This window comes from Stenella coeruleoalba (genome assembly GCF_951394435.1).
Source record: "Stenella coeruleoalba genome assembly, chromosome: 19".
Lineage (NCBI taxonomy): Eukaryota > Metazoa > Chordata > Mammalia > Artiodactyla > Delphinidae > Stenella > Stenella coeruleoalba.
The window spans coordinates 9,383,673-9,444,376 of record NC_137165.1 but is presented as its reverse complement, the minus strand read 5'-3'; the positions used below and the strand labels follow the sequence as shown (position 1 = coordinate 9,444,376).

The window sequence follows — 60,704 nt, the reverse complement described above, 5'->3', positions numbered from 1 at the left end:
TCCAGAGTTCCATTCAGTGGAGTCGCCTCCTTGTCCCTCCTCCTCTGAACCCCGAGACATGCGGCCTTGCCTCGGCTCCGCCTGTCTCTAAGACCTTCGCCACTCCCTGCCTCCAAGGAACCCCGGGGTTCCGCCCGCCCAGTTTCACCCCCGCCACTCTTTCCCGGCGTCTCCGCCCCCTGCCCCGCCCCCGGGCCGGCTCTCGGAGGAGAGGGGAGCCGCTGTCGCCGCCGCCGCCTCAGCTTCCCACAGCCGCTACCGCTGCCTCCGCTGCCGCCGCTCCGCTTGGCCCAGCCGCCAGGCCCAGTGCTCACTTCGCCAGACCAGGGCGCTCTGCGGAGACACCCTCAATCCTTCCTGGGGTCCGGGACGCCTAGCCGGGCGTGGGGGGAAGCTCCGCTTGCGGGGTACAGGGAGGGAGGAGCCTGGAACCGGAGCCAGCGCCAGCCGACCCCGGATCGACAAGACAGGACAGGTTGAGGGGCGTCGGGGAAGGAAGAGGGGGTGCTATAGGCAGTCCCGGGGAGGACAAGGAAGCCCTGTCGCAGAAAGCTCTGATGCGCTCTGACTTACAGCGGGTCTGTTCACATTTGGGGACCCGTGACAACGTGGGTGCACTCCTCTCTCGGGGGGCTGGTTGGATTGGAGGGCGTGGGATCTAAACAGCACCAGCTGTCCCCGAGGAAATTAGGGGCTGCCAGAAAAAAAAAGCCAAAAACCTATGCTCCTTATTCCGAGGTGACAGAGGGCCCTCCAGACAACCACCTGGTGTAACCACTAGGAAGGGCGGATTTGGAGGTGACTTCAAAAGGAGTGGATGGTAACAAAGTGAGGAAAGGGGCTCAGCAGCTGGAACGCTGTGCCACTAGAATTGGGGGTGACTTGGTAAAAAGCGGTATCGTCCAGAGACAGGGTCTGGGAACCTCTTCTTGCTGATTGGCGACAGTCTGGATATTTCAAGGCATAGTTTTTTGGGGATTTCAGTGAAAAAAAGTGGGGGATTCTTCAATTAGAGGGTGGCAAAAGAAAAGACACCAAGGTTGGGTTCTTCCTAGACACTGGCAACACCCCAGCAGGGGTGGGGTGAGCTAATATCCCCAAAGCTAAGGACCCACACCCTTAAAATTACAAGAGTGGCTTTGGCAGGAGTGCAGGTCCCGGAAATAGGGTGGAAAGGTGCCTGGGGATATTGGAACCACATCCTGGAAAATTTGAGGGTCTTGGCTTTGGGATAGTGTTAGTGGGGGACAGGGACACTGGAGATCAGAGAAGGGGGAGTTTTCTGCGGGGGGCAAAGGTCGAGGGTGGGGTCAACTGACAGGTACATAGGCTGCTGGGTCTGGCGAAGCTAGCACGAGGCCCAAGGGTGGGAGCTGGTGCCTGGGGGGGGGTCGTCTAGGGCTTATCCTCAGGTCCCGTGGGTGAGGCGGCGAGTCGGACCGGAGAGTCAAGAGCATGTCCTGGTGAGCTAGCGGGCTTCTCCGGGGGGGGGGGGCAGCGCGCTCCGGGAGCCTGCCGGTTTTGGGGTGTCTCCTCCCGGGGCGCCATGGCGGCACTGGCCAGCAGCCTGATCCGGCAGAAGCGGGAGGTCCACGAGCCCGGGGGCAGCCGGCCCGTGTCGGCGCAGCGGCGCGTGTGTCCCCGCGGCACCAAGTCCCTTTGCCAGAAGCAGCTCCTCATCCTGCTGTCCAAGGTGCGACTGTGCGGGGGGCGGCCCGCGCGGCCGGACCGCTGCCCGGGTGAGTGGCTGGGGCGGGGTCTCCGGGCCGGGGGTCTCTCTGCCTGGGAGGTTGAGGCCAGGGACTCGGAAGAGCGGGGCCCGACTGACGGGGGCTCCCCGAAAGTGAAAGGGGGTGGGCCTGGACCACAAACTCTCGGCCAGACGATTCCTCAGTTCCCCTTCTCTCTCGCCCATAACCCCGAGTCCCCTTGCTTTCGAGGGCAAGGGGAAGGCTTGAGGGGCTAAGCCTGGTGCCCCGAAGCCTGGCAGCTCCCGCTCGGCCCCCCTCCCAACACAGGAGTCCCCACCCCCACCATCCTCTGCCTACGTGCCGTCTCTCGCGATTCTTTCAATGCCGAGTGGAGGGGCCTGGGGGTTCCGGACGCCTGGGTCACCCCGAGGGTTTCTGCGGCTCCGGCAGCCCCGCCCCCGCCTCGGTTCTCCCGCTCCTCCGAGCCTTGGATCCGTTCCTCCTCGCCGAGCTTGCCTGGCTCGGTACCAATCTGCCCAGCTCTCCCCCGGGTGTCCTTGCAGCTACCTCGCCAGTCCGCCCCTCTGTGCGCCCTCCTCCCGTGACCTGCACTTCAGGAAGAGAGCTGGGCACTCCCCCATGACCGCCTACGCGACTCAGAAATCGGGTCCCACGGGCTCAGGGGACCCTCTGCCGCGAGGAACTCAGACACACTACACGGCTGGATACCCGCACGGAGACTGGGGGTCGTACCATCTACGAGGGGGTACCGGGAACTCGGCCGCAAGCGCCGGGGGAGGAGAGTTGTGAGGGTTAGCGTGTGGTCCCCGTCCAGGTGCGACAGGCGGGAAGTCCCTCTGGCCTCGCTCCTGTCCTCTCTCAGCTCCCCTAGGGGGAGACCCCCCCACCCCCCGCTGGCGTCCTCCTCCCCCCGCCGCCGGCCCTCCGCAGTGGTACGGTCCGCAGCCCACCCTTTGAGTGGGACCCAGCCCCCACGTGAGTCAGCCTGCCTCACCAGCTCCCTGGCCCCCTCCCCCATTTCCTTGGTTTGGTACCGAATATCCCCCATCCCAGGCGGGTTACCTGGATGATGGGGAGAGGCTGAGCCTCAGGGAGGGCGGGGACCCCGCGAGCCAGCAGACTGACAGACAGACAGACAGACAGACAGATGGGTCAGTGTCAGACAGGCCGGCGCTGGGCCAAGGCGAGGCCCGCGCGAAGCGAGCGGCAGCCGCAGCAGCAGGTGCTGAGTCAGCGTCAGGCCCAGTCCCACCCCCACTCCTGAGGGGGCGCCCCTACCCTGGGGTCACCTTAATGCCCCTCACATTCGCAAACACACTGCCCCTTCAGCAGCTCTGCCTGTCTCCCTTTGTCCTCTGCGTTTCCATGTATCTCTCCCCTTCCTCTTCCTTCTTCTCCCCTCCCCCCATTCTGGTTGAGCTGTAGAGTAGGAATTAAATACATTTCAATCAATTAAACTGAAAGCTGGTTAGAGGAAGCAGAAGGGACCCACACCCCAGCTTCCTCTGGAGTCAAAGAGAGGTGGGGGAGAGCTTGCTTAGAGGGTCAGGGAGTTGGGGCCCTGGGACCCTCTTCCTTCCCTCCATCCTCCTTTCCTTCTGTCCTCTGATCCCGCCAAGTGTAGCAATGTTTCTGGGAACAGAGATGTCATGTTCCAAGATGAATGTCTCTCTCTCCAGAGCCTCAGCTCAAAGGCATCGTCACCAAACTGTTCTGCCGCCAGGGTTTCTACCTCCAGGCGAATCCCGATGGGAGCATCCAGGGCACCCCAGAGGACACCAGCTCTTTCAGTGAGAGGGGAAGCCAGCTGCTGGGTGGGAAGGGGGAGCACAGGCATAGGAGATGACAGTCCTATTGTGGCTTCAGGTTCTGTTGTTTTCAGTCTGGCTTTTTTTTTTTTTAGATGTTGGGGGTAGGAGTTTATTAATTAATTAATTTATTTTTGCTGTGTTGGGTCTTGGTTTCTGTGCGAGGGCTTTCTCTAGTTGTGTCGAGCGGGGGCCACTCTTCATCGCTGTGCGCGGGACTCTCACTATCGCGGCCTCTCTTGTTGCGGAGCACAGGCTTCAGACGCGCAGGCTCAGTAGTTGTGGCTTACGGGCCTAGTTGCTCCGCGGCATGTGGGATCCTCCCAGACCAGGGCTCGAACCCGTGTCCCCTGCATTAGCAGGCAGATTCTCAACCACTGCGCCACCAGGGAAGCCCCAGTCTGGCTTTTTGACCCCTCAAAGGAAGAAGTAGAACTGGGACCAGAATTGAGGGGGGGCTCGGATGGGGATTGGAGACTTGGGGTACTGATACCCCTTCTCTCCACCCCCAGCCCACTTCAACCTGATCCCTGTGGGGCTCCGTGTAGTCACCATCCAGAGTGCCAAGCTGGGTCACTACGTGGCCATGAACGCTGAGGGGCTGCTCTACAGCTCGGTGAGACAAGGGGGCAGAGTGGCCTGGAGTCAGGGGACTCCCCTAGCTACAGCCTTCCCAACTACAGATATTTTGCAGCTCAGGGCTTCCTCTCCCTCCAGCTCTTGCCTGTCCTCACTGCCCTCTCCCAAGCACCTCCTCTAGCGTCCCTCCAATCCCTTCTCCTTGAATAGCCTCCTAAATACCCCCAGGCTCTTTGAATGTCCAACTCTGTCAACCTTTTAGGACCCCTGTGTCTTCTCCAACCTCCTCTAGACCTCATTATTACTCACTTCCCCAGAGTCATTCAGGATGCTGGGGAAGGATTCAGGAACTCCTCCAAGCAGAAATTCCCTCCAGGTGCCCTGGATGGTGAGAGGGTGGGAGTAGAGCAGAGAGAAGTTATCTTCTTATCCCAGGCCCCCAGAAGTCTAGGTCCCGGCCCTCGGGGGGCCACCAGACTCTTCCTCATCCTCCCTTTCTCCCAGTTCCTGTGTGGACTCAGAAGTTGGCTCTGCCAGTCTCAAACATATGGATTATATCCTGCCTTGCTCTTCCCAGGGCTCCCTTCTGTTCAGTGATGTGTCTTTTTGTCTTTCTGTCTGTGTGTGCCTTTCTGGGTCTTTGTCTCCTCAGCCACATTTCACAGCTGAGTGTCGCTTTAAGGAGTGCGTCTTTGAGAATTACTATGTCCTGTACGCCTCTGCTCTCTATCGCCAGCGTCGTTCTGGCCGGGCCTGGTACCTGGGCCTGGACAAGGAGGGCCGAGTCATGAAGGGAAATCGAGTCAAGAAGACCAAGGCAGCCGCCCACTTTGTGCCCAAGCTCCTGGAGGGTGAGTATGGACCCCCAGGGAAGAGGTGGACCACATGGGACGGTATTGACCTAGACATGGACATTTAGTGACACACAGCTAAGGGCTATAAGTGTTTTAAGAGGACACATGCTATGACAGGTCAAGCCAGGAAGGCTTTGGCCTTTGGAGGTTTGGGAAGCTCTCCTTCTGTGGGTTCCCAGAGGAGGAGTGTAGGGGAAGGGAGCCCTTTCAGAGCTCTCTTGGTGCCTAACTCTCCTTCCTGCTCCTCTCTCTCCCCTTCACAGTGGCTGTGTACCGGGAGCCTTCTCTCCACAGTGTCCCTGAGACCTCCCCTTCCAGTCCCCCTGCCCCCTGCCGTGTAGTCCCTGGACTGGAGGCTCCCTGCTCTAGCCACCACCACAGCCTGTCTCCCAGCCCTGCTTCTGGCCCTGCTCTCACCCCTGCTGCCACACTCATGCCCTGAGCAGCCATGTCCCACGAGGTGCTCTACCCTGAGGGAGCCTAGGGGCCGGCCATGACTTCCGGGGCTGCTGAGACCCTTAGATCCTTGGGCCCGGGAAAGGGGTCAGAGAGGGGGATGTCTGAAAATGGTCCTGGCTGATCACTTCTTTCCTTCCACACTCACACCCTCCAAAGCCTTTTCCCGAGATGGTGCGGGGGGGTTCCAAAACTGACAAAACCAGGGCATAAATCTTCCCCACCCCGGGCTCAGCCAGTTCCTGGAGCCCTTTGCCCTTTTCATGGCCACCAAGCCATAGACTTATAGGTCCACTGCAGCTCAGGATTAGTTTCCTTCTTTCGCTACTCCACCTTTTGCCTTGTTCCAGACAGGCTCTGGAACACCAGGCACCCCAGCCAGGGCCATTTCTGCACCCAGGGTCTGTGCTGGTACACAGGCATGCTGCCAGGCTCTGTTCTGGATCCATCAGGCTTCTGTCCTTCACCCAGATGGACCCCTGGTTTCCAATTAGAGAGAGGCTGGATTTGGGCCCTGTCCAGCTGTTGGTCTTGGCCTGAATTGGGCCAGTCTCAGATCACCACAGGTTTAATTTTCTTACCCCAGAGACACCCAGTTCTAGAGCGTGGTGTTCTAGACACATACAGAGCCATACTTCCTTCTGAATCTCAGCTCTAGGACATAGACCACGACTCTCAGCCCTTCCCTCTAGGATGGAACTAGAGCCTATATAGGCATGTTATTGCTCTAGAGTAAGAGTTCTAGACCCACGCTTCCACCTTCTCTAGTGATACCTGTTAAGCAGGAGCTCTGGAAAGGACCCAGCTATGATTCACAAAGAACTAAGTCCAGAACTTCTTGTTTTCCCTAGACAATTTTCCAAAAATCTTATTCTTCCTATAGAATGCTAACCTTATTTTTTACATGCAGTTTCTAGCTCCTGCAACTCAGCTGGGGTCCTGCCAGGGAACAGAGGCTGAGGAAGGGCAGAGGAGTTTTGGAAGGAATCCCTGGCTCATAGAAGGGCAGCTAGGATGGGAAAGTGGCCAGAACCATGGCATGACTGGACCTGTGCCTGGGTTGGGGGGACATGAACACTTAGCTACCTCAGCAGGAATTCCTTCCAGGTCCCCTTTAAAGCTGAGGTCTTTAGGGTAATGGGTCTAGAATAAAAAAGACAAATGGGACATAGCTTTGAACCCTCTCAAATGAGGAGACACCAATTCAGCAATAAGTCCCACCCTTCTCCCCTACAGGTCAGGCCAAGGAGGGTGAGGGCCTCTTGGTCTCTAGACCTCATACACCCCTCCAGCTTCTAACTGAATAGAACTTGCTTTACCTCAGCTGGGTGTTAGGTACCCAAAAAGGCTCTGCTCCCAGGGGACCAGTCTCCACTCCATGCTTTCTCAATTAAAGACGATTTATACAATTGAAGTGTTGTCTGCCATCTGTGGGTAGCAGGCTTTGGCAGTCGCTCAGGGAGGGATCAAGTCCCAGGGGCGGGGCGGGTAGGCTGGCGGCTGCCCCCCAATAACAGGTGCACATTCCTGGGCGCCTCGTCACTTCCCCTGCGCTGGCTGTCCTGCTGGCTCACCCAAGCGGACTCACTGAGCGACGCGGGCGGGCTATGACCCCAGGGGCGCTGCTGCTGCTGCTGCTGCTGGGGGCGTTGGGGGCGCCATTCGCCCCGGGTAAGTCTGGGCCTCAAAGGGGCAGTGACAGGGCCAGAGGTCGTGGCCGGGCATCAGGGCTTCACTCAGTTCTCTCCTCCTCCAGGCGCCCGCGGCTCGGAGGCGGAGGGCCGACTCCGCGAGAAACTTTTCTCGGGCTATGATAGCTCGGTGAGGCCGGCGCGGGAGGTGGGAGACCGCGTCGGGGTCAGCATTGGTTTCAGCCTAGCGCAATTAATCAGCCTGGTGAGGGCGCACGCGGGGAGTTGAGGTCTGGCCCACTAGCCGGCTGTGGGGCGTGGCTTTAGGCAGGGCGGGACCCAGGGACCACTGTGGGCGGGGTCCGGGGCGAGGCCAGGCTGGGTGACTGACGGGCCGTTAGTAGAGAGTGGGTCGAAATCGGACCAATGGACAAGCTGTGGGTGTGGCTGCTGGACGGGCCAGGATGGGGCCGGGCAGGATGATGAACGGGCCTGTGGGCAGATCTCAAAGTGGAGCTGGGGCCGATGGACAGGCCGGAGAGCGGACCTTGGGGCGGGGTCATAGGCTGGGGCGGACCTTGGTGCCGGACAGGGTCAATAAACAACAGCAGGCAGAGATTCACTCCGGCCGGGGCCGGGACTGGTAGATGAACTGGCTGGCTGTACGGCCAGCAGGAAGTTTACGAGATAGAGGCGGAGCTTAAGCCAACGCAGTTTATAGGAGGTGGGGCTTGAACCCTAGAGGGTGCGACTCAGAAAAAGAGGGGAGTTTCCAGGGAGAGTTTACCCACCGAGCCCCTCATTTCTCTACACTGACATCATATCTACCCTTTAACCTTTTCCCTTCTAGAACGAGAAGGATGAGGAGATGAGCACAAAGGTCTACTTAGACCTGGTACGGAGACCCCCGCAGGGTGGGAAAGGGCGGGCGTCCCGCTGCCTTTACAATTTCCTCGAATGTCCCGCCCAGTAAAGATTTTTTTTTTTTTTTTTGCATCACGGCCTCAGAAAACACATTTATAACTGAAACAGAAGCTTCAGGAAACAATACCTATCTTTACTATGGGAGCTGCATTCCATGCATTTTTCATTCTAAATTTTTTTTTTTTAACACTGGTTTGGGGCCACTCATTTGATTCCGGACCTATGAAAAGGGTCGTTAACTGCAGTTTGAAAACCACTGTTTTAGAGGCTAGCGTGCAACTCCCTCGTTTTTACAGAAAGAAGAAATTGGGGCCCGATGAGAGAGAAGGGGAAATTAGTTGATAGGGTCCCAAAGAGTGCAGGTGGAGTCTTAAACAGAGCCCCGGCCTCCAGAACCACAGACCATGCCTGCGCGGCTCTCCTCCCTTGCATTCCCTGCCCGGACTTCCTTCGCACATCCCAAGACTCCATCCAGCCTCCAGCCCCAGACGGCCCCTCAGCCTCTGCTTCCCTAGGAGTGGACTGACTACAGGCTGAGCTGGGACCCTGAGGAGCACGAGGGCATCGATTCACTTCGCATCACTGCCGAATCCGTGTGGCTACCAGACGTGGTGCTCCTAAACAAGTAAGGATGTTCCCAAAGTCTGGGAGGTGGGGCAGGGCCTCTGGAGGGGCGCGGCCTCCGGAGGGAGGGGCCTGATCCCAGATAAGAAAATTCTTTCCCTGCAGCAACGACGGAAATTTTGATGTTGCTCTGGACATCAGCGTCGTGGTGTCCTCCGACGGCTCCGTGCGCTGGCAGCCCCCGGGCATCTATCGCAGCAGCTGCAGCATCCAGGTGTCCGGGCCCCACCCGGGAAGCTCAAGGCGCTCCTAGAGACCCTCACTCAGATATCCCTCCTCCATTATCCCCATGACCCTCACGTCTCTCTTACCCTTCTGGTTTTCCGTTGAGTTTCATCTTCTCTGTCCACTTTCATTGACTTTCAGTCTTCCTCAGTGACCGCGCCCCTCCATTGTCCATGACCTCCCCGCATAACCTTCTTATTCCTCTGTGACTCCACTTCTCTGCGATCTCCCCCTGGTGATCCCTATCTCCCTGGTGCACCATATCCTCTGACCCCTGTCTGCCCTGTGACCTCCCCAGCTCCCCCAGCCCTGACCAGCTCTCTGGCAGCTCTAGTGACTCTCCACTCCATCCAGGTCACCTACTTCCCCTTTGACTGGCAGAACTGCACCATGGTGTTCAGTTCCTATAGCTATGACAGCTCAGAAGTCAGTCTGCAGACCGGCTTGGGTCCCGATGGGCAGGAGCGGCAGGAAGTGCACATTCATGAAGGCACCTTTATTGGTGAGTGGGCATGGCTCCCATGTCCATGGGCTTTATGATTTCCAGTTTCTAACAGGCTGATAAATATACTCCCTCAGTGAGTCCCTGTGAGTTCAGCAAGATAGGTGTAACTGTCTATATTTTGTGGTTATGGAAATTGAGACTTGCTCAAATTTATTAGAGATGGGCTGTCCAGCCCAGGGACCATATCTAGCCCCTTATTACATCAGTCCCTCCTGCTCTAGGATGTGGCAGAGAAAGCCATATCTGGGGATTCCCTGGCGGTCCAGTGGTTAGGACTCCACACTTTCACTGCTGAGGGCCCGGGTTCAATCCCTCGTTGGGGAACTAAGATCCCACGAGCAGCGCGGTGGCGCAGTGAGGCAAAAAAAAAAAAGAAAGAAAAAGGAAAGAAAGCCGTATATCTGGCACCAACAAAGACAGGTTCCACATCTGTGTCACCTTCTCTTCTCCCCCGCCTCCGCCACCCAAGAGAATGGTCAATGGGAGATTATTCACAAGCCTTCTCGGCTAATCCAGCCTCCAGTGGATCCTAGGGGAGGTGGGGAAAGACGGCGTGAAGCAGTCACCTTCTACCTCATCATTCGCCGGAAGCCTCTCTTTTACCTGGTCAACGTCATTGCCCCATGCATCCTCATCACTCTTCTGGCCATCTTCGTCTTCTACCTGCCACCAGATGCAGGTAAGAGGGGAAGGGGCCCAGCACTCCTTCTTACCAATAGCTCCGGTTCTTGCTCTTCACCCATAATACAGGGAAGGTTTTCCTGCCAACTCAAGCCTTCATGAACTGTGCTTCAGCAATCTCACCCAGGTTTTCCTTTCAGGAAGAGCCTTTGCCTCTGCATCCAGATTTCCCCTCCAACCTCAAGCTCTACCTCCCCTCTGCTGCTCACTTCTCTGCACCCAGTAACTTCTGAGCTCTTCCCTTCAGAATCCTAGGATCTCATCCTTGGAACTGCCACTCCTCTGACCAACAAACTCCCAGGCTTAGCTAACGCTTCCTTTCCCTTTCCGCATTCCTAGCATCCTCCCTCCCCCACTTGTCAAATGCCGCCTACTAGTCCCTTAACCTCCTATGTCCCTTGGAAATAATAGCCAACATTTCTCTAGGAGACAGCACAATATGCTAACAGAGTAACCTTGGGCAAATTCCTTAATCTCTTAGTGTCCTGATCTGGAAATAGGACAGTCGTTGTCCCTCCCACATAGGACTATTTTGAGGATTAACTGAGTTAATAGAACTATGCCTGGTACTCTGTAAGCTTTGTGTAAGTGTAGGTATAGTCTTTTCTAATTTTGAGCACTTGCTATAAGATAATACAAATAATGTGTTACATATATTAACTGAGTTCTAATCTTCACAACTCTGTGAGGTAAGTACTGAATTGTCTTCCCGTTTCACAGAGGCTAAGTGACTTTAAGTCATTCACCTGACATTACACAGGGAGAGGCAGTGTTGCTATTCCAACCCTGCTTAGTACTAGTCTGATCCAGAGACTGATATCCTAAACTCTCATATTCAAAGATACTTTACTGGGAGTTCTCTGGTAGGCTAGTGGTTAGGATTCTGGGCTTTCACTGCTGTGGCCTGAAAAACAAAACGAAACAAACAAAAAGCACACGCTTTCCTTCTCTCTGTAATCAAGCCCTCTCTCAGTCTAGGGAAGGAGAGTGATGCATCTCTAGAACACACTTCCACATGTAACTTCTCCTTCTTCCTGGAGCAAGGCAAATCTTGGAACCCAATATTACAGGACTAAAGTAGAACAGACCATAATAGTTATTTATTTCAATGCCTTCCATGAAGTTTGCAGCGCCTGTTGTATGCCACAGTAATAACCAGCCACCTGGTATATTCTTACATACTTGGTTTCATTTTTAGATCCTTCGATTTGCTATATAGTTCCTGCTACAGGGGTTGGTCCATTCATTCATTTAACAATACTTGTTGAACATCTGTAATGTGCAAGGCACTGGGAATACATCAGTGAATAAAACAGACAAAAATCCCTGCTCTCATGGAGTTTATATTCTAGTGGGGGAGACAGTCAGTAAACATAATAAACCCATTGGATAGTATATTATTTTTTTTTTATTAATTTATTTATTTAGGCTGCGTTTGGCCTTTGTTGCTGCGCGGGGCTTTCTCTAGTTGTGGTGAACAGGGGCTACTTTCGTTGCAGTGCACGGGCTTCTCATTGCGGTGGCTCCTCTTGTTGTGGAACACGGAATCTAGGCGCGTGGGCTTCAGTAGTTGTGGCACGCGGGCTCTAGAGCACAAGCTCAGTAGTTGTGGCGCACGGGCTTAGTTGCTCCGCGGTATGTGGGATCTTCCCGGACCAGGGCTCGAACCCGCATCCCCTGCATTGGCAGGCGGATTCCTAACCACTGTGCCACCAGGGAAGTCCTAGATAGTATATTAGGAGAGGTCAATTCCTAAGAAGGAAAAATAGGAAAAGGGTTTGGGGAGGATGAGAATGGGGGTAGGGGGTTGCAATTTATTTATTTATTTAAACAATTTTATTGAAATATAGTTGATTTACAATGTTGTGTTTCATTTCTGCTGTACAGCAAAGTGACTCATTTACACATATATATATTTTTTCATATTCTTTTCCGCTATGGTTTATCACAGGGGTTGCAATTTAAAAATAGGATGGTCAGTGAATGCCTCACTAAAAAGGGAATGTTTGATCAATATTTGAACAAAGACTTGAAGGAAGTGAGAGAATGACCCTGGTAGATATCTGGGGGAAGAAATTACCAGGAGGAGTTAACAGTGAATGCAAAGGCTCTGAGGTGGGCATGTGCCTTGCATATTCAAGAAATAGCCAACGTAACTGAATGAAGTAAGCAAGAGAGAAAACAGTATGAGATGTAGTCAGAGAGCTAATGGGAAGGCCTTGTAGACTTCAGTAAGGACTTTTATGCTAAAGGCGATGGGAAGCCACTGGAGTGATATGATCTGATTTACATTTTAAGGGGATCAATCCGGCTGCTCTGTTGAGAACAGTCAGCAGGGGGGCAAAGGATGAAGCAAAGAGGAGGCCTTTATAATAACTCAGATCTGAGGTAATGGTGGCTGGTACCAGGATGGTAGTGGTAAATGTGATAAGTCATCAGTTTCAGGATATATTTTGAAGATAGAGCCAATAGGGTTTGGTATGGATTGGATATGGGATGAGAGAGAGGAGAACTGAGAATGACTCAAAGGGATTTGGCCTGAGCCACAGGAAAGGTCGAGTTGTCATTTATGAACTGAGGCAGACTATGTGGGGAGTCGGTGGTGAGGGAATTAAGTTTTGGACATGTTAAGTTCGAGATGTCTAGTGGACACCCAAATGGAGAGGTTAAGTAGGTAGGTGGATACAAGTGTGGAATTTAGGGGAATCAGTCCAGGTTGGAGGTATAAATGTAGGAGTTATTTGCATGCAGTTGGCCCTTCCAAAAGCCTGTCCTTGAGTGGGCTGGAAACACGGTCACTGATTATGCCAGGGAGATTGCTTTCTGGCAAAGCCTAATCCTTCCGCCTTCCCCTCTGTCCCCCAAGGAGAGAAGATGGGGCTCTCGATCTTTGCCCTGCTGACCCTTACTGTGTTCCTGCTGCTGCTGGCAGACAAAGTGCCTGAGACCTCCCTGTCTGTCCCCATCATTATCAAATACCTCATGTTTACCATGGTCCTCGTCACCTTCTCAGTCATCCTTAGCGTCGTAGTCCTCAACCTGCACCATCGCTCACCCCACACCCACCAAATGCCCCTTTGGGTCCGTCAGGTAAGAAGATCTCCTTTCCAACCTGTGTTAACTCTCAATCCTAGTATTTGGCTTTTTGTCCAGGTATCGCTCCTCCCTCCCACCGACTTCAACCTTCCCTTTCACAGACCTGAGGGAGAACTACAACTCCTGGTAGAGTGTCAAAGTGCCAAGGTCTTTGGGTGTTGAAATGTTGCCCAATTAATTTTATCCTCCCATCATTAACATTGCGTAGATCCCAGACTCTCTTCATCAATACTGCCCATCGTGGGTCCCAAGGAAGCATTCTAAGGGTTAGGTACTATCAGGGTGGAAGCCCTCAGAACTTTTCTTTCCGGTCAGGATGCCTCCTAACCCACTTAAGAACTCTTGGGCTGTGTAGTTGCATTTCATCTGTGGGACGCATGCACGCATGCGCAGGAATGGGCACGTGCCGTGGGGGTGGTTGGCGGCTTCCCTTCTGGTCTGAGAGCATAAGAGCCCCCTCCAATACGCCTCTTCTTCTACTCTGCAGATCTTTATCCACAAACTCCCTCCGTATCTGGGTCTGAAGAGACCCAAACCTGAGAGAGACCAGATACCGGAGCCACCTCCTATACCTCTCAGGGATTCTCCAGGAAGTGGCTGGGGTCGGGGAACAGATGAATATTTCATCCGCAAGCCACCAAATGATTTTCTCTTCCCCAAACCCAACAGGTAGTATCTACTCCCCATCGCCCACGTGGAAGGGAGAGGGAGAACTACACTTCCCAGGAGACTGTGCGGAGGCAGGCGTCCTAAGCTCCCGGAGGATGTCGTGGTTGAGCATCATGGGACTTGTAGTATCCCTTCTGTTGCCCACTTTGCGGGGAGGTGGGAACTAAAGGGAATAGGAGGAATTGCGGAAGGCTAGAGAGGTCGCCGCTGTCGGAGAGAACCTGAAGTGCTCTCTCACGTTTTGAAACCTGGATGGGCGTTGGAGGAGGGAGTTGGGGCGGGGCCTAGAGCACCCGCGCAGGCCGTCTTTGCGCCCCGGTCGTGGCCAAACATACTCGCCTCTTCCAGGTTCCAGCCTGAACTGTCTGCCCCGGACCTGCGGCGATTTACCGATGGTCCAAACCGGGCTGTGGGCCTGCCTCCCGAGCTACGGGAGGTCGTTTCCTCAATCAGCTACATCGCTCAACAGCTGCAGGAACAGGAGGCCCACGACGCGGTGAGTCCAAAGAGAGTGGGCCAAGGCAAGGCCTGGGAGGCCTTGGCTCCACCCACAAACTTAGGCTCCGCCCCCAGCACTCGATTTTATTTCTGATTGGAAGTTTGCCTCACTTGGTCCCGCCCCCTGGTTTCCGACTTGTTCTTTACTCACCTCCGTCGCCCGCAGTTTCGCTCTCTGCTATTCTGCGGGCCCGACCTTGACTCAAAGCCGTGGTAGGAGGACCTGGGTGCGGTACAGGGCCTTGGGGCCGCCTTCCCTGGGGGTCTGGAGCTCAGGAACAGTTTCCTCTTCCTACCCCCAGCTGAAGGAGGACTGGCAGTTTGTGGCCATGGTGGTGGACCGCCTCTTCCTGTGGACCTTCATCATCTTCACGAGCGTCGGGACCCTCGTCATCTTTCTGGACGCCACGTACCACTTGCCCCCTCCCGACCCCTTTCCTTGAGGACGAGAGGGCCGAGACCGAGGTTCTCGGCCAGTTGAATTGAGAGTTTGGTAGTACTCTCAAGTCCCATCCCTTTCTGCATCTTAACTCCTTCACTAGGAGTCCAATCCTCTCATCATTTCGTTTCTAGGGAGGAAGCCCAAGTGGGACTGGGCAGATGGGGGCCTTGGGCCCACCTGAAATGCACTATCCGATTATTTACTCTTTGGCTTCTTGAAGAAGCTCCATTGGATATTCACATCTAGGTTGGCAATGAATGGAACAAAGAACAAGAACTAGATTGTAAGCCTTCTGAGGGCAGGAACTGTCTGTTCACTGTAATATCCCCAGCACCTAGCACAGATCCTAACCTATACAGCCAGTACCTCTGGTTGAATGAATAGGGAAATTTTTTTTCTGTAAGGAAGTACACTAAGTAATAGTGTTTATGTTTGCATGTTGGGACTAGTGGTCGTTTTTTCTTTGTTTTTACCTTTCTGTAGTTTATTGTATTTTGTAATATGTATTATCTTTAGGATAAAAAAAAGGTTATTTCTAAAAGGATGCATTTGTAATGAGGATAAAAAAAGCACACTGCAAAAACCTTAAGTTCCAGCTTTGGTGCTCAAACTTTGGACAAGCTACTAAACTGCCCTGTGCCTCAGTTTCCCCATCTGTAAAATGAAGCTAATAATAATATCTGCTCCCTAGTCTGAGGATCATATGAGAAGATGAGAACAAAAGCATTATACAGTATACATCAGAGGTTACAAACTGGTGTGTTTCATTTGGCCCATGTTGTTGGCCAGCAGAATTTAAAATTTGAATTGGTTTGCTACTTTTAAAATGTGGATATTTCACAGAGGAATTTGGATTTCTGGCTTCTCTTGAAACTTTAAGAACTACAGTAGCACCAGGTCTGATTCCCCTGTTGGCAGCAACCTGCTAGAGCTGATTAGTGGCTGCCCACTCTGGTCAAGGTATTTGTATCAGAATTCCTCCAAGGCCCCACCCACCTAACCACTCATTTTACTTGCCCATGCCTGCATAACCCTAGACAAAATACAGGGGAGGGGAGGAGGGACAGGGAGTTGAAGCCCGTGGGAGGCCAGGAGTGGAACAAGAAAGGGTGTTGGTGTCTCTTATGGCCATCACACACTTTGTGCCTGTTTCCTTTCAGTTTGGAGAAAGGGCTTCATCTGGGAGATGAAGATCTTGTGCCCAGCAGGCTCTGTGAACTGGACTGCGTTAATGTTTCTGCCTGGAGGTCAGAGCAAAGTCAGCTTTAGCCTAGTGGCTGCAGCAATTACAGTGAAGTACCTAGGGTCAACAGGCTCTCACGCCTACTCAATTGCTGGAAGTTGGTGTCCTAAGAGGGAGAATAGGGCTACAACTTGTAGGGATCCCTGTGGGACAAGGTTAGCATGTCCCTGTCCAGCCAGACCCACCAGCCACGCCAATAATTGCACCTGGCATCCCACTGCGGAGCACAGTTCGTTTGTCTTGTTGGTTTATTGGCCTAGAGAGTTGGACACACACACAAATGCGGAGATAAATATTGGTCAGTTTCTCTAAATCTGGGTCCTCACTACGTATAGAGCTAGAGTCTGTAGAATTCTAAATCTTGCGTGCTGTGGCACAGAACCAGTGGCCTTCCCACTCCACCGTCACCCTTCTTCCCAGGGAACATGGGGAAAGAGGGCACAAACTGACAAGACTTAATAATTTTCAAAAGACAAAATTGCAAAATCCCAAATTTCCAACATGTGAAACTCACAATATTCAAGTTCCCCAACTCCGATACATGTATTTTAATCGCCATTTCGCCACAATCTCCTTTGTTGCCCAGAACCACCAAATTCTGGAAACTATTTTCCTAAATCATATTTTCAAAAAAATAAATGTCTACATTCTCAGTTCTCCCAAAATGTCCATGGTTTTAGAATTTTGACCTGTTCTGAAATTCAAATTCCCTGGTCCATCCTCAACCCCTTCCATCTCTGTGCCTTTTTGCCTCAGAGGAGTGCAGGTTAAGGATATAGGGGGACTGTTATCGCATCTGCCCCCTGCCTCCAAGGCCTTCCTCAGTCTCTCTTGTGGTTCCGCTGTGTATATATATATATATATATATATATATATATATATATATATATATATATTTTTTTTTTTATATATATAATTTGTGTGTAGATATATATGTATTCTTTATTATGTACTTTTATTCGCAGTTTTTCTAAAGTGCCAGAAACAAGATTTGTGGGGATTTTTTTTGTGATTTTTTTTTTTTTTTTTTTTGCATTTTTCCCCGTTTTAAACTTTTCTCCCCCTTAAAAATTGGAACTCGGTATGGTACATTCAGTAGGAAACTCTTCACTCGGACTGTGGCCAAGACCAAGAAAAGTGCAAAGAGACAGAGGAGGAGTGAAGGAGCGACACTCCTCCGTGGTTAACATTCAGGGAGCCTGTCGAAAACCTCCCCTTTCCGTATGCTGGGAGGGCGAGAAGAGGCAGGAGGTTGGTCCTGTCCCTCCCCCCAAACCCCCTCCCTCCAAAAGCCATGATCTTGCCCTTTCAGCATCAGTTGAGAGGGCAGCCATCTTGGCCCCAAAAAACAGTAGCTGAGAAAAAGGCTGCCATTTTGATGACAACTTTTCCCCTTTTTAAACTGCACTCCTCTAATTCCCATTTTTCAAATTTGCTCCCCCAAACTGGCTCTCCCCTCGTGAGCTGTTTTTTTTTTTTCTGGGGGGGGAAGGTGGGTGGATGGAAAATGTTCATCCAATCACAGAGTGGGGAGGCCCAGTTATCAAAGAGAATTAGGAGCAAACATTTCTTCAACTCCCCCACTGGAAGGAAACATAGGGACCCCTGACCAGGGTTAACTAGTGCAAATTAGGGATTAGGGACTTATAAGGTCCCTGTACCCCATCCCTAGGCTGGGATCTTTGGGCGTGGGGAACTGAGTCAAAGATGGGGTGTAAGGTGCTATTTTGCAGGGAAAGTTGGTGGGGATACCCCAAAGCCCACCAAGGGAGTAGGATGGTTCACCAAAAACCATCTGGAGTGATTGGTGAGGGAAGTGATACTGGGGGAAAAAAGGAGGTTAAGGTAAGGATGGGAGGTCATGTGCAAATCTTGGGCTTACCCACCCATCCAACCCCCATCCATTTTTCTGGCTATTTGGTCTAGTCTGGGAGAAACCATCGGGAAAAAAAACAGGGAGAAAGTAGATTCCCTTCCCCATCCCATATAGAGCTCCTCCCTCCTGGCCCCCAAATCTGGTTTAGCCCAGAAGAGGCCATATGTAGAGGCAGGAAGAGGTGCAATCTACCTACTTCTTTTGCCTTGGAAGAGTCTGGGGCTCACGAGATTTGAGGGTCAAAGTAGGGCTGAGATTGGTGCTGCCCTGGGCTGGGAAAGTACTCAGCCATGGAACAGATAGGTAGCCCTCCCCCCAGCACCTCCTTGACCTGGATGGGAGAGGCCATCTCCAGAGTCTAGGAGTATAAGGAGGAATATGGAAGATCCAAAGGCATGGAAGCCAAGGAAGGGATGGCATCTTAATGTGAAGGAAATGGGCACAGAAACCCACCGCTGGGGAGAATGGAATCCAAAGCCATACTCCCAGGTGAGTAAGTGTCAGGTATCACAATGGTCTGGTCCAGGCCCTGGGCCACAAAGGATGGAATGTGCTGGGAAGCATCTGGGCAAGGGCTTAGAGAAAGCTTCAGAACGAGGGGGGAACATTAGGTGAGAGAGATGGTTTCCCCCTAGGTTTACGAATCAGGGGGGCGGGTTAGACATTCAGAGCTGGTGGGGGCTATGAGTAGAGATTCATTTAAGTATATTGCTCAGTTGCCCCAAGGGCTGGAGAAGGGATGGGAGCTGGCCCTGCCCCTCACGGAGGCCATTCCCTGGAGGAGAACTGAGAGGGGAACCACCAAAGATCCCTTCCCAGGTGGTGGGAAAACTACAATCTCACACAAAGCAGCCTGACCCCTGAGCTCCAGAGGCCCCCAAGTCCCTGCACAAGAGTGTGGAGGGGCTCCCAAGGGGCAGGGAGGCCAGGGAGCTGGTAGTGGCGGGGGTTCAGGGAGGGTGGCATCTGGTGAAAGGGGGGATCTGGGCCCAGAGCTCACCCCACATCTCCCTTCTGGGTTCTTTCAACCCCTGCCCTTTCCCCTTCTCCCTTAGGGGGGACTGGTGGAGGGAGAGTTGGGGGCGGTGGAGTTGGAGGGGTAGGGGGTGCTGCTTGAGGGTTGACTGCGTAGCCAAAGACCCCTGGTAGGAAGGGAAGGGCCCCCCCACCCTTCTCATCAGGTAGGACCATGTTAAGAGCAACTGGGAGAGCGGCCAAGTTGCTGAAGTTGTAAGGGTAGGCGGCAAGAAGCTGGGGCCCATAGACGAGTGGGTAGGGCTCAGGGTAGAAGGTGACTTTGGCAGCCCCCATCCCCTCCATCCGGTCCCCCCGCCCAGCCCCCACTGGCCCCTCACTCCCAGCTTTTCCCCTGCCACTGCCAGATTCCCGGCCGCTCCCGATCAGAGCCAGTGGAAATTCCTGCACAGGTGGGTATGCATAGGTACCCCCTCCTGCCACCACTGAGGGCTCCTCCCCCCCTGAGATGACAGGGTCCTGGAGCGAGGCGGTTTTGGAAGCTTCCTCAGCAGCAGCGCTCCCGCCACCCGCCTCCCCGCTGGATGAGGAGACTTGCATCTCTTGGGGAGCCTCCTCCTTGACGTCCCCGGCTCGGGTGCCAACGCAGCCCTTGGAGTAGGCAATGACAGGCGTGGGGGTACCCCCGGGCCGCTCGGCAGCATGCCTCTGCCCGTGGCGGCTCAGGGCGGCTGCCGTCTTGCACACCTTGGCGCAGTGAGGGCAGGCGAAGCGGGTGGAAGGCTTCCGTCCAGCCCGAGAGTTGTGGGAGCCCCCGCCGTGGGCCTCCTGGTGCTTGCGCAGCTTCCTCAGGGTGGCAAATGTCTGGGCACAGTCCCCGCAGCGGTGCCTCCGCTCGCCACGGGCACGCCCTGCGGGGCCCTCGGCCGCCGGGGTCTCCTCCCAGCTCCTCCGTTCCAGCTTCTGTCTCCAGCGAGGCGGCCGGCGGCCTCTGGGCATCCCGCCGCCCCCGCTGCTGCCCGGGCCTGCGGCTCCAGCCTTGCGTTTGGGCTTGTACGAGTAGTAGGGCCTCCAGAGCTGGTCCTCCCCGCCAGCCTTCGACTCCTCCTCGTCCTCCTCATCCTCCTCGTCCTCCTCCTCGTCCTCCTCTTCATCCTCCTCCTCGCTCTCCTCCATCTCCTCTCCGCTCAGCTCCCCGGGACGCAGGTCAGTTTCTGAGATGCGGCGCTTGACAATAGCCTCCTCACCGATTCGTACAGTGATCTGACACAGTGGAGGTGGAGCCTGCAGCTGAGAGGGACCCCGGCCAGGCCCTGCAGGGGGACCCCCGCCCCCGCCAAGCCCACCAGCTGGCTTGGCCGTGTAGGTCAGAGTCCTCGTGGCCCGTGGGTTCCGGCCCTTGGCCTCCTCCGTGGCTGTGGCTGGGCTGCCGGCTGGGGCTGGGCTGGCTGGGGCAGCTGCAGGCACAGGGGGAGGAGGTGGGTACTCACGTTTTTTGGGGGGCCGTGGCGGAGCAGTGTAAGTGATGACTGAGGCAGCTTGGGCCCCCCCTGTGCTGGCCGGCCCACTCCCTGCTCCACCACTGGTGCTACCCCCGTGTACAATGACAGAGGGAGCTGGGTGGGCAAAAGTGATGACAGACGGTGGGGGGCCAGGCTCTGGGGCAGGTGGGGGTCCGGGTGGTGGGCTGGCCGGCATTGCCGCAGGGGCCGGAGTGTTGAGGCTCGGAGAAAGGGGGGCCTCGGGGGCTCCCTGGCTGTAGGTCTTGTAGGGCCGCTTGGCCGCCCGCATGGGGAGCAGGCGGTACAGCTTGAGGGTATTGAGCTTGGGCTTATAGCCTCCATTGGGCGTCTTCTCACTGGCTAGGAGGCCCGGGCTAATGCCATGGAAGGCTCGCTGGTGGGTCTTCAGGTTATAGTAGGTGACAAAGGTCTCCCAGCAGAAGATGCACTGGTACCTGGGCCAGGATGGCATGGAACAGGGCAGGGCCAGAGCCAGTTGAGTCAGGGGCCGTGAAGCTACGGCCTCAGCTTCCCACGTCCTCTCCTGCCTCCACTCAGACCTTGAACTGCCCCAGCCATTTGCTCACCCTCCTTAAAGGCTGCTTGTCTCACCCTGCCAGCCTCAGAAAGGACACCAGTCCCAGTACAGTGCCCCCCACTGGCTGTGAGATGCCAGGCCTCAGCTGTTCGTCTGTGAACTGGGAATAATCACACACCTTGCCTACCTCCCAAAGCCTTCTTCTGAAGCTCACATGACAGAAGGGGGAAATGTCTTATGAACAGGGGTGCATTACAGCTGTTGCTGGACATGCCTGAGCTCCCTAGTCCTGTCCCATGAAGCAACTTTCTCTTCCTCGGTCTCTTCCACATCACCAAGCCAGGACGTGACACCTGGAGGTGCTAATAAACATCAGCGGAAGGAAACGGGGCTGAAGGGAGGCAGAAGGGTGAGTGATGGAAAGCAGGTGAGCAGGGGCTAGTGGGTGAGCAGGCGTCTCAGGATGAGTTTCTAGGCCCCATGCTCTGCCCATTCTCTCCCTTGTCCCTGTGATCCCTGAGTGGACAAGGTCCCATGTGACCCCTCCCCCCACCATCCCCGGCCGTGCAGGCCACTCACCTGCGTTCCCCGGTGTGCCACACCTCGTGCTTGGTACGGTACTCAGCCAGGGCGAACACCTTCTCACAGTAGCGGCAGGGGTACTTCCTCCGCCACGAGTGTACATTGCTGTGCCGCTTCAGGCTGGACAGGGTCACGTAGGAACGCTCACAGGCCGCGCACACGTACAGCACGTGGCCGCCCACCACCTTCACCACGTGCTCGGGACCACCTCGGAAGCCCACTGGTGGGGGCAGGGCTGAGGCGTCCACTCCTGAAGGGCCACTGGGGCCAGAGCCCCCGGCTCCCAGCCCTGCAGACCCCCGAGTGCTGGCCCCCCTACGACACTGTGCCTCATGGGTCTGCAGCCGCTTGGGATGGATGAAGCTTTTCCCACATCGGGGGCAGGGGAGGGGCCGCCGGGGCAGGGGAGGCTGTGAGTCAGGGGCCTGGGCCTCAGCCCTGTCACCCTCCCACTCCCCGGCTGGCCTAGGCCCAGGCCCGAAGTTGTCTTCTTCAGGCTGCGAGGTGGCCATGGGGGCTGGGGCAGGAGGTGCCCAGGCATCACCTCCCTCCCCCAGGCCCTGCAGGCGGGAGATGCCCAGACGCCGCCCCAGAGCGCCGATCTCTGCCACGGCTGCCCCGTCCCCTCCACCACCAGGTAGTGCCAGCCGGGCACTGTAGATGAAATTGAGGACATCAGAGAAGGCAGCTGCTGGGACACCTGGCAGCTCCAGGACCCGGGGTGGGGATGAAGCGGGAGGTGAGGGTGGAGGGGGAGAGGAGGAGGAAGAGGAGGAGGAGGAAGAAGCTGTGGTGGAGGCAGGGTTGGGGGCAGAGCCCCCAGTAATTGGTGGGAGGGGCAGTGGGGCTGAAGCGAGCAGGGCCTCTCTGAAGAAGGGACTAGAAGCAGCCAGGACGCTGCGGTGAGCAGGGAACTTGGTGTCTCCGGCTATGAGGGTGACGTCACAGAAGAGGCCACGGAGCCGCTGCTCATTGAGCTGGCGCAGGACGGCGGGGGCATGGGACGGGTCTGTCACCTCTGCTGGGGGGGGCATGGCGCCAGCCTAGATGGAGGAGAAGAGGCCAGGGGAGGATCTCAGAGGCTGGGCAGAGGGCGGGGGCCTCTAAAATCAGAGGTGAGCTGGGAGGGGGTTGGGGGCCGTTGGCCAGAGACGAGTGGAAGGCTGACTGACTTCTGGTCACGGAAGTGAGGGGTTAACCTTAGCCACCCCACGTCCGGCCAGCATCCAACGCCCGTGTGTCAAACGTCAGGGGCTGGTAGAGGCCAGGAATACCTCAGGTCTTGATGAAGGTCAGGGGTCAAGACTTCCAAGCCACAGACTAGCGAGGTAAGCAATGATCACCCCTCTCCCACTGGGAGGGGGAGGGAGGCCCCACAGCCTCTGCTGACCATTTCTCAGGACTCCCCGGCCTGGACAACACGGCTGCTCTGCTGGCCTGCTGCCTCAGGCCCAGCCTCCCGCGGGGCAGACCTCTCGCACCACCTCACCTGAGAGCACAGCCAACATGGAGCAGAGCGGGGGTGGCTCAGCGAGTCCCTTCTGCCGGGCCTCTTCCCTCTGTGGGGAAACAGAAACCCCGTCCTCAATAAGGGAACCGGACGGGAGGGGACCCAGGAGGTGGGGGGTGGCGCAGTGTGCAGGGCCAACGAGGCCCAGGCTGCTCTGCAGACCCTGACCCTCCTGGGAGCCCGAGAGGTTATTTGCTGAGCTGCCTCCAGTTGGACCCAGGAGTTCACACAAATTATTGCAAAGCCTTGTGCTGCTGGCCCCCAGAAGTACAGGAACAAGATAATTTGCATATTCCCAATTTGCCTCAAAACAATCCAGGAGCACAGTTCAATCCCGTAGGTCCAGGGAAGCCTGCTGGATCACTCTCAAGTCCCTTTGGCCCAACCTTCGGGGCTCAAAGGAAATCAAAGATTTGCATGTTGTCTTTCACTATAATAATCTCATTTACATATCAAGATAGATTTGTCTGAGCTTTTTCATTGGACCAAGCTGCTAGATATTCAAATTAGGAGAGGACCTCTTGACATTAAATCTTAGAGGGGGTTTCTGGCCTAGGTGCCAGGTGACCACTGAAGACCACGAACTCTTGCACACGTGCCAGCTTGCTCCAATCTCTGAAGGGCGCTAAAAGGCCACCAGACCGGAAGTGAGGAAGCTTGGGTTCCACTCCTTATTCTGACAGCTGGTGGCTTTAGGACTTTGGCTTAAAAAGGGGAGGGTGGGGAATGCAACCCCTATCTCACTCTTGCTGGGAGGCTCATCCAAAAGGAATAGCAGGCAGCCCAAATGTGAGCTGTGGTGGTCACTGCCCAGAAAGCACCTCGCAGCCTCGGCTTTGGGGGCTAATTTTTCAGTTGAAGATCTCAATTCCAGAGCCATAAAGTAACTTAGCCAAAGACACACAGAGCTGGTCATGACAGGTGGGGCCTGTTCACAGACCCAGGCCTCTTGACCTGAGAGCAGAGCTCTTGGCCCCTCTCATGAACCCTCCATGAAGCCTGGGAGCCCTCCCCTTGCGCACGTCCTGAGTCACACATGACCTCCGAGGTGTCCTGCGTCAGGACTTCCTCATACAATTCCCACCCCCCCAGAAGACGCTCTCTTCCCATTTATTACTCATACTATCTGGACTAAGTTGCCTGCCCTCCACAGCCCATTTCATGTTCCCGAAAGATTGCTCTGAGCCCTCTCCTGGAGGACGAGGAGGGTGGTAAACAGGGGTGATATTCAAAAGTTCTAACAGCCCCGACTGTCAGGCACACACCTAGGTCAAATGCCTCTCCATCAGTTGAGTTGCTGGATTGCAGGTGGGTCAGGAATCCAGGGGAAGGGGCCCCGTTCGCGGTTTGGTGTTCAGTTCTGTTTGTAAAATGGGGAAAGAGAGCAAGGCCTCCCACTCCCTTCTGTGACAGCCACCAGCCAACAGGGACCCCCAAGAGTTGATGCTTTTACTTGCATTACCCCATTTGTTCCTCATCACTACCCTAAAAGGTAGCAGTTAGCTTCTTGACTTTAAAGTGACAGGCTGAGGCTCGGAGATGCTAGGTAGCTGCCCAAGGATATATGACCAGTTGGTAGCAGGGCTGGGATCTGATCCCAGGAAGTTCAGCTCAAAAGCCTGCGTTCTTGATTATATCACATCAGGATGAAGGACATGTTTACAGCTGTGATACTGTGATATAACAAGAAATAAAGTTGACCCTTGAACAACATAGGTTTGAACTGCACAGGTCCACTTACACGTGGATTTTTTTCAATGGTAAATATGACAGCACTACACGATCCGAGGTTGGTTGAATCCGAGGACGCGGAACCTTGGATACGGAGGCCCGATTGTAAGGCTATACTTGGATTTTCCACTGCGTGGACGGTCTGCGCCCCTAACCCGCACACTGTTCGAGGGTCAACTGTAATATATTTGGTCTTTGTCCCCATTGCTGACACAGAGCTCCTAAAACTCTTGTAATTTCCCAAGTAACAGGGGTGCTAGGAGAATCTTACTCTAACATTTGGTCTTTGAGCCCAGTTCTTGACATTAAGCTCCTAAACTCCTTGGAATTTCCTGGGTGATAGGAGAGTCTCTTGTTCTAATGAGGCGACTCTTGGTGGGATCCCGGATGCGGGCTGGTCACCAGAAAGACAGAGCCATGATTAGAAGTTTGGAACTTTCAGCCCCAGTCCCCCACTGCCTCTGGGGAGAGAAGAGGGCCTGGAGACTCAGGTAATAATCGATCATGCCTATGTGATGAGGCCTCCATAAAAGTCCCTGAAATATGGGGTTCAGAGAGCTTCTGGTTGCTAAACACATCCCCATGGCGAGAGGGTAGTGCACCCCAACTTTGTGAAGACAGAAGTTCCTGTCCTTGGACCCTTCCAGACCTCGCCCTCCGTACCTCTTCATTTGGCTATTATCATATCCTTTATTATATAATAAACCAATAAATGTAAGTATTTCCCTCAGTTCTGTAAGCCATCCTAGCAAATTATCAAGTCTGAGGACGGGGTCATGAGAAAGCCGGATGTCTTGATGGTCAGTCAGAAGTACAGGAGGTCTGGGGAATTCCCTGGTGGTCCAGTCGTTAGGACTCTGTGCTGCCACTGCAGGGGTCACGGGTTCAATCCCTGGTCGGGGAACTAAGATCCCACAGGCCACACGGCACGGCCAAAAAACTAAATAAAATAAAATAAAACTAAAAGTTTTAAAACAAAAAAAAACTACAGGAGGTCTGGGCTTGCAAACTGGTATCTGAAGTGGGGGCAGTCTTGTGGGAATGAGCCCTTAACCTCTGGGATCTGATGCTCTCTCCAGGCAGACAGTATCGGAATTGAACTGAATTGTAGGACACCCAGCTAGTGTCAGAGAACTGGTCAGTGTGGGGAGAAAAACCCACACATTTCGTGTCAGAAGTGTCATGAGTTGAGTGTACAGGAAAACAGTTATGTTTTTCTTTCAACAGCACCCACTAGGGCCGCCACCAGCCCATCTAGGATCTTCGTGGAAATTAGAGGAAGGGGAAAAAAATAGAGGAAAAGGCCACGCACAGCAAAGCTTGATTCTGGCCCCCACTCACCCCCTTGGCCAGGCCTGCCCACCTGCACAGCCATATGGGCTTGGGGCCTACTGAGGCATGGCTGTGTGCTGACTGCCAAGATATTTGGACAAGGCCTATCAAGGCTTTTTAGAACCACAGAGGTCCAAGGCTGGCCTGGCCCTTGGAGATCATCTAGAACCATCATCATCATGGTACTTGGAGCTGCCATTGATGAGAAAAATATTATGTGCCAAATCCAGTGCTAAGCATTTTATCTGCATTATCTCAACACTCAAAAGGACCGCAGTGAGGCAGGGGCTAGTGTCAAACCCATTTTACAGATGAGGAAACTTGAGGCTTTAAATACTCTAGACACCACACTTGCAGGTAGAGAGAACGTAGTGACAGGGTGATTTGCCCCTGGTCTCACTGCTAACCAAGCTGGGTTTGGACCCTGCTCTCCTGAGTTCAACTGCCCCACCAGAGGCCACTGCCCTGCAAGGGTTTATGGGAGGTGGAGAAGACACTAGTTATGGGACCCTGGGCAAGTTACTTAACCTCTCTGTATGTCAGTTTCCTTGTCAATGAGGTGGGGATAATGAGAAGCGCCCACTACATAGGGTTGTAAAGAATAAACGAGCTGATGACTGGCAGTACGTAGAAGAGTGCCTGCCATGCGGCAAATGCTCAGGAAGTGCTAGCTCTAATTATCATCTTGGAACTCAGTCCCGGAAAATGGTGGGGGGAAGTGGTGAAGAAAAAGGGGCAGAAATCAGGCTTCAGGGTAGGTTTGATGGCTCTGTGGTTTTTAGTTTGTTTTTACCATTTCTCTACTCTTAACTGGCTGTGTGATCTTAGAGGTGTGACTGAGGCGCAGATCTGAGGGCTGCCACCAGATACACTCCACCTCTTGCTGTTCCCTCTGCCTGGAATGTTCTTTCCTCAGGTAGCCTCATGCCTTGCTACCCCACCTCCTTTAAGCCTTGACTCAAAAGTCACCTTCCCCCAAGGCCCTCCCTGGCCGCCCCGTACCTCCCCAAACTCCCTATCCCTCTCCCCTACTTTATTTTCCTCCTTGGCATTTAGTAAGACATACTGTTCATTCATCGCTAGACTGCAAGCTCCAGGGGAGGGAGAGATTTTTCTCTGCTTTGTTCACTGCTACCTCCAGTGCTTAGAACAGTGCCTGATACATAGTGGGAGATCAAAAACATTTGGGGTAAATGAATGAACCTGCTTTCTTCAAGTCGTCCTGGAGTGTGTCCACTTTCAGGAAGGACGCCATCCTCAGTCCTGGCCTGACTTGGCCAGGAGCTGGGGGTGGCGAGCGTAACTTGACCACTTCCAGGGTGCTCACGCTTTGCCTGATTTACCTCCAGGGCTTTACAGGCGTTGCCTCATTTAATGGTTTCCTCAGCCACCCAAAGTTGGCATTTATTTTATCCCAATTTTACAGATGAGGAAACTGAAGCTCACAGAGGGATTTACCTTGTTCAAGGTCACACAGCTTGTGAGCAGCAGAGTCAAAATTCAAATCCAGGCCTGTGTGAACCCAGATGCAGGGTCCTTCCCTCTGCCACACTGCCGGGGCCAGCGGGCTACCGAAATCACCACGCGAGGTCTCACGTGCTAAATGGTAACTGTGTCATATCTGACTCCACCCTTTCCCTCACTCTCCACATCCAGCAGCCACTGAGTCTGGTCAAATATGCAACCCAGTTTTTTTTGTTTTTTGTTTTCTTTTTTGGCCATGCTGTGCGGCTTAGGGGATTTTAGTTTCCTGACCAGGGATCGAACCTGGGCCCTCAGCAGTGAGAGTGTGGAGTCCTAACCACTAGACTGCCAGGGAATTCCCTGCGGCCCAGCTTGGGAATGGCTCTGGAAACCTTCCCTCTAACCTGCCTCTGGCCCCCAAACTAGCTCAGGGCCTTGTTAACACTCATGGTCCAAGGCCATGGCCTCCCAGCTCGTCCCCTGCTTCTGGTCTTAGCTTCCACCATCCAGCCTTCCTCTCACTGAGGATCAACTGCCCCGAAGCAGCTCAGGTGGCATCGCTCCTGGGCTCAGAAACCTTCTCGGGCCTCCACTCCGGAATAAAGCTCAAATTCCTCAGCTGAGCATTCGAGTCTAATTCCCATCTTCCTCTCTATTCTTGCGTTGCATGAGTCTCCCCTTAAGCACACGCTGTGCTCTCCATCCCCAGCAGTCCCACACCTCCATGCCCTCGCCCATGCTGGTTCTCCTGCTAGAAATACAACCTTCCCCCCAGCCTCTTCCCCAAATCCCTCCAAAATGTTAAGATCTACCTCAAATGCCATCTTCCTCTTGGCCCTCCCTGACCCTCAGGACAAGAACAATCTCTCCTTTGCCTGGTTCATCAACGTTTTGTGCTCCTGTGGCCAGTATCCAGCAGTGGATGCTAGGTTCTCCCTCCCAGGCTGAGACTCCCTAAGTCACTGTTTAAACACACCAGTCTTCTGAAATGGACTGGTGCAGGTGTTAAGTTCTGCAGAAATTGGGCAGAAGTGCGTGTGTGTTTGGCGGGGGTGGTGCACAGAGAGGCCCACAGAAAGCTTCAAAAGGGCAGTAGAGGACACATATAAAGAGCACATGATCTGGAATCAGACTGGCTGGGTTCAAATCCAGCTTTACTTCTTACTAGCTAAGTGGCTTTGGGCAAATTACTTCCCTGGGCCTCGGCTGGCTCATTTGAAAAAGGGAGGTACTTAGAACTCCTACTTCCACGCGGCGCTGGGAGGACTAAATGAGTGACCATACGTAAAAGCACTGAGGACAGTGCCTGGTGCACAGTGTTAAATAAGTGTTTACTGTTGTTATTAACCAAGCCCCAGGAAGGGGCTCAGTGCTGGCAGAGGGCTGACAGTGGCTGGCACAGGCATAGTCCCCAGACTGTAGCTACTTTCCAGGTATGTTTTCCATGTGCTACCTACCTACAGCCCTGTTGGAAGACGGACAGGGCAGGTGATTAGCCCCATTTTAAAGATGAGGAACTGAGGCTCACTTAGGGAAGGTGCCAGCGAGGAAGGGGTAGGGCCCGAACTCCTCAGTTCTAGTCTAGGCCTCCTTGCCCTCCACCAGGCCGTGGTGCACCTGTTGTGCAGGCCTGACATAGCCAGCACGCCCCCACGCAGTGGGGGGGGGCCTGGCCGTAGTGTCCTCCCTGCCCCCATGCACACGCACCCTTCCCGCCAGGCCAGGGGCAGACCACAGCGATATGTACACTTGGAACACACACACACACACACACACACACACACATCTACAGAAGGGCGCGCGCACACACGCACACACACACACACACACACACACACACACACACACACACACACATCTACAGAAGGGCCTGGGCCCCAAAGGTGAGGAAAACCTGTTCTGAGGAATCTGCCTAGTGAGCAAATTCCATTCCCAGACCCTTCCACGGTCGCAGGAGGGGCCCAGTGTGCATCACAGAAGAGACAGAATAGCAGAGATCCCTGCAAGGGGGCAGAGAGAGGGTTGAAGCAGGAGGAGACTGAAAACTTCATGTTTCTTTTTTCCATTTCAGTGACAAGAGTCACACCCGGCCTTTACATAAACATGGCCAAGGAGCTGCTCCGTCCAAGTTGAGTTTCCTCGCAGCCGCCAGGCCTCTCCACCCGGTGACCCTGACGCGCTGGGCGGGCCGGCGAGGGGCTAGCGCACAGACCCTGCACAGACTAGCTGGGCTGCCCGACAACACCCAGGCCTCCCGCCTGCTGCCCTTGCTCTGCCCCATATTTATCTCCCCTCCTTCTTCATAACATATCCCCACAGCAGCCCCACACGGCCACTCCAACACGCAGAGGCAGGCACGCACACACAGCTCACGGCTGATCTCCAGAGTCCGAGGCCCACACGGCCCTTGTCACGCCATCGCCCTCCCCACAAGTGTTTTCTGACCAGCTTGCTTCCCAGCCCAACAGCACAGATGGGCTCCCACAAACGACGTCACAAAAGAATCCCGTAGGGAATGTCGCAAACACACAACCTTCCCCTCGCTCGGCTGCCCCCCCATCCCATAAATACAACCTGCATGTTCCACCCAGGGCCCCTCACACTGGTGCCAGCCGCCCTAGGGGTACCTGAGACACACCCTGGGGCTTCTCACTTCCTGCACGACCCGCGGGACCTGAGTTCTAGACATGCATCCCCCCGCGCCCTCCCTCCCCTGTGCCACCTGATCGTCACATGGACCCAAGAACCCATCCAGCGGGCCATCCTCTCCGAGACTGGACCACACCTCAGCGGGGCCGCATGAACGGGACCGGACCCGACACCTTCCCACTCAGACTCAAGGGTACACAACTGCCCTCTCCAGCTGGGCACACAACACCCTGCACTCCGGCGCCCTCCACAGCACTTACCCCTCGCCAGCTACGCAGAAAACAACAGTTCCCAAATAGTTCATATGTGCAGCGCCAAACACATATGTGCAAGAAAACACACGCCGGTGTAAAACATGAAACCCCACACCTAGCAAACTCCGCCGGTACTGTGCCCGGCTTCAAATGCGGACCTGTCACCCAAAGCCACAGGGCCACATCTTGTAATTCTGCCCCACAACACTGGACTCTCTCTGTCTGGCTTTCTGTCCCCATAGCCCGGGAGAGCCCTGCAGGACCCCTGGCTGCCGCACCAGCCAACAGTGGTGACCAGGAGAGGTTTACCTTGCCCCACAACACAGGAGGAGACACACAAGCTCCAGGACTCACAGCCACAACCCTGCCCCGACGGCGCGGCGGCTCCGGGTCGCCTGCTCGCCCTGCGCACCCCGCACACCCCAACTCTAGGGCACTCGGCGGCCCACCCCTCCCCCCACCCCCCTGCCTGGCTCCTACGCCATCGCCCTCCCAGCGGCTTGCAGCGCCGGCCCGGGCTCACACCCGCCCCGCCCCACCCCAACGTGCCCCACAGAGGGAGGGGGACACTGGGCTGCAGAATTAACCCTTCAAGCGGGGAATGAGCGCGGCCCTTTCCACGGCCCCAGGCGATCGCGCCCCCCGGCCGCCGCTGGGTCGGACGCCGTACCCGGGCCCCCTTAGTCGCCCCCCCCCCCAGCGCCGTGCGCGCCTGGAGGCGGGGCCAGATTCAGCCCCCGACCCCTGAGCCCCCAGGTCAACCCGAAAGGGGAGCGGTCGCGGCACGGGACGTGGCCCGGGCCCCCGCGGCACCGGGCAGCGGGGAGGGGGCCCGGCTGTTGGCTCCGGTCCGCCCTGGCCCTGCCCGGTTCGCCCCGGGGCCCACCTGACTGCGATGGCGCCGCGTCCGCCAGGCCCGACTCATCACCGTGGCCGCCACCGGCCGCTCCGGTTTCGCCCGCCTCCAGCTCCGGCTCCGGCTCCGGCCCCGGCCCCCCCAGCGCCCGGCCCCGGCCCGGCCCCGCCGCCGCCGCCGCCGCCGCCGCCGCCGCTGACATCATCGGCTCCCCCCGCCCCGGTCCTACCCCCACCCCCACCCCCGGAAACAGTACCCCCCCAGCGCCGCCGCCGCCGCCGCCGCCGAGAGGAGGCTGGCGCAGCGCAGCAGGCACAGACACCAGGCTCCGGGCTCGGGCTCGGGGCGAGCGCGCCCGACGGCCTGCGCCCGGACCGATCCCGGGAAGGGAACGGCGCCACGCAGGGCGGCCGGACGGGTGGGCACCGAGCTAGGCGCGGGCCTGGCTGCAGCAGCAGCGGCGCGGGGCCGCACGACCACCCACTCCCTGGGAAGGGGTTCCCCCCCCCCGCCCCCTGCACGCTCTTCACTCAGTGGTGCACACCGCCCAGAGCACGCACACCCTCTCCGCAGACACACAACGTGGCAGGCTCACAATCAGGCCCAATGGGACCCGCAGACCCAGGCTCAACACACTCAAAGGGGCAGCCCTGGAGAAACACACACACAGACACACACACACACACACAGACACACACACACACACACGCTCCCTCTCCAGAAATGCACAGGGGCCCCCCCCCGACCCCCCAGGCCGCGAGCTGGGAACGCCCCAGCCCTACAGAACAGGTACACGTAAATGGCTACCAGCGCAGATGAACACGCAGCTTGCTATTTTGTTCCCACCGGCAGAAACATCCACATGTATATACTCTGCGTAAATGCAGAGGACTTGGTGTGGACCTCCTGGGACAGCACCAACACCACCAGGTGGAAGCACACAGAGGAGAAACACATTCCTGAAACTCCAGAGGGACAGTCCCAGAGACTCCTCCCAGGTGTTCAAAAATTCAAAACTCAGGAGAAAGAGGAGCTGGCCCTCAGAGGTCCTTTCCATAAAACCTTTCGGAAATCGGGCAAGACATAAATAAATTAACTAAAAACCGAAGATATCTCATCACAGAGGTAGTTGAAAAGAGGAAAACAAGAATCAGACAGACTTTGGAGTCACAAAAATGTAAAGCAAGCAGAGTTGGAAACATTGAGAAAATCGGCCCACCCCCACCTCAGGGAGGTTCCAGGGAAGAACTCCGCCACCCCTCCAACCAGCTCACAATGGCTGGAGCTCTGAAGGGCCCAGGGCCCCTGAGCCAGGAGGAGAGGAGGAAGTCCAAGGGAAAGATGGTGAGTGTGGGGCGCAGGGACGCACAGCCCCCTTCCCTGTAGCTCCTGGCTGCTCCCTTCCCCCTCCTTCTCTAAAACTTCCCAGCTTTCCTAGACACCCACAAGCAAAATTCATAATGGTGTTCCCAGATGTCCCTGGAACCTGTGACATCACACAGATACACAGCATCTGAGGCCGCCTCCCCTCCCTCAAACCAACAGAGCATCCCTGGGTCCTCTTTTTCTCCTCCCGGGAACAACTTACCCAGAGAAACACGATGCTCCAGGACTGCTCACTCCCTGCTTCCTGCTTTAGAGGCTCCAGACCCACACTGTACCACCTCATCCATTTTTCAGGCCCTTTCTAGCTCCCAAGAGTTCCTCGGCAAGACAGCCTGCCCTTCTACTGCCCTACAGGGTCCCAGAACCCAGCCTGACATTCGCCCTACCCCTGGTCCCCTGGACTATGGCTGCCCTAATGCCCGCGCTCCTTTCTCCCTAACAGGCTGGCTGTCACCCCTACTTCAACCTGCCCGACTTCACCCAGCCATCACCGCCCTCCACTCCGTCCAGCCTCCCCTCGCACCAGCGCTGCCGGCCCTCTGATGTCACCAAGGGCCTGCTCGTGGCCCTGCTGGGTGGGGGCCTGCCCGCTGGCTTCGTGGGCCCCTTCTCCCGTATGGCTTACCAGGCTTCCCACTTACCCTCGTTGGAGCTGCTCATCTGTCGATGCCTCTTCCACCTCCCTATTGCCCTGCTGCTGAAACTGCGTGGTGACCCCCTCTTAGGACCTCCCGATGTCCGGGGCCGGGCCTGCCTCCATGCCCTGTTCAACGTCCTCAGCATCGGATGCGCCTACAGTGCGGTTCAGGTGGTGCCCGCTGGCAATGCTGCCACCGTCCGCAAAGGTTCTTCCACCGTCTGCTCTGCTCTCCTTGCCCTCTGCCTCGAGAGCCAGCATCTCAGTGGCTATGACTGGTGTGGCTTGTTGGGCAGCACCCTGGGACTCATCATCATCCTGGGACCTGGACTAGGGACACTGCAGGAGGGGACCACAGGCCTCTACACTGCCCTGGGCTATGTGCTCACTTTCCTGGGTGGCCTGGCACTGTCGCTGGGCCTCCTGGTGTATCGCTCCCTGGACTTCCCCTCCTGCCTACTGACAGTGGCCTTCCTGTTTGGCTTGGTGGGGCTGGTGGGCTCCGTGCCAGGCCTCTTTCTGCTGCAGACCCCCATGTTGCCTAATGATCCTCTGAGTTGGAGCTGTGTGGGGGCAGTGGGGATCCTCGCCCTGGTCTCCTTTGTGTCTGTCAGTTATGCGGTCACCAAGGCCCACCCTGCCCTGGTGTGTGCCGTCCTGCACTCTGAGGTGGTGGTGGCTCTGATGCTGCAGTATTATGTGCTCTATGAGACCGTGGCACCTTCTGACATCATGGGGGCAGGGGTCGTGTTGGGCAGCATTGCCATCATCACCACCCAGAACCTCAGCTGTGAGAGGGAAGGTCAGGTGGAGTGAGATCGAACTTGAGAGCCTGGGGGTGGGGTGGGGGGGACTGGGTAAATAGAAGGAAAAACTGGAATACAAACATGTGAGAACAAGTGACTGTAAAAGAACTGGTGTGGGAGAGTGACACCCCTTGGAGTCAATGGTGAATTGGGGACTCAGTGGAGAGGGATTGCCTAGAAGACTGCCTGGAAGACCTGGAACAAGCCTGGAGAGCAGGCTTGAAACAAGCCTGGAGAGCAGGAGTCTAGGCTGGGGCTTGAAGGGAGGTCTGAGGAGCAGATCAAAGTGGCTGAGGCAGGCAGGCCATGAGCCACTGGGAGGATTTTTCCCTCAGCGGCAGAGAGAAAAGCCTTGGGGCTGGAGTGTCTGGGGCTTTCAGGCAAACAGAGCAAGCAGCTGCGGTGGGGGAAGGGAGTGTGTTTTTTTTTTTTCTCTGAGCGATGGTTTCCCTTCCTCGTGGTTATGCCTCCCCACCTTGGGGTGGTGACGTGATATTGACATCAAACAAGGATCACTCTGAATGTGGCTGTGCAGTTGGTGTCATCTCTGCTTTGGAAGGACAGTGGAAGTCCTACCCCCTGCTCTTATTGGAGAATCCCTTGGGATCCCCGCACCACCACCCCCCGCCCCATTTTTGAAATATTCTAGAAGGGGTAGGATTTCCTAATGTTCAGATGCATTGACCCTGAGTCCCCCAGGATTTTTGTGTCCCACCCAATGGCTAATCTGCTTTTCCTGGATTGTCGCGGTCCCGTGATCTCTCCCGGACAGTGGCCAGCGTCCTTCCGGAGAAGGCCTCTGAGCTGAGACCTCTTCGAGCGGCTCAGGTCGAGGATCCAGAACGAGAGCTCCGTACAGCGCCCCATTAGAGGCTAGGAGATGCCCACCCGTCCCAGGAGGCCGCTCGACAGATATCAGCTACTTCCGGACAAGCAATTGGCCTCGCCATGTTGATCCTTCTTGCATATTCAGTGACATTACTGCATATTCATGACCAAGGACGGCCCCAGTACTCCCCCTCTTCGGGAACCCACTTGGGAGGATCCGACCGGCCCCGCCTCCTTCATTACCGAATCTCAGAACAGACCATTTTCCAGCGTGGGGGGGTGATATTAATCAGAAACTTTGGCGGAAGATGAAACCACACGCCAAACTAGAATAAAAGCGGCCTATATTTACCCTCGAATCTTCAAACCTTAAGCTTCAGGGCGGGAGGTAGTAGCGAGGGGAGGCGGCGGGATAAAAAAATTCCCTTCCCCTTCGTCATTTCAAAAGGTGACCCAGCCAGGGAGCCGGGGAGGGAGGAACAACGACGCGAGCGCGCGCCCCGTGCACGCCGGCGCAGTCGACCCCGTAGCGCAAGGGAGGGCGGGAAAGGAAGGGGCGGGGGAATGCCAGGGCGAATCTATAAAGGGCGTCATCCGGCCAGCTCGCTCCTCAGAAGCGCCGAGAGCGCGGCCAGGACGGTTGGAGAAGAAGGCGGCTCCCGGAAGGGGGAGAGACAAACTGCCGTAACCTCTGCCGTTCAGGAGCCCGGTTACTTATTTATTCGTTACCCTTTTTCTTCTTCCTCCCCCAGAACCTTTTCCTTTCCCTTCCTCTTTTTATTTTCTTTTTGGGAGACGAAAAATCTCCGGAAAGGCGGAGGAGAGCTCCTTTCGCCCCTTTTCGTTTCCCCGCCTCCTTTCCTCCCCCACCTTTTCCTCCTCCGGCTTTTTCCTCCCAACTCGGGGAGGTCCTTCCCGGCGGCCGCCCCGACAGGGTCTGAGCGCCTAGGTGCAGGCGGCGCAGGCTTTTTGTAGTGAGGTTTGCGCCTGCGCAGCGCGCCTGCCTCCGCGATGCATGGGGGTGGCCCCCCCTCCGGGGACAGCGCATGCCCGCTGCGCACCATCAAGAGAGTGCAGTTCGGAGTCCTCAGTCCGGATGAACTGGTAAGCGGCTCTGCCCTCTCACTCCTCCTCCCGCCCGCCTGGCGGGCGGGGCTTGACGGCCGCCGTGGAAACTTGGCGCTTTTCCCTGCCCAAAGGACAGGCGGGGAGGATGGGTCAGCGGCGCCAAGGCAGTGCAGAGTCCAGCCTCGCGGCCAACGAGAATTAAATTTTCCTAGGGGGTCAGCAAGCTTAGCTCTGTGTCCGAGCTGGGGGCCGGGCCGCAGGAGGGGCTGGAGGGTGAGAAGGAGGGCGAGAAGGTTGATTGGCTCCACACCGCAGATACCGACGTTAAGAGATACCACACCAATCTTTTGGGTGAGAAGCCGAGCCCCAGATTTTTTTCCCTCCCCTCTACAGTTATTAACTGAGCACCTGCTACGTGATAGACGTGACAGACGGCGGGGATGCAGAGCTGAAAAAGACAAAGACCCTGCCTTCTAGAGCACTTTCTTTGGGAAGGGTCAGGGGAGACAGACAATAAACACGAATAAATGAATGAACAAGATAATTCAGTTAAGGGCAAGTGCCTTGCAGAAAGTGAAATGGTGTAATGCGATGGAGAGTGACCGAGGTGAGGCTGCTTTAGATGGGGTGGTGTCAGGGTATGGGAAGGCCTGTTTGAGGAGGTGACATTACTCGAATGATGAGAAGCAGCCAGTCTCCTAGACCATAGATTCTAGGTCAGTAGCTTTTCAGGCAGAGGAAAGAGCAAGTGCAAAGTGCCTGAACGAGGGAATAACTTGGTGTGCCTCGGGGGCTGAAAGGTGGCCAGGGTGGCTGGGGTGTAGTGGGTGAGAAAGAGAGTATTAAACCATTCTTGGAGAAGCATGAGGTGGGGCAGTCCAGGTGGGACATTATAAATCATGGTAAGGAATCTGGATTTCATTCTATTTTCAGTAGGAAGTCATTGGAGAATTATAAGCAGGAGAGTGATATCAAGTTTTACATTTTAAAAAAATTACTGCTTTGATGGTCCTGTGAAGAACTGACTGGGGAGGAGAACTGAGAATGGAAGCAGGAAAGATGAGGGAGGAGGGAGAGCTGTTGGCCCTTTGGACGCCTTTGTGGAGCAAACTGGAGGAAGCCAGTGGGCTGGAGAGAATGGAATTGAATGGCTCTGTTTGTGGATGGAGACAAGTTTGCTAGAGGAGGAGGCTCAGCTGTAGGAAAGTTGTGTCAGGAGTTAGAACCTCCCGAACTCAGACCACACCGAATAAATTCCAGATGGGGTTGAGGTTGAAATCTAAAAAACAAAACTGTAAAACACTTGAAAAATGCAGAAGGCTTTTGGGGGCTGATACCAGGGGCAGAAACCCTTAACCTTCTCTAACCCAAGTCTTGATTTTACTTCATAGCTGGTCAGTACCTGAAAGGATTAGTTTTTCTCTTTCTTGTTTCCTCAGTAGAATGTAAATTTCACGAGTGACTTTGTATTCACTTCTTTCTCCAGCATCTCAAATAGTGCCTGGCACATAAGAGGCATGTACTAAAAGTTGCTTGAATTAAATGAGTGAAGGAAATAATTGTACAGGTACATAAAGATACATGTGGAAGGATTTTTATTTCAACATTGTGTGAAATTATAAATCACCTAATTATTTATTAGTAAGGATTCTATTGAATAACTCAGGGTTTATTACAATAGAACAAGACCTTCCCAGTAGGTTAAACCCCCTGATCCCCTGTGCCCAAACTGCTGAGGCACCGCAGCAAACTCACAGGGGCCCAGTGAGAGATTTTAAATTTTTAAGAGAAGCACGGAAGCACAGCTGCGTTTGCCTGATGCCCTGGGAACTACTAGGTTGGGCAGTTCCCTTTCAGCATTAGGTGGCGCCAGAGCCCTTTTGATGACGTCATATCTTTGTGAAGCTGGGTTTTTAGCAGTTGCTAAATACTGGGCAAAAATCAGTGTAAAGCAAGAGATAAGAGTGGTGCTGGGGTGTGGATAAGGCCAAGAAGAGTTAGAGAATACTTATAAAGAGGTGACATTTGAACTGGGTCTTAAAAATGAATAGAAGTTTGCTGGAAAGGCGGGCAGGGGAAGAAAAGGAATTTTGAGGAATCTCTTGTGGCTGGAGCATAAATATTGAGGACGGGGGACCTTGGGTGTCTAACCTGTTATCACGTGGGCAGTGAGAACCAGTGTTTGGATGAAGGATTGGGGGCTAAAGTAGTTTGTGTATAATTCAAAGTATAACTTATGGTAGAGGGTTAGTCCAGAACATTCCAGGACAGCCCCTGGTCCAGTCTCAGTGCCCAGAAGCAGAGGGAGTCCTTAGAAGGTGGCTGGCTTGGTGAGCATGGACTTGGAGCAGAGGGGAGTGAAATGCTTTGAGTGTTGTTCTCCTTAGGCCTCTCTAGTGACTCTTCTGGCTGCCAGATTCAGGTCTGCGCCTGCTCTTGTGTGTTTCATTCAAGGTGAGCAAACCCCCTCTTTGTGCTTCTCATCAGACACGATGCAGCTGATGGGGTTCCAGCTTTGTGAATTTAGTCACCACAGGCCTGTCTCCTTGAGATTTCATCAGGTCATCTTGATGAGCGTGGTGGAAGTTCGGAACCTCTTAGCCTTGCACCTGTAGACCATTTTGGTTTCTACCCAGCAGTGACTAATTAGATCCATTATGAGATGATTATTGGTTTGACTGTAAGGGAACAACCTTCTATCTCTTTTCAAGTTCTTTTTTTTTCTTTTTATCGAGGTCTTCGAGGGCACTTCCCTGCAGTGGAGGGTCCTAAGGCAGTTTAGTTCAGTTTAACAAACAATTATTGAGAGCCATCGGGTCCAGGGTGATAGGGGAATGCTACCTGCCTGAGAGATGCTTATAATCTATGGGGAAGACAAACCCCAGTGGGTCATTTCATTGCATTATGAGATTTGCAGTGATGGAGGGATTATGGAAGCACAGAGTGGGGCTCACCAGTCTGGCTCGTGAGGCTGTGGAAAGGCTTCTTGGAAGAAGCAGTGCCTGAGCTGAGTCTTCAGATAGCAGTTTGTCTTGTGGGGAGGGCATCCCAAGCAGAGATACAAAGACCCCAAGTAGTGGAGCACATATGCTGGGTAATAGGGGGGCTGCTGGGGAGTCAGCTACTGATGTGGAGGAAGAAAGGAAGGTGGAAACGTCATAAAACTCTTTGTAAGCCATCCTGCTGAATTTGGATATCATTCTGAGAACAAGAGGGTATGAAGATTAGATTTCCAAATTAGAAAGAGCACCCTGATCATAGTATGGCTGGGTAGGAGAGAAGGGCTGGTGACCCACGGAACGCTTGGATACATACTACAAAGGACAGGCCTGAGCTAGGGCAGTGGGCGTAGGGATGGAGAAAAGGGGCAAGATTTAAGAACTGTTTGTTCAGGAGGTAAAATAACCTGTACATGGGCTTCCCTGGTGGTGCAGTGGTTGGGAGTCCGCCTGCCGATGCAGGGGACGCGGGCTCGTGCCCCGGTCCAGGAGGATCCCACATGCCGCGGAGTGGCTGGGCCCGTGAGCCATGGCCGCTGAGCCTGCGCGTCTGGAGCCTGTGCTCTGCAACGGGAGAGGCCACGACAGGCCCGCGTACCGCAAAAAATAACCTGTATTTGGTGAATGATTGGATAATAACAGCTGTCATATATTGAACACCTATTCCATCTTGGGTTTCAGCAGGTTAATTAAATCCTTAATGGTTATATAGATGATAAGTGATAGAACTTGAATTGCAAATTAGAGGTCTCTGACTCCAGGCCATGCTTGTTCCACTGCTTTATGACTGTGGGTAAGGAAGGGTAAGTGTTGGTTTCTGACTTGAGTTCCACTACCTTAGATGGGGACTAAAGGAAAAGGAGAGATTTTTGTGGAGAAGGGAGTTTGTTTTTAGACATGTTGGATTTGATTTATCAGGGGGATATCTACAGGGGGTTCAGTAGGTGGTTTAGTATGTTAATCCGAAGTCCAGAAGAAAGGTGAGGCCTGGAGGGTAGAGATTTGTTGTGAGTAAATAGTGAGAATCATGGCATAGCATTTGGGTGTGATGAGAAGTGTGGATGCGCTAAAACCTTGGGGAGTGGCAGTGTTTAAGGAGCAGACCAAGGCACCCCTTCCCCTTTGGAGCCGTAAGTTTGTTTTCTCTGTCTGTGAGTCTGTTTCTGTTTTGTAAATAAGTTCATTTGTATCATGTTTTAGATTCCACATGTAAGTGATGTCATATGATACTTGTCTTTGACTTCACTTAGTATCATAATCCCTAGGTTCATCCATGTTGCTGCAAATGGCATTATTTCGCTCTATTTTGTGGCTGAGTGGTATTCTGTTGTATATATGTACCACATCTCCTTTATCCATTCATCTGTCAATGGGCATTTAGGTTGCTTCCACGTCCTGGCTATTGTAAATAGTGCTGCTTCAAATCCTGGAGTTGAAGTAATTGTTTCTGCTGCAGTGTAGTAGAATGGGGTGAGCATGTGTTTGGGATCGCAGCGGGGGCGGGGGGGTTGACGTCTGCAGGCTCCTTGAGATTGAGGCCTTGGGCAGTCACTTTACACAGCCTCAGGTTTCTCACGTCTAAGAGACAGGAATTCACTCCTAGACGGTTAGTGGTTAGGGTAAGAGGAACAGGTACGTTTGGTACCTGGCATGAAGTTGACACTCAGATAGAAGCTTTTATTAAATTCTTCTAAGGTCTTCTCTCTGGAAGTTTAGCGGACCAAAGCTTAACTAATTTTAAAGTTCTTGGTTTTCAGTGTGTGAAAAGATGCCAAAGCTTTCCTTGAACAGCCTTTAGCTCAGAGCAGAAATCTCTTCTCCAAGTTGTACCTACTTCTGAGCCCGTCCTTCCCTCCCTTTCCTCCACTGAATTGGTCCCACTGAGTCCTGGCTCCACCTTGCCCAGGATTCCGGCCCTTGGCTCTGCCTCCATCTCTTGAGGCTCCAGGGTTCACTTCTGCTCCAGATAATTTTCAACAACCTCTGCTCTAGCGCCCCCCTCTCCTGTTCTGTCCTAAAATATCTGAACATGGAAGGGTTCAGGTTGACCCAGGCCCTTGAGAAGGAGGAGGTGACAAGGATGGGGGCAAAGAGTGCCTAACTTTAGGAGCATGTCTTGGGCAGAGCACTTGGGCTGTCATGATGAGGGTGCCTTACAGGGAGGTTCTGGCCTTGATTTCAGCTTTGGGAAAGAAACAAGGCATTGAATTTTTCCCTCTTGAAACAACTTTTATTTCTTTTGCTGTTAAATTCTGTAGATGACAGTGACCTAGAATTCAACCCAGTAGGATATCCAGGGTTCAAGTCCTAGAGGTAGGTGACGTGTACGGAGCCCAGAGTTGACCACACACTAGTCTGAACGCCCCCTCCCGCTCAGACAGTGACTGGAACGAGCTTTTGACTTGCGATACTTGACTTTGGCATTTCCACAGTCAGATATCACACACGCTGACCCCCATTTCCCTCGCTTCAGGCTAAACCTGCTTAGTTCTTCTGTAAGTAGTTTGGGGTTTTTAAAGGCCTTAGTACAGAGCTCCTCAGCCACGAAGTCTGGAAACTAGGAATTCTATTTAGCCTTTCTTTGCTGCAGAAACGAATGTCTGTGACAGAGGGCGGCATCAAATACCCAGAGACCACCGAGGGAGGCCGCCCCAAGCTTGGGGGGCTGATGGATCCGAGGCAGGGGGTGATTGAGAGGACTGGCCGCTGCCAAACCTGTGCAGGTGAGCGCTGGGGGCCGGCACAGGACCCTAGAGGGAGGGAGAGGCTTGTCCTTACAGAAAGCCAGGACTGGGGGTGGACACCTGCAAACCTGGTCTCTGAGGTGAGTGCTGGGAGGAAAGTGTTGTATGTGTGTTCCCACAGGAAACATGACAGAGTGTCCTGGCCACTTTGGCCACATTGAGCTGGCCAAACCTGTGTTCCATGTCGGCTTCCTGGTCAAGACAATGAAAGTTTTGCGCTGCGTCTGCTTCTTCTGCTCCAAATTGCTTGTGGACTCTGTGAGTGGGAGATGGGCTCTGGCCTGGGGAAGGGGTTGCTGGGGGGTGGGCAGGGGAGCAGCCCCAACTGACCCCTCTCTGCTCTGTCCACAGAACAACCCAAAGATCAAGGACATTTTGGCTAAGTCCAAGGGGCAGCCCAAGAAACGGCTCACACACGTCTATGACCTCTGCAAGGGCAAAAACATCTGCGAGGGCGGGGAGGAGATGGACAACAAGTTCGGTGTGGAGCAGCCTGAGGGCGATGAGGATTTGACCAAAGAAAAGGTAGCCGGGGCTGCCCAGACTCTTGGGAGGGGGTGAGGGCTGGTCCCAGAGGCCCGGAGGGAAGAAGATGGGGAGGCAGTGGAAGCAGCAGGAGCCCGAAGGTCACAGAAGAGCGGGAGGGGCGGCCCGGCCAGGTGTTGGGGGAGAAGGCCCGGCCTCTGCGCTCTGATGGCCCCTCTGTCTCCTTGGAAGGGCCACGGCGGCTGTGGGCGGTACCAGCCCCGGATCCGGCGCTCCGGCCTGGAGCTGTACGCAGAGTGGAAGCACGTCAACGAGGACTCTCAGGAGAAGAAGATCCTGCTGAGTCCTGAGCGGGTGCACGAGATCTTCAAACGCATCTCAGATGAGGAGTGCTTCGTCCTGGGCATGGAGCCTCGCTACGCCCGGCCCGAGTGGATGATTGTCACTGTGCTGCCCGTGCCCCCGCTCTCCGTGCGGCCTGCTGTTGTGATGCAGGGCTCTGCCCGCAACCAGGTCAGCGCCTGCAGGGCCCTGCCGCTCAGCTAGGCCAGGTGTCCGCACGGAGGGAGGCCGGTGGCGGGGACGAAGGCATGCGAGGGTGACGGACAGGTCACCTGGGCCTGAAGGTACCCTGCCGCTTGCTGGCTATGTGAGCCCCTTAAGGAGGTTAGAGCTCACAAAGGTGCTTGTGGATCTGTGAACCGAGAGCCCAGAGCTGCTTCCCAGGGTGGTGTGAAGGGAGGGTGAGAGGCACCGCGTGCTGGCACATGCAGACTGAGCGCTCAGGGTTGGCTGGATTGTGATGCTTCTGACTTCCTGCCTCAGGATGACCTGACACACAAACTGGCCGACATCGTGAAGATCAACAATCAGCTTCGGCGCAACGAGCAGAACGGCGCGGCCGCGCATGTCATCGCTGAGGACGTGAAGCTCCTCCAGTTCCACGTGGCCACCATGGTGGACAACGAGCTGCCTGGCTTGCCTCGTGTGAGTGGACAGGCTCCCTGTGCCCTACGCCTGGAGGAAAGGGGAGGGCGCCCGGCTGGGGGCCGGTGCTGACTGCGGGGGTGCCCCCCACCCTGCGTTTCCTCACAGGCCATGCAGAAGTCTGGGCGTCCCCTCAAGTCCCTGAAGCAGCGGTTGAAGGGCAAGGAAGGCCGTGTGCGTGGGAACCTGATGGGCAAGCGGGTGGACTTCTCGGCCCGCACTGTCATCACCCCCGACCCCAACCTCTCCATTGACCAGGTTGGCGTGCCTCGCTCCATTGCCGCCAATATGACCTTTGCGGAGATCGTCACCCCCTTCAACATTGACAGGTGTGCTCAGTTCAGAAGCCCTGCATGGAGGGGTCGGGGAGGGTGGGGGGAATGGGCTCGGAGCAAGAAGGAGAGAGTGTTGAACTTTATTGTTATTATCATCATTATGTTTTTTTAACTTTATTTTTGGCTGTGTTGGGTCTTCGTTGCTGCATGCAGGCTTTCTCTAGTTGCGACGAGCGGGGGCTTCTCTTCATTGCGGCGCGCGGGCTTCTCATTGCGGTGGCTCCTCTTGTTGCGGGAGCACGGGCTCTGGGTGTGCGGGCTTTCTCTAGTTGCAGCATGCAGGCTCAGTAGTTGCAGTATGCGGGCCCTAGAACACGTGGGCTTCAGTAGTTGTGGCACACGGGCTCTAGGGCACACGGGCTCAGTAGTTGTGGCGCACGGGCCTAATTGCTTCACGGCATGTGGGATCTTCCCAGACCAGGGATCAAACCCATGTCCCCTGCATTGGCAGGCGGATTCTTAACCACTGTACCACCAGGGAAGTCCCAAGTGTCGAAGTTTAGAAGTTTGGGTCACTTGGGGCTTTGGGGTGAGGGTGGCAACAAGGGATTTTTGGGAAGCATTTTGTTCATTGCATCCCTTTCCTTCCTAGACTTCAGGAACTAGTGCGCAGGGGGAACAGCCAGTACCCAGGGGCCAAGTACATCATCCGGGACAACGGTGATCGCATTGACCTGCGTTTCCACCCCAAACCCAGTGACCTTCACCTGCAGACTGGCTATAAGGCATGTGTAATAGGCCAGGGCCTCTCTTACCTGAGCAGGAAGCTTTTTGGACTGGGGGCCAGCTGGAGTGGGCCGTCTGAGGCTGTCCTGTTCATTAGAATCCAAGCTTAAGAGACTCCTGCTGTCCTAGGCAAGCCTGTAGCTGCCAGCCCCTGGCATTCAAGGTGGGGGTCACGTAAACCCACGGGCAGCAAGAGGGACACAGGGCAGAAAGAGATCCGGGGGGAACAGAGCAGAAGGCTTCACGCTCAGAGTCTCTCACGGTCTTTCCCAGCTGAGTTCCCTGAGGTTTGGGGACTACGTCTTCGTTTTCTCTGATAGCCTGGAATCTAGCCCAGGGCCTGGCCCAAAGCTGGTGGTTGATAAGCGTTTCAAGTGAAATAACACCACAGTGTCGTCTGTTTCAAAGCATCTTAGGTCTCCTATCACTTCATTCTTAGCATACCTCCTTCACTGAGGTTTTTCCCACACCTCACCTCCTTAGGTGGAACGGCACATGTGCGATGGGGACATTGTTATCTTCAACCGGCAGCCAACTTTGCACAAAATGTCCATGATGGGACATCGGGTTCGCATCCTGCCCTGGTCTACTTTTCGCTTGAATCTTAGGTCAGTCCGTCGGCTGGGGCTGGGCGGGGCTGGGCTGCTCCCTGGGTCTCACTGCGGCATCTTTCCAACTCACTTTCCTCTTTGACTACAGTGTGACAACTCCATACAATGCCGATTTTGATGGGGATGAGATGAACTTGCACCTGCCACAGTCCCTGGAGACACGGGCTGAGATCCAGGAGCTCGCCATGGTGCCACGCATGATTGTCACCCCCCAGAGCAATCGCCCGGTTATGGGCATTGTGCAGGACACGCTGACCGCAGTGCGCAAATTCACCAAGAGGGACGTTTTCCTGGAGCGGGTGTGTGGTCCCTGGCTGGGGGAAACCTGGCCTGGGTGGGCAGGGGCCCAGCACAGCAAGGATGGGGGGAGGAGCAGTGACTTATGCCCTGACTTCCTCTGCACTGACTGTATGTGAGACAGCAGAAGGAAAGGGAGTGAGCAAAGATCGAGGCCAAAAACGGTGTATGGCTTTAGCTCCCCATTTAATTCCTCAAAATGTCATGTAATTTTAGGTATCACCTGGAAAGTAAAGGCGAAGAAAAATAAGACTTTGTTGAAGTTCTGTTTATTTCTTTTTTACTTTCTCTTTGTTTCCTAATTATTAAAAGTAATTTGTACTTACTGTTAAAAGAAAAAGCAATCCCAAAGTCTCACTATCACAGTTAAGTTTTTAGTAAAAGTTTGGAAAACACTTTTCTTGCCATCCCTTTGCCTTCAAAGTCTGGCTTTCCCCTTGGGGCAATGAGGCCTCCCCTGACATTCCCAAGAGGTGAGACCTCCAGTTCTGACTTCTTGTCTTTCTTGCTCTTTTTCTCCAGGGGGAGGTGATGAACCTCCTGATGTTCCTGTCCACGTGGGACGGCAAGGTCCCACAGCCAGCCATCCTGAAGCCCCGGCCCCTGTGGACAGGGAAGCAGATCTTCTCCCTCATCATACCCGGCCACATCAACTGTATCCGCACCCACAGCACCCATCCCGATGATGAGGATAGTGGTCCTTACAAGCACATCTCTCCTGGGGACACCAAGGTAGGGCCTGGCTTCTGGTTGTGTGGGGAAGGGCTTTGGACATGGAAGCCACAGCAGGGGCTGTGAATGGTGCTCTCTGCAGGTGGTGGTGGAGAACGGGGAGCTGATCATGGGCATCCTGTGTAAGAAGTCTTTGGGCACATCAGCTGGCTCCCTGGTCCACATCTCTTACCTAGAGATGGGTCATGACATCACCCGCCTTTTCTACTCCAACATTCAGACTGTCATTAACAACTGGCTCCTCATTGAGGGTAAGCCTAGGGGCTCTACCACATCCTCTGTAAATCCTGTGTCCATCTCACTTCTTACTGCTCTTCTTCCATCCCTTTCTCTTCCCCCCCTTGGATTTGGTGTCCCTCTATCTACTCTCTTGGCTGTGATTCCATCCCATGTTTCTTGGGAGTCCAAAGAAGGTGTTGCTGATGCTTCTCTTTATTTCTAGGTCATACCATTGGCATTGGGGACTCCATTGCTGATTCTAAGACTTACCAAGACATTCAGAACACTATTAAGAAGGCCAAGCAGGATGTAATAGAGGTGAGAGGGAAGGCTGGGCAAAGACTGAATAAGAGGCTCTCAGTGGCTTTGAACTGAGTGAAGGGGACATTGGGATTGGAGAGACGGGGACCAGAAGACACTGACGTCTCCCTGAGAACGCAGCCTGCTCCTGTGCACCCAGGTCATTGAGAAGGCGCATAACAACGAGCTGGAGCCCACCCCGGGGAACACTTTGCGGCAGACCTTTGAGAACCAGGTGAACCGCATTCTCAACGATGCCCGAGACAAGACTGGCTCCTCTGCCCAGAAATCCCTGTCTGAATACAACAACTTTAAGTCAATGGTGGTGTCCGGGGCTAAAGGTTCCAAGATCAACATCTCCCAGGTGGGGAGCCTTGTCTTTCCAGAACTGGGGCCACACTGAAGGTGGGGAGGAGGAGGGAAGGGGTGTGCTGCTGGGGGGGTTGGGGGAAAAGTATGGGGAACACGTATTCTCAAGGCAGAGGGAGTTGGATGCACCACACCTTTTCTGTTCCCCAGGTCATTGCTGTCGTCGGGCAGCAGAACGTGGAGGGCAAGCGGATCCCGTTTGGGTTCAAGCACCGGACTCTGCCTCACTTCATCAAAGATGACTATGGGCCTGAGAGCCGTGGCTTCGTGGAGAACTCCTACCTGGCCGGCCTCACGCCCACCGAGTTCTTCTTCCATGCCATGGGGGGTCGTGAGGGGCTCATCGACACAGCTGTCAAGACTGCTGAGACTGGTGAGGACTTTGGATCCAGGGCCCTTCCACGGGCTGGTCCCAGAGAGGACCGCAGGCAGAGAAGCCCCTGGGGAGTTTGAGTGGGGTTCTCAGGCTAAAGTCTTCTATCCCCAGAGAAGTAATTTTGCCCTTTGTGGAAAGAATAGAGACTAAAGATCAAGAGTTAGGCAAATAGTCTTGTTCTGGTTGCCATGCAGCATTCCATGATGCAGGGCTAGAGCCTCAGGGTCTCTGCTCCTGACCTGTCACATGGACGGTGTTTCCTAGGGGTCTCTACTGGACCCTGGGTCCGTCTGGTGATGGGCATGGCTTTCATTGAGAGGCCTTGGGGATGAGAGGCTACTAGCTGGCTCTCCTGAGGACCAGAGTGGCCAGCAGGTCTTGTCCTGAGACAGGGAGGCTCCTCTTCTTGCTCTGGGTCCCTCAGTTGATTCCCTGCCCCTCAGGATACATCCAGCGGCGGCTGATCAAATCCATGGAGTCGGTGATGGTGAAGTATGACGCCACCGTGCGAAACTCCATCAATCAGGTGGTACAGCTGCGCTATGGTGAAGACGGCCTGGCGGGCGAGAGCGTTGAGTTCCAGAACCTGGCTACCCTCAAGCCTTCCAACAAGGCTTTCGAGAAGAAGTGAGAAGGCGGCAGGCGGGTGGTTCTTGCCCCTGGGCTCAGGGCCAGAGTGGTAGGGGTTCTCCTCCCCCCGCACAGTGAGATCACCTGGACCGTGTCCTGCAGTGGACCTTATACCGCCCCTTCCCCACCCATCTGGCAGCAGCTGCAAGATGGGAGAGGACGGATGGAGACCAGATTTGAGACCCGCCCCCACTTTGTACAGAGGGGTGAGCGTAAGCTCAGGTGCCATTGCACATCCTTGGGTCTGGATCTTTTGTTTCCCCACCCAGGATTATTCACAGCCCTGTTCCTGTGGGCTGCAGACCTCAGGAGCCTCACACTGTTCCTTGATCAGGGCCCTCCTGCCCCTTGACTCCACCCCTGTCACCTGCAGGTTCCGCTTTGATTATACCAATGAGAGGGCCCTGCGGCGCACCCTGCAGGAGGATGTGGTGAAGGACGTGCTGAGCAATGCACACATTCAGAACGAGCTGGAGCGAGAATTTGAGCGGATGCGTGAGGACAGGGAGGTGCTCAGGGTCATCTTCCCAACTGGTGACAGCAAGGTGTGTGTGGGTGGGAAGGGCTGGGCTGGAGAAGTGCTGGCCCTGCATGGCTGGCCCTGACTTGGGGTCCTGCCTCCGTCCCTCCTGCCTCAGGTTGTCCTCCCCTGTAACCTGCTGCGCATGATCTGGAACGCTCAGAAGATCTTCCACATCAACCCTCGCCTTCCCTCTGACCTGCACCCCATCAAGGTGGTAGAGGGTGAGTACCTGCTTCAGGACCACCAGGCCAGGCAGGCTCTGCTAGCAGCGTCCTGGTCTACAACCTCTTCATCCCTCGTTTGGCCCTTAGGTGTCAAGGAGCTGAGCAAGAAGCTGGTGATTGTGAATGGGGACGACCCGCTGAGCCGGCAGGCCCAGGAGAACGCCACCCTGCTCTTCAACATCCACCTGCGGTCCACGCTGTGCTCCCGCCGCATGGCCGAGGAGTTTCGGCTCAGCGGAGAGGCCTTCGACTGGCTGCTCGGAGAGATCGAGTCCAAGTTCAACCAAGCCATTGTGAGTGTTGTACTCCTCACCCCAGCCTTGGTCCTCTGCTCTGATCTATTGATTTCTCTGGGCTCTGAGAACAGCCCACCTCTGCCCATAACTGCATAATAATAGATCTCATTCATTGAGACACTGCTGTGAACCAAGTCCTGTGTTGGAGGCTTTATACCTTTATTCCTTAGCAGTCCTAAGAAGACCCTAGTAGGGGGGAGGGGCTGTTAGTCCCATGTTGCAGAGACAAAAAGTGAACCTTGAAGAGGCAAACACATGAAAAGATGCTCAGTATCAGTAGCCGTCAGGGGAATGTAGTTCAAAACCACGATGAGATACCACTTCATGCTCCCTAGGGTGACTAGAAAAAAACAAGTGTTGGCGAGGACGTAGAGAAATTGGAGCTCTCATACACTGCTGCTGGGAATGTTGCAACTGCTTTGGAGAACAGTCTGGCCGTTTCTCAAAAGTTTAAACATAGAGTTACCATATGACCCAGCAATTTCACTCCTAGGAATATGCCCAAGAGAATTGGAAGCACACGTCCACACAAAAACCCATACACAGATGTTCGGAGCAGTATTTTTCATAATAGCCAAGCAGTGGAAACAACCGAAATGTTCATCCGTTGATGAAGGATGAACAAGATAAGGGAATATTATGCTGTGGTAAAAAGTAATGAGCTGTCAAACCATAAAAAGACAGTGATCAACTTTAAACAGTATTACTAAGTAAAGAAGCCAGTCTGAAAAGGCTACATACTGTATGATTCCAATTAAAAGATTAAATTTTGGGGACTTCCATGGCGGTCCAGTGGTTAAGACTTCGCACTTCACTGCAGGGGGTGTGGGTTCGATCCCTGGTCAGGAGCTAAGATCCTACATGCCTTGTGGCCAGAAACCAAAATGTAAAACAAAAGCAATATTGTAACAAATTCAAAAAAGACTTTAAAAATGGTCCATGTCAAAAAAAAAGTCTTTAAAAAAAAAAAGATTAAATTTTATGGTATGTGATTATATCTCAATTAAAATAATGCATTGCGGGGGACTTCGCTGGTGGCTCAGTTGTTAAGAATCCGGCTGCCAACGCAGGGGTCACGGGTGTGAGCTCTGGTGCAGGAAGATCCCACATGGCACAGAGCAACTAAGCCCGTGCGCCACAACTACTGAAGCCCGCGCACCTAGAGCCCGTGCTCCGCAACGAGAGAAGCCACCGCAGTGAGAAGCCCGCGCACCGCAACGAAGAGTTGCCCCCGCTCACTGTAACTAGAGAAAGCCCACGTGCAGCAACAAAGACCCAACACAGCCAAAAATAAATAATTTTTAAAAATTTATTAAAAAAAAATGCATTGGGGAGCTTCCCACTTAGAAGACTATCAGCAAATGAATATTCGCCCTGTGACTCTAGCACACAGCACTTTTAGAAATGTGGGGTTTAGATGACATAGTCCCTATTCCTGGGTGTGCAGCACATCTGGGGCTGAATGGCGGGTGTAGATTGAAATGCCGTCTGAGGAAGGGGATGATCAAATAAGACTGATTTGTTTAAATCTCTGCCTTTTCTAAACACCTCTGCCCAGCCCTGACATGTCTCACTCTCACTCACCAGTGGGGAGGGATTTGCTCTTCTGAGGCCAGCTCTTCTTACTCCCCAGGCCCATCCTGGGGAAATGGTGGGAGCTCTGGCTGCACAGTCCCTTGGAGAACCTGCCACCCAGATGACTCTGAACACCTTCCACTATGCTGGTGTGTCCGCCAAGAATGTGACACTGGGTGTGCCCCGACTTAAGGAGCTCATCAACATTTCCAAGAAGCCAAAGACCCCCTCACTTACTGTCTTCCTGCTGGGCCAGTCTGCTCGAGATGCTGAGAGAGCCAAGGTGCGGCTTAGGGTAACGGGCTTCCTGGCAGGAGGAGGAGGGGACTCCTTCCCTTAAGTAAAGGGTTTGGCAGTCCCTCTGCAGGTGGCTTTGAAGAGGCCTTTGGAGCCACCCAAATGCCTGTCACGAATCCCTTTTTTTCCCCAGGATATTCTGTGCCGCCTGGAACATACAACGCTGAGGAAGGTGACTGCCAACACGGCCATCTACTATGACCCCAACCCCCAGAGCACGGTGGTGGCAGAGGATCAGGAGTGGGTGAATGTCTACTATGAGATGCCTGACTTTGATGTGGCCCGAATCTCCCCCTGGCTTTTGCGGGTGGAGCTGGACCGGAAGCACATGACTGATCGGAAGCTGACCATGGAGCAGATTGCCGAGAAGATCAATGCTGGTGAGGCTGGGGGTCCTGCCTAGGCCCCTGCCCGCCCTGTCCTGTCCCTGTGCTCGTCCCAGACAAGGCGCCCACACCCACCACCTTCCACTCACTGGTTCTGCTCCTCCAGGACACCCCTTCTCCAGGTCCCATCTGCACTGCTTTTTCCTTCTCATTGTTTCCCCTCCCTCTTTCTAGAAAGGCTCTGTGGGAAGGAGGGGAAAGCCAAAAGAGAGCCCATATGGGGAGAGCTGCGGACGAGCCGTGAGCAGAAGCAGTCCTGCAGCTGCAGTTCTCATTTTCCCAGGTTTCGGTGATGACTTGAATTGCATCTTTAACGATGATAATGCAGAGAAGCTGGTGCTCCGTATCCGCATCATGAACAGTGATGAAAACAAGATGCAAGAGGTAAACGGGACCCAAGCAGAAATTTATACGTCAGACATAAAAAGCCGATATATCTGGTTCCTGACCAAAGACATTAAAATGAAAGCAGCATTGAGTGCCAGTCACACCACCTAAAGTAGAGATGGGGGGAGGGTGGGTAGCAACGATCTGTAAGAAACGTGAACAGCAGCCATATAGATAAAACAGGCGGTGTTGGGGAATTCTCTGGCCGTCCACTGGTTAGGATTCCGCGCTTTCACTGCCTAAGGTGTAGGTTCAATCCCTGGTCGCGGAACTAAGATCCAGCAAGCTGCGGGGTGCGGCCAAAAAAAAAAGCCCCAAAACAGAGGGTGTTGATTTGGTGGTGTCCCCATAGCCCGGTCACTTGGCTCTCTCCTCCCTGCGGCTCCTGTGTGAGGGCAGGTCGGACAGTAGGAATTGCTGTGTCCTAGGGAAAGTGGTGTGACAGCGGGTGAAACAAGACCCAGGAACATGTTTGACCAGTGATTTCACTCCTGGGCACGGCTCCTAAAAAATTGTTCAGCAGATGTGGATACCTTAATAATACAAACTCAGAACTTACTATTGAACTGGGGGAGAGTAAATAAGAATGTGTGGATACGCATCCATTAGACATCACACGTCAAGGCGTTAGTGGGCGGGCGAATGCTCGGTGAGTGCCAGGACGAGAGCAGAGGTGCTGTGCGCTTTGTTACAGCGCTTGGAGCACGCACAAGAGTGGGAATCGTGTTAAGGTGGTGGAGTGCAGTTGCCTTTTCTGAGGGTTTTTTTTTAAAATACCATCGTAAAAACACGATAGAAAGTAACCTCACTGGAACTGAAGAGAGCAGGTCTGGGCCACACCTGGCTCTCCAGGTCAGGCTGTGGTTTGGGGTGAGGGCGGGGACAGACCTGAGAATCCTAGGAGGGCTGACTCACTCTTGTTGCAGGAAGAAGAGGTGGTGGACAAGATGGATGACGACGTCTTCCTGCGCTGCATCGAGTCCAACATGCTGACAGATATGACCCTGCAGGGCATCGAGCAGATCAGCAAGGTCAGCCGTTCCGTCCCTGCAGCCCATCCAGCCCCTCTTCCCTCCCTCCCCATCCCCACCCGTCCAGCCTGAGCTCGCTCTGCCCCCACCGCAGGTGTACATGCACTTGCCGCAGACGGACAACAAGAAGAAGATCATCATCACAGAGGACGGGGAGTTCAAGGCCTTGCAGGAGTGGATCCTGGAGACGGATGGCGTGAGCCTCATGCGGGTGCTGAGCGAGAAGGACGTGGACCCTGTGCGCACCACGTCCAACGACATCGTGGAGATCTTCACGGTGAGCCCCTCAGAGCCTTCTTCCCTGGTCCCTCTGGCTCAAGGCCCCCCCCGTAGGTCTCAGGCAGTGGTTGGGGTCCGTGCTCTCCCCTCAAGAGGGGGGTTGGTCAGGTGGTTTTATGCCTGAATCCACTTTTGCGTCTGGGCTTCACTGACTCCTGACTGTCCCTCTGTGGATCTGGGTGGTGGTGGCAGCAGGAGGAGAGCAGTTACTCGGTCTTGACCCTTCCCCACCCTTGACCCCCCACCCACACCCCTGCAATCCCCATGCCAGGTGCTGGGCATAGAAGCCGTGCGGAAGGCCCTGGAGCGGGAGCTGTACCACGTCATCTCCTTCGATGGTTCCTACGTCAATTACCGGCACTTGGCTCTCCTGTGTGATACCATGACCTGTCGTGGCCACTTGATGGCCATCACCCGACACGGAGTCAACCGCCAGGATACCGGACCTCTCATGAAGTGCTCCTTTGAGGAAACGGTAATGGCAGAAGTTCTGAGCGGGTGGAAGGAGAGAGAGCAGGGAGGAGGGATTGCTGTGGGAAGAGGGCATCCTCCACTGTGTGTGATGGGCCTCGGTGCGGTTCCATGGCTGGGTGGGTGGCTGTAACAGTGGTGGGACATAGGGGGGCAGGGTCTGACGGCACGCCCCCTCTTCCGAGGTTTAGGTGGATGTGCTTATGGAAGCAGCTGCACATGGAGAGAGCGACCCCATGAAGGGGGTGTCTGAGAACATCATGCTGGGCCAGCTGGCTCCAGCCGGCACTGGCTGTTTTGACCTCCTGCTCGATGCAGAGAAGTGCAAGTATGGCATGGAGATCCCCACCAACATCCCCGGCTTGGGGGCTGCCGGACGTGAGTACGAGGGGCTACGAGGAGGAGGTGGGGCGGTGGGGAGGCTGCACGTGGGCGCGGCGGCCAGTCCCGGGGCTGTTCGTTGTGGGTCACTGTGCGCCTCTCTGCAGCCACCGGCATGTTCTTCGGCTCGGCCCCCAGTCCCATGGGAGGAATTTCTCCAGCCATGACACCCTGGAACCAGGGCGCAACCCCAGCCTACGGCGCCTGGTCCCCCAGTGTTGGTGAGTAGCCAGCCGGGAAGACAGCCCTCTGCGTGGTTCAGAGGGCGGGTGGGCTGGGCTCACGAGGGGTCCCCATGTGGAGATGCTGGGGGCTCTGGGAGTGTGTTGGGCTCCAGCTCTGGTTTTAACTAACGTTTCTCTCATTTCGCAGGGAGCGGGATGACCCCGGGGGCAGCAGGCTTCTCTCCCAGTGCTGCTTCAGATGCCAGTGGCTTCAGCCCTGGTTACTCCCCGGCCTGGTCTCCCACGCCGGGTTCCCCGGGCTCCCCTGGCCCCTCAAGCCCGTATATTCCCTCACCAGGTGAGTTGTCCTTGTCTGTCAAGGCCAAGTTCATTTCCTCCTTGATCTTCCTTCTGGGTGAGTCTTTCCATCGCTTAATGCCTTTCTGCTTCCCTCCCACAGGGGGTGCCATGTCTCCCAGCTACTCCCCGACGTCGCCTGCCTACGAGCCCCGCTCCCCTGGGGGCTACACGCCCCAGAGTCCCTCTTACTCCCCCACTTCACCCTCCTACTCCCCTACGTCTCCATCCTATTCTCCAACCAGCCCCAACTACAGCCCCACGTCGCCCAGCTACTCCCCGACCTCGCCCAGCTACTCCCCGACCTCGCCCAGCTACTCCCCGACCTCACCCAGCTACTCCCCGACCTCGCCCAGCTACTCCCCGACCTCACCCAGCTACTCGCCCACTTCCCCAAGCTACTCGCCCACATCACCCAGCTACTCGCCAACCTCTCCCAGCTATTCGCCCACCTCTCCCAGTTACTCGCCAACTTCACCCAGCTACTCGCCCACCTCACCTAGCTACTCTCCGACATCTCCAAGCTATTCGCCGACGTCACCAAGCTACTCACCAACTTCCCCAAGTTACTCGCCCACCAGCCCTAACTATTCTCCAACCAGTCCCAATTACACCCCGACGTCACCCAGCTATAGCCCAACATCCCCCAGCTACTCACCTACTAGTCCCAACTACACACCAACGAGCCCCAACTACAGCCCAACCTCTCCAAGCTACTCTCCGACCTCACCCAGCTACTCCCCGACCTCACCAAGCTACTCCCCTTCGAGTCCACGATACACACCACAGTCTCCCACCTACACCCCGAGCTCACCCAGCTACAGCCCCAGCTCGCCCAGCTACAGCCCGACTTCACCGAAGTACACCCCAACCAGTCCTTCCTACAGCCCCAGCTCACCGGAGTACACCCCGACCTCTCCCAAGTACTCACCTACCAGCCCGAAATATTCGCCCACCTCCCCCAAGTACTCTCCGACCAGCCCCACCTACTCGCCCACCACTCCAAAATACTCGCCGACGTCTCCTACTTACTCACCAACCTCTCCGGTCTACACCCCAACCTCCCCCAAGTACTCACCCACCAGCCCCACCTACTCGCCCACCTCCCCCAAGTACTCACCCACCAGCCCCACCTACTCGCCCACTTCCCCCAAAGGCTCGACCTACTCGCCCACCTCCCCCGGCTACTCGCCCACCAGCCCCACCTATAGCCTCACCAGCCCAGCCATCAGTCCCGATGACAGTGATGAGGAGAACTGAGGGCGCGCAGTGCGCAGTGGCAGCCGGCTAGGGGAAGAGCGGCTTCAGGGTGTTGTGCAGTCCTCCCTCCCCTGAGGGGCGCGGGCCCCGGTCCAGCTCCCTTGTACATAGCTCCTTGTGACGAAGTTCCCTGTTGAGGTTCTGGTCCCATTTCTGCCGGGGCTTTTGTCTTGTTCTCCACTTGTGCCGTCTCAGAACCCACTCACCTGCAGTGGTGTTCTTCTCGCCCTACCTACCCGAGGCCTGTCCCCAAATCCAGGATCCTCCTTGCCTATGGCTTGATTCGGGAGGTAAAGGATATTTTAATTTTTGGGGGGTAGTTCCTGCTCTGGGTCGTCACATCTGATTCTCCGGAAGAACAAAGTGAAAGCTGCCTTTTGTTTGTTACTTTTTGAATTTGAAATAAAGTTTACTAATTTTGACCAGAAGTGTGGTTGTTGAGTGCTTTATTAGGAGGCAAGAATACTCAGGCCCCTACTCCCTGCCTGGGCTGCTGTTCCATTTGTCATGTTTTAGCTGATCCCTGCTAACGGGGCAGGGGCAGGGGCAGGAAAACGAGCACAGACAGTACATTCACGGAACAAACGCCTACTTCGTGCCAGGCTTTGCTCTGTCCCGGCTTTGTGGTTGAACAGATAGATACAGGCCTTGTCCTGCATTAAAGCAATATTGACATAACATCTTTTTTAACCAATTTTACTGATTATCATAATATGTAATTTAGAAAAGTACAGAAAGGTACAGTACAGAAGCAGAAAAATTATTGCCCTTAACACCACCACCAGGAGGCATGTTTTCTTTGGGTATTTTTCCTACCTGTTTCTCAGGTCACTTCTAATCAGTCTTTGTTTTGGCCTCAAACCAACAATGAGAAGATTATGGTTACTAGGATATGTTTTAAAGCTGAAGTTAAAGAACTTGGTGATAATTTGCTATTTTCAGTTGGCCATTTCATATTTTGTTCCATTAGTTCCTTTTTTTTTTTAATTTTGGCCACGTGGCTTGCAGGATCTCGGTTCCCTGACCAAGGATTGAACCCAGGCCCATGGCAGTGAAAGCCCAGAATCCTAACCACTAGGCCACCAGGGAATTCCCTGAAATATTTCAAAGGATAGTTTAGAAAGTAACATGGGGACTTCCCTGGTCATCCAGTGGGTAAGACTCTGTGCTCCCAATGTAGCGGGCCCAGGTTCAATCCCTGGTCAGGGAACTAGATCCTACAAGCATGCTGTGCAACTAAGAGTTCGCATGCTGCAACTAAGAAGCCTGCATGCCACAACTAAGAAGTCCGCATGCTGCAACTAAAAGATCCCACATGCCACGTGCTGCAACTAAGACCCAGCACGGCCAAAAGAAATAAAAATAAATATGAAAAAAAAGAAGAAACATGGCCAAGATCTATTAATTTATCACTAAGATTATAAGTGGTAGATATCATTTTGCAGTATTTAATCCAGATCTTAAATTGTTTTGAAAGAGATGACTTGTTTTTATAAAAGGGTGTTAGCAAAGATCCAAGCACAGTAGAAAAAAGTATAACATCTTCCCAATCCCCTGAATTACTGTTGGCAATTGGTGAACATAATTCCAGACAGCTCTTTCACCGTATAGAATGATAGAAGGATAGATAGAAAGAAATGGCTTTTTTCCTTGTGATGAGAACTCAGGATTTACTTTTTTTAAGGTTTTTTTTTTTTTTTAGTATTTATTCGGTTGCATTGGGTCTTAGTTGTGGCAGGCGGGCTCCTTAGTTGTGGTATGTAAACTCTTAGTTGTGGCACGCACGAGGGATCTAGTTCCCCGACGAGGGATCTAGTTCCCCGACCAGGGATCGAACTCGAGGCCCCCTGCATAGGGAGTGCTGAGCCTTAACCACTGCGCCATCAGGGGAGTCCCAGGATTAACTCTTTCAACAACTTCCCAATATACTGTACAGCAGTATTAACTATAGTCGTCATGTTGTACATGACATCCCCAGTACTTATATTTATCTAACAACTGAAAGTTTGTACCTTTTGACCACCTTCATCTAATTCCTCCACCCCATGCCCCACCCCCATAACCACAAATCTGATTTCCTTTTGTATGAGTTTAGTTTGTGTTCTATTTGTTTTAGATTCCACATATGACATTATATAGTAGTAGTAGTATTTTTTATCTGCACCATGCAGCATGAGGGATCCTAGTTCCCTGACCAGGGGGTTGAACCTGAGCCCCCCACAGTGGAAGCGTGGAGTCCCAACAATTGGACCCCCAGGGAAGTCCCTGTATAATGTTTCTTTTTTCTCTGTTTGACTTATTTCATTTAGCATAATGCCCTCAAGGTCCATCCATCTTGTCACAAATGGCAATTAAGGAAGTGAAATCTGCCAGGGTGAGGCAAGCACAGTGCTCTCTGCAAGCGCAAAATTTAAGGGGCAACAAAAAAACACATAATCAAGATAAATAATATTTTAATGCAATATTTAAAAACTCAATGTAAAAGTCCATGACGAATGAAATAGTAACAGTTTAAATTTAAAAAGGATCCAGATGAATGATTTTCCCCCATTTGCCTCTGGCCCCGATGTGGCGTGGCATGGCCCTGGTCTTTGCAGGTGTGGTTCTGTGGTCTCACATCTCTTTCGAGGACTCACAAGGCCTTGTTTGCTTGTGTGTTCTATAGCTTTAGATTGTGAGGTGCTCTTTTTCCTTGGAAGTCTATCTGTGGGAGAACTTTGAGTCCTTGATCGAAGTGGCATACCCATAGAGAGAACGTGTATTTGCTTTCTCCTGGCGTGCGGCTGCACTAGCAACCTGGGAACACTTTGCATTTTTTTTTAATTAATTAATTTGGCTGCGTTGGGCCTTTGTTGCTGTGTGCGGGCTTTCTCTAGTTGCGGCGAGCAGGGGCTACTCTTTGTCTCAGTGCGCGGGCTTCTCATCGTGGTGGCTTCACTTGTTGCAGAGCACAGGCTCTAGGCACACGGGCTTCAGTAGTTGCAGCACGCAGGTTCTAGAGCGCAGGCTCAGTAGTTGTGGCGCACGGACTTAGTTGCTCCGCGGCATGCGGGATCTTCCTTGACCAGGGCTCGAACCCGTGTCCCCTGAATTGGCAGGTGGATTCTTAACCACTGCGCCACCAGGGAAGTCCCCAGTTATGTACTCTTATCAATGTATTTAAATGGCTCATCTGTAGTCTTCTTACCACTGCTTCTCTGCTGTCATCTTTTTTATTCATCTGTCTGGAATGTTTTTCAGAAAAGGCTCATAATTGCCTCGTTATAGTCCCTTAATCTTTTATTTTGAGACTATCTTCCTGTAGCCTTCAAAATTGAAGCACATCTTGGCTGGATATTTCTTTCCCTCACAATTTTGTGGACATTGCTTGATTTTTGTATTGGTTAGGTTCTCCAGAGAAACAGAACCAGTAGAATGAATAAATATATATAAATAAATGTATATATATATAAATTCATAAACAGGTAAATTCATATATATATATACTATGAGGAATTGACTCAAGGCTCAAGGATTATGGAAGCTGAGAATTCCCATGATCTGCCATCTACAAGCTGGAGACCCAAGAAAACCAGTGGTATAATTCAGCCCAAGTCTGAAGGCCTGAAGAGATTAGATGAGATGTCACAGCTCAACCAGGTGAGGCTGGAAAGAAAAGGGGTGAATTTCTCCTTCCTCCATGTTTTGTTCTATTCAGACCTTTGATGGATTGGATGATGCCATCTGCTTTACTGAGTCTACCAATTCAAATGCTAATCTCATCAAGGACACCTTGACAGACACACTCAGAAATAATACTTAATCTGGGCACCCTGTGACCTGTCAAGTTGACACATAAATTTAACCATGACCGGTCCACCCCTTTTCAATTTGTACCCACATGCACCTCTTTAAACCATACTTAATCTCCAAATAAAGACAATAACAAGATCATAATTCCATGATGCAACTGTCATGTGTACAACTGAAAATACACTAACCCCTTACCCAGAAGAAGAGGTGAAGTCTTTGAGTAGTGTTTAGTCTTCTTGATATGCCATAACTTAAATACTATGACGTAAAATTAACAATACTTAAATACGATGATATAAAGTCAATACATCTTATGTTTCATGATAAGGGAATAAGAGAGGAAAGAAAACAAAGAGAGATACACATACACAAACATATTCGTAAAGCAATGAGGAAATAAATATTCATAACAGTTATAGTCCTAATCTCTGTAACTAGCCATGTGGTCATAGCTGGTATTTATAACTACCTTCTTCTACTACCCATTCTGTATTCCCTTTGCCTTCAGCAAGCACCTCAGCTGGTCATGGTTCTTCACTTGGTGGGGTGACCCAAACCTTCATTCTTGAAGGGGCTAGACCATTACTAATGCTTCCTCAATTGGATTGCTGTCATTTTCCATTGACTTTAATTACAGGACATGGTAATGCTAAGGGATGCCCGCACATATTCTCCCTTACCTCCATTGTGGATAGTAGTCCCATTTCTCCTTGGCAGTCGGGGTCAATCGCCCCAGCTAGCCAACACCATAACTCCCTTCTTTGCCTGTTGAGTGAGAGGCGTGAGATGCCCAAAGTGGCTGGGTGGCAGTCTTAACTTCCAGTTCAATGAAATCATTGTTGAGTCTCCTGGTGGAAGCATCCTTCCCTCTGGATCTAAGACCTCTAGGTCAGCAGAGCATAAAGTCATAGGAACAGGAAGCAAAAATGTTGCTGGTGAGTCATTAGGGGTAATAGTGAGTGGTGCCACTCCCTTGATTCCTGGACCCATGAATCCTGGCTATCAGAGAATCAGCACCATATATCAAACGCTGATTCAGAGCACAGACAGCCTCCCAAAGAACCTTGCCCCAGCCCTGCAAGGTATTGCCACCTAGCTAGCACTGTAACTGAGTCTTCAGAAGGCCATTACATAGTTCTTTCAAGCCAGTTGCTTCAGGGTGGTGTGGAATATGGAGAGAGCAGTGAATTCCATGAGCGTGGTCCTGTAGCCACACTTCTTTTGCTGTGAAGTGAGTTCTTTGATCAGAAGCAATGTGGTGTGGACTACCGTGACATGTGGATAAGTCCAGGGATGGTAGTTTTGGCAGAGTCATTGCATGCAGCATTGCATTTTGCCAAACGTATCCAGAGGGTCTATTCCAGTAAGAGTAAAACACTGCCCCGCCCATGGTGGAAGCCAACCAGTGTCATCAACCTGACAGCATCTCTCTGTCACGGACACTTCAGGCACCATTGGATCTGCTGGATCCTGTGACCCGAAGGGCAGAGCAGCCTGCACAGCAGCATGGACCTATCACACAGCCTTCT

The 60,704-nt window shown here is 53.8% G+C and overlaps 5 protein-coding genes across 8 annotated transcripts; 4 read left to right on the top strand and 1 right to left on the bottom strand.

Moving 5' to 3' along the window:
• Window positions 1–1,521: 1,521 nt before the first annotated feature.
• On the top strand, window positions 1,522–6,802 carry FGF11 (fibroblast growth factor 11). Of its 2 annotated transcripts, none has more exons than XM_079904940.1 (5): window positions 1,522–1,739; window positions 3,392–3,502; window positions 4,033–4,136; window positions 4,836–4,950; window positions 5,217–6,802. In XM_079904940.1, the coding sequence occupies exons 1-5, from the start codon at window positions 1,547–1,549 to the stop codon at window positions 5,393–5,395; spliced, it is 702 nt and encodes a 233-aa protein (XP_079761066.1). In that variant the 5' UTR covers window positions 1,522–1,546; the 3' UTR covers window positions 5,396–6,802. The 2 variants fall into 2 exon arrangements, with proteins under 2 accessions (XP_079761066.1, XP_079761065.1); XM_079904939.1 differs by having other exon boundaries at window positions 4,752–4,950.
• Window positions 6,803–7,016: 214 nt separating this feature from the next.
• CHRNB1 (cholinergic receptor nicotinic beta 1 subunit) lies at window positions 7,017–16,754 on the top strand (the record flags this gene model as incomplete). Its single annotated transcript, XM_079905757.1, has 11 exons — window positions 7,017–7,080; window positions 7,166–7,305; window positions 7,891–7,935; window positions 8,480–8,589; window positions 8,694–8,802; window positions 9,168–9,315; window positions 9,788–9,997; window positions 12,866–13,089; window positions 13,583–13,764; window positions 14,113–14,260; window positions 14,565–16,754. 11 exons carry the CDS (start codon window positions 7,017–7,019, stop codon window positions 14,703–14,705), a joined length of 1,521 nt encoding a protein of 506 aa, XP_079761883.1. The 3' UTR covers window positions 14,706–16,754.
• A 146-nt stretch (window positions 16,755–16,900) lies between these two features.
• On the bottom strand, window positions 16,901–31,380 carry ZBTB4 (zinc finger and BTB domain containing 4). 2 transcript variants are annotated; one of them, XM_079905755.1, is made up of 4 exons: window positions 31,247–31,380; window positions 22,910–22,979; window positions 21,418–22,463; window positions 16,901–20,755 (listed from the first exon to the last, which is right to left on the bottom strand). In XM_079905755.1, the coding sequence occupies exons 3-4, from the start codon at window positions 22,452–22,454 to the stop codon at window positions 18,820–18,822; spliced, it is 2,973 nt and encodes a 990-aa protein (XP_079761881.1). In that variant the 5' UTR covers window positions 22,455–22,463; window positions 22,910–22,979; window positions 31,247–31,380; the 3' UTR covers window positions 16,901–18,819. The 2 variants fall into 2 exon arrangements, with proteins under 2 accessions (XP_079761881.1, XP_079761882.1); XM_079905756.1 differs by lacking the exon at window positions 31,247–31,380 and adding an exon at window positions 30,670–30,706.
• A 1,637-nt stretch (window positions 31,381–33,017) lies between these two features.
• On the top strand, window positions 33,018–34,055 carry SLC35G6 (solute carrier family 35 member G6; the record flags this gene model as incomplete). The annotated part of the gene is given in 2 exon segments (XM_079905308.1): window positions 33,018–33,038; window positions 33,042–34,055. Coding segments are annotated over 2 exon segments (1,035 nt in total).
• Window positions 34,056–35,500: 1,445 nt separating this feature from the next.
• POLR2A (RNA polymerase II subunit A) lies at window positions 35,501–55,804 on the top strand. 2 transcript variants are annotated; one of them, XM_079906031.1, is made up of 29 exons: window positions 35,501–35,977; window positions 41,531–41,663; window positions 41,806–41,942; window positions 42,036–42,209; window positions 42,402–42,683; window positions 42,996–43,157; window positions 43,266–43,486; window positions 44,085–44,217; window positions 44,702–44,826; window positions 44,918–45,128; window positions 45,649–45,858; window positions 45,941–46,109; window positions 46,301–46,395; window positions 46,538–46,741; window positions 46,897–47,119; window positions 47,566–47,749; window positions 48,126–48,297; window positions 48,391–48,496; window positions 48,587–48,792; window positions 50,429–50,653; window positions 50,801–51,047; window positions 51,337–51,437; window positions 52,367–52,471; window positions 52,566–52,748; window positions 53,022–53,225; window positions 53,413–53,599; window positions 53,710–53,823; window positions 53,975–54,124; window positions 54,227–55,804. In XM_079906031.1, exons 1-29 carry the CDS (start codon window positions 35,885–35,887, stop codon window positions 55,381–55,383), a joined length of 5,913 nt encoding a protein of 1,970 aa, XP_079762157.1. In that variant the 5' UTR covers window positions 35,501–35,884; the 3' UTR covers window positions 55,384–55,804. The 2 variants fall into 2 exon arrangements, with proteins under 2 accessions (XP_079762157.1, XP_079762158.1); XM_079906032.1 differs by lacking the exon at window positions 35,501–35,977 and adding an exon at window positions 36,337–36,548.
• Window positions 55,805–60,704: the final 4,900 nt, after the last annotated feature.

Bases quoted from the DNA above. Each gene is read 5' to 3' on its own strand.
- ZBTB4 (XM_079905755.1), bottom strand. From the start codon at position 22,454: ATGCCCCCCCCAGCAGAGGTGACAGACCCGTCCCATGCCCCCGCCGTC. The intron at 20,756-21,417 runs GTGAGTGGCCTG...ATCCTGGCCCAG, and splicing joins TGGCACACCGGGGAACGCAG to GTACCAGTGCATCTTCTGCT.
- FGF11 (XM_079904939.1), top strand. From the start codon at position 1,547: ATGGCGGCACTGGCCAGCAGCCTGATCCGGCAGAAGCGGGAGGTCCAC. The intron at 1,740-3,391 runs GTGAGTGGCTGG...CTCTCTCTCCAG, and splicing joins GCGGCCGGACCGCTGCCCGG to AGCCTCAGCTCAAAGGCATC. The intron at 4,137-4,751 runs GTGAGACAAGGG...TTGTCTCCTCAG, and splicing joins AGGGGCTGCTCTACAGCTCG to CCACATTTCACAGCTGAGTG.
- POLR2A (XM_079906031.1), top strand. From the start codon at position 35,885: ATGCATGGGGGTGGCCCCCCCTCCGGGGACAGCGCATGCCCGCTGCGC. The intron at 42,210-42,401 runs GTAGCCGGGGCT...TCTCCTTGGAAG, and splicing joins AGGATTTGACCAAAGAAAAG to GGCCACGGCGGCTGTGGGCG. The intron at 48,298-48,390 runs GTGTGTGTGGGT...CTCCTGCCTCAG, and splicing joins TCCCAACTGGTGACAGCAAG to GTTGTCCTCCCCTGTAACCT.